The sequence below is a fragment of the Manihot esculenta genome, chromosome 5 (assembly GCF_001659605.2).
Source record: "Manihot esculenta cultivar AM560-2 chromosome 5, M.esculenta_v8, whole genome shotgun sequence".
Lineage (NCBI taxonomy): Eukaryota > Viridiplantae > Streptophyta > Magnoliopsida > Malpighiales > Euphorbiaceae > Manihot > Manihot esculenta.
Window position 1 is genome coordinate 22974960 of NC_035165.2, and position 70493 is coordinate 23045452.

Consider the following 70493-nt stretch of genomic DNA (forward strand, 5'->3'; position numbering starts at 1 on the left):
GCTTTTCCCGATAGCTCCAGAGAGCTGAAGATGATAGAGTTTGAACAGCTGAGGTAGTCTGAGGATATGAGTGTCGATGAGTACACTGATAAGTTCTTGGAGTTGTTGCAATATGCGGGTCAGGCTTATGATACAGATCAGAAGAAAGCAAAGAGGTATACCATGAGGCTTCATCCCAGGTATTCCTCCCTGATCCTAGCAGCAGAGAGGGAGAGCTTCCACGTCATAGTGGATGCAGCTAGAAAAATGGAGGCTAGTGCCATTATTCAGGGTACAGTGAAGCAGTCAGGGGCACAGTCTTCAGGTTCCAAGACCCCAGGTGGGGGAAAGCTAGATCCCTCTTCTCAGAGTGCAGTAGCAGCTTCAGGTAGTAAGAGATGGGGTAAGACCAAGGTCAAGAAGAACAAGTTCTGGAATAAGTTGAAGTCAGGTCTGGGTTTGGGGAGTGGCTCGAGTTCAGGTTCAGGAGGAGCTGAGTGTATGAAGTGCGGTAGGTCGCACAAGGGAGTGTGTCGATTTGGGACTACAGCCTGCTTCAGGTATGGGCAGGAGGGACACATGGCTCGGGAGTGTCCAATGGTGCCTTTTTCGGCACCGTCCCAGCAGACAGCTCCTGGCAGTATGACTCGGCCAGCAGCTCCAGCCATGACTCAGGGCAGTAGCAGAGGCAGAGGGAGAGGAGCAGCCTCTTCTTCAGCAGGTTTTCGAGGTGAAGGTCCATCAGCGCCAGCTCGGATCTTCACTCTGATACAGTAGGAGGCTAATGCATCAAACACTGTGGTGTTAGGTAATCTCATCATTGGGTATTTTGATGTGTATGCTTTATTGGACCCTGGTGCTTCTCATTCCTTTATTGCACCGAGAGCCGTAGAGAGAGTGGGTTTGATGGCTTCTAGGTTAGAGTGTCCCCTTTGGGTCAGTGGGCCCAAGTGTGATCCATCAGTGGCAGAGTCAGTCTGTCGATTTAGTCCTGTGTTCATTGAGGGACGATGCCTTCCAGCCGACCTTGTGGTTCTAGATTTGACGGATTTTGATGTCATTCTAGAGATGGATTGGCTATCCGCTCATGATGCTACCTTGGACTGTAGAGACAGGATGGATCAGTGTTTGTCTTCAGAGGAGACAGGAGGGGTATGCCTAGAGGTTTGATATCAGCCCTGCAGGCTCGTAGGTTGCTTAGGAGGGGTTGTCAAGGGTTTTTAGCTCATGTGAGAGAGCTTGACAGTCAGATTAGTGAGCCCGCCTCAGTGCCTGTAGTCAGGGAGTTTCCAAATATTTTCCCAGACGAGCTTCCAGGACTACCACCTGCTAGGGAGCTAGAGTTTGAAATAGAAGTCATGCCTGGTACCAGACCGATCTTTATCCCTCCCTACAGGATGGCACTAGCAGAGTTGCAAGAGTTAAAGGAACAGTTGCAAGAGTTGGTAGATAAGGGTTTCATCCGACCGAGTACCTCACCTTGGAGCACTCCAGTTCTGTTTGTAAGGAAGAAGGATGGATCCTTAAGACTTTGTACCGACTACAGGCAGTTGAACAAGGTCACTACCAAGAACATGTATCCTCTACCAAGAACAGGTATCCTCTACCCAAGATCGACGATCTATTTGACCAGCTAGCAGGAGAAGGTTGCTTCTCCAAAATAGATCTAAGATCTGGGTATCATCAGTTGAGAATCAGGGAAGAGGATGTGCCAAAGACAGCTTTCAGGACCAGATATGGGCATTATGAGTTCCTAGTGATGTCGTTTGGGTTAACTAATGCCCCTGCAGCATTCATGGACCTCATGAACAGAGTTTTCAGTCAGTATCTGGATCACTTTGTTATTGTCTTCATTAATGATATTTTAGTGTATTCCAGGAATGTAGAGGAGCATGCCCATCATTTGAGGCTAGTGTTGCAAACCTTGAGAGAGCATGGCTTGTATGCCAAGTTCTCCAAGTGTGAGTTCTGGTTAAGGAGTATTTCTTTCTTGGGGCATGTTGTATCAGACCAAGGCATTGAAGTAGACCCCAAGAAGATTGAAGCTGTAGCCAACTGGCCGAGACCCACGACAGTGTCAGAGGTTAAGAGTTTTCTAGGTTTGGCAGGCTATTACAGGAGGTTCATTCAGGACTTCTCTAAGATTGCTGCTTCTATGACCAGACTAACCAAGAAGAATCAGACTTTTGTGTGGTCTGACCAATGTGAAGAAAGTTTTGAAGAGCTCAAGAAGAGGTTGACTTCAGCACCGGTATTAGCTCTGCCTGTCAGCAATGCAGACTTCACAGTGTATTGTGATGCGTCCAGAGTGGGATTGGATTGTGTGTTGATGCAGAATGAGAAGATAATTGCTTATGCTTCTAGGCAGCTGAAGAAGCATGAGTTGAATTATCCTACACATGACCTAGAGATGGCAGCTGTGATCTTCGTACTTAAGATGTGGAGGCATTACCTTTATGAGGTTAAATGTGAGATCTTCACAGATCATAAAAGCTTGCAGTACATCTTGAGTCAGAGAGAGTTGAATTTGAGGCAGATGAGGTGGGTAGAACTGCTTAGTAACTATGATTGTACTATTTAGTACCATCCGGGTAAGGCAAATATTGTGGCAGATGCCCTAACCCGAAAATCATTTGACAGTTTGTCCCACATTGCAGTAGAGAGAAGACCGGTGGTGAGAGAATTCTATAAGCTCCTTGATGAGGGGTTGTAGTTAGAGTTGTCTGGTACAGGTGCCTTTGTAACGACCCGAAAATCGGACCGCTACCGGCGCTAGGATCCGGGTCGACTTAAGGCCGCCGGGACCCGTAGCAAGCCTGACATACATCCTGTGAACCTGTATAATCCCATACATGATCAACAACATACATAAAAATTAAAACTTTTCTTTTCATAACATTAACCAAACTCAACCTGTGCATAAACCTGAACATAACCTTGATCCCTCTGTGGGATCTCATCTGTGCCCTCAATGGGTGATATATCATCTGTTGAGTTGGTTTACATAAACATCATCAAAAACTCTAAGATCATGTGTAAAAGGGATACAACAATCTATGGTCAAGCACACACTAACATCCATAAATCTCATTACATAACTATACTGTACTTTTACATTACAATTTGATCATATCCATTGCTATCTATTACATAAGCATGACTTCTTTACTCTATCCGGACTCCCGCACTATACTGTACCTGCAAGCCTGGGGGTAAAGGGAGAGGGATGAGCTAGAAGTCCAGTGAGTAGAGCTAGTAAAACACATTAACACTATGCTCAAATGGAATGCATCATAACACAAACAATTCACGTAAGGGTTGGGTGAACTTGTCACCAATTAGTCCAAGCTAACATAGTGCCAGGCCGTAGCATGGGGTCCTGGTCTTCCTGTCATACATACATTTCTTACCATTATTCCAGGGCCTCCTCTGGGCTCCTGGTCTTCGAGTCCACAATCGTGCCAGGCCGTAGAATGGGGTCCTGGTCTTACATTTCCGTGCCAGGCCGTATCCATGCAAATGTTCGGCGGCCGAACTTGACTTTCGGCGGCCGAACCTGAACTTCCCTAACCCATGCTTTCGGGGGCCTAACGTGCCTCCAAAACGCATGCATGTTCGGCGGCCGAACTTGACTTTCGGCGGCCGAACCTGGGTTTTCCTCCAAAGCTATTTTCATGCAAAAACTCATTTAGTTTCATACTTAAAATTCATAAAACACATTAAAAACAAGAAAACATTTTACAAAAACATGAATCCACCCTTCTAGAGATCTTCGACATCCGAGATTCTACCGGACGGTAGGAATTCCGATACCGGAGTCTAGCCGGGTATTACATTCTCCCCCCCTTAAGAACATTCGTCCCCGAATGTTCCTCAACTAGCACATGCAAGGCATATAACATATCATACGCATAAGACACATAGAGACTAACCTTAAAAGAGATGAGGATATTGCCGGAGCATAGACTCCCGTGTCTCCCAGGTGCATTCTTCCATATTGTGGTGGTTCCACAGGACTTTCACCATCGGGATTTCCTTGTTTCTCAGCTTCCTGATCTGGGTGTCTAGGATCCGTACTGGCTGCTCAACATAGGTGAGATCCTCTTGGATCTCCACATCAGGTTCACTAAGAACCTTGCCCGGATCTGACACGAATTTTCTCAACATAGAAACATGGAAAACCGGATGGATTCTCTCCATTGAAGCAGGTAAGTCCAGCTTGTACGATACACTCCCAATCTTTTGCAAGACTTCAAAGGGTCCGATGTACCGCGGAGCCAGCTTACCTTTCTTCCCGAACCGAACCACTCCTTTCATTGGAGACACCTTAAGCAATACCAGATCCCCCTCCTGAAACTCTACTAGTCTTCTGCGGATGTCTGCATAACTCTTCTGTCTGCTTGCAGCTGTCTTGATTCTTTCTCTGATTAAGGGTACCACTCTGCTGGTGATCTCTACTAGTTCAGGCCCTGCCAAGGCCTTTTCTCCAACTTCTTCCCAGCAAACAGGTGACCTGCACTTCCTTCCATATAAAGCTTCATATGGAGCCATCCCAATGCTAGCATGATGGCTGTTATTGTAGGCAAACTCCACCAAAGGTAGATGTTGCCTCCAAGAACCGCCAAAGTCCAGCACACACATTCTAAGCATATCCTCGATAGTCTGGATGGTCCTCTCTGACTGTCCGTCTGTCTGTGGGTGGAAGGCAGTGCTAAAATTCAATCTAGTACCCATGGCATCCTGCAGACTCCGCCAAAACCTGGAGGTGAACTGGGGTCCTCTATCTGACACTATTGAAACAGGAACCCCATGCAGTCTGACTATCTCATCAACGTACACCTGCGCCAACTTGTCCACAGAATAGCCACTCCTGACAGGGATGAAGTGAGCAGATTTGGTGAGTCTGTCCACAATCACCCATATGGAGTCCAATCTGTTGGACGTCGCCGGTAACCCCACTACGAAGTCCATAGCTATATTTTCCCATTTCCACTCTGGAATAGGTAGCGGGTTAAGCATTCCAGCCGGCTTCTGATGTTCCAGCTTCACCCTCTGACACACTTCGCAGGCTGACACAAACTGTGCCACTTCTTTCTTCATAGCTGGCCACCAATAAACCTTTTTCAGATCTTGGTACATCTTGGTGGCTCCGGGGTGAATGTTGTATCTTGCATTATGAGCCTCTCTCATAATGTCTCCTTTTAGCCCTATGTCATCTGGTACACACAATCGACTCCCATAGCGGAGGATCCCCTTATTGTCGAATCTGAACTCACTGTCCTTGCCTGACTGAACAGTCCTGGCAATCTTCACTAACTCTGGGTCCTCATGCTGTTTCTGAGCCACTTGCTCCAGAAACACAGGTGTCACTTTCATCTGAGCAACTAAGGCGCCTATACCAGACAACTCCAACTGTAGACCTTCCTCAATGAGCTTGTAAAACTCCTTCACCACTGGTCTTCTCTCTGCCGTGATGTGGGATAGACTGCCTAGTGACTTCCGGCTTAGGGCGTCTGCCACGACATTCGCCTTACCCGGATGATACTGAATCTTGCAATCATAGTCACTCAGCAACTCTACCCATCTCCTCTGTCTCAAATTCAAATCCCTCTGACTCAAGATGTACTGCAGGCTCTTATGATCTGTAAAGATCTCACATTTTACCCCATAGAGGTAGTGCCTCCACATCTTGAGTGCAAAGATTACTGCTGCCATCTCAAGGTCATGTGTGGGGTAATTCAACTCATGCTTCTTTAGCTGCCTAGAAGCATAAGCAATCACCCTCTCATTCTGCATAAGCACACAACCCAGTCCCACTCGGGACGCATCACAAAAGACTGTAAAGTCCTCACCACTAGATGGCAGAGCTAAAACTGGTGCCGAAGTCAACCTCTTCTTAAGCTCTTCAAAACTCTCCTCGCACTGGTCGGTCCACAGAAACTTCTGATTCTTCCTGGTTAGTCTAGTTAGAGGAGCTGCTATCTTTGAGAAGTCCTGAACGAACCTCCTGTAGTAACCTGCCAAACCCAAGAAACTCCTGATCTCTGTCACTGAAGTGGGTCGAGGCCAGTTAGCCACAGTTTCTGTCTTCTTGGGGTCTACCTCTATACCATTCTCTGACACTACATGCCCCAAGAACGACATGCTCCTTAGCCAGAACTCACACTTGGAGAACTTGGCATACAAGCCATGTTCCCTCAAGGTCTGCAAAACCAACCGCAGATGATGGGCATGCTCCTCTGTATTCCTGGAATACACTAAGATATCATCTATGAAGACAATAACAAAGTGATCCAGGTACTGGCTAAACACTCTGTTCATGAGGTCCATGAATGCTGCAGGGGCGTTAGTTAACCCGAACGGCATTACAAGGAACTCAAAATGCCCATATCTGGTCCTGAAAGCTGTCTTTGGCACATCCTCTTCCCTGATTCTCAACTGATGATACCCGGACCTCAGATCTATTTTGGAGAAGCAACCCGCTCCTGCTAGCTGGTCGAATAGATCGTCGATCCTTGGCAATGGGTACTTGTTCTTGGTAGTGACTTTGTTCAACTGTCTGTAGTCGATACAAAGTCTAAGGGATCCATCCTTCTTTCTCACAAACAAAACCGGAGCACCCCAGGGTGAGGTACTCGGTCGGATGAAGCCCTTGTCTACCAGCTCCTGCAACTGCTCCTTCAACTCTTTCAATTCTGCTGGCGCCATCCTGTAGGGAGGGATAGAGATCGGTCGGGTTCCAGGCATCAGTTCTATCTCGAACTCTATCTCCCTAGCAGGTGGTAAACCTGGCAGCTCGTCTGGGAACACATCTAAAAACTCTCTAACCACTGGCACCGAGGCGGGCTCTCTAACCTGACTATTAAGCTCTCTCACATGAGCCAAAAACCCCTGACATCCTTTTCTAAGCAACCTACGAGCCTGAAGAGCTGAGATCATACCTCTAGGTGTACCCCTCCTGTCTCCTCTGAAGACGACCTCTGATCCATCCTGACCTCTGAACCTGACTACCTTGTCCCTGCAGTCCAAGGTAGCACCATGGGTAGATAACCAGTCCATCCCTAGAATGACATCAAAATCTGTCAAATCTAGAACCACAAGGTCGGCGGACATGCATCTCCCCTCAACAAAAACTGGACTACACTGACAGACTGACTCTGCCACTGATGGATCACACTTGGGTCCACTGACCCAGAGAGGACACTCTAACTCGGAGATCATCAATCCCAACCTCTCTACGGCCCTCGGAGCAATAAAAGAATGAGATGCACCAGGGTCCATCAATGCATATACATCCGAACAACCTATGACGAGATTACCTGCCACCACGGTGTTGGATGCGTCTGCCTCCTGCTGTGTCATTGTGAAGATCCGTGCTGGAGCTGATGGACCTTCACCTCTGAAACCCGCTGAAGAAGAGGCTGCTCCTCTCCCTCTGCCTCTGCCACTGGCCTGAGTCATGGCTGGAGCTGCTGGCTGCGCTACACTGCCTGAAGCTGTCTGCTGGGACTGAGCCATCGGGACTGCTCTTGGACAATCTCGAGCCATATGCCCCTCCTGACCACATCTGAAACAGGCGTTCGTCCCAAACCGACATACTCCCCTGTGTGGCTTACCACACCTCGCACAAACTGCATTATCCGCACCAGAGCTTGAGCCACTCCCAAATCCCAGACTAGACTTGACCTTGTTCCAGAACTTATTCTTCTTACCCTTGGGCTTACCCCATCTCTTACTGCCTGAAGCTGCTGCACTCAAGGTAGAGGGATCTAACCTTCCCCCACCCGGAGTTTTGGAACCAGAAGCTTGTGCCACTGTCTGCTTAATTGTCCCCTGAACGATGGCACTAGCCTCCATTCTTCTAGCCATGTCTACTACGGTATGAAAACTCTCTCTATCTGCTGACTGGACCAAGGAGGAATACCTGGGATGGAGCTTCATGATATACCTCCTCGACTTCTTCTGATCTGTGCTAAGGTCCTGCCCAGCAAATGGCAGCAACTCCATAAACCTGTCAGTATATTCGTCTACACTCATGTCATCAGTTTGCCTCAACTGCTCGAATTCTATCATCTTCAATTCCCTTGAACTATCAGGGAAAGCCCATCCTGCAAATTCATTAGCAAACTCCTCCCAAGTCATGCTGTCCACTCTCGGGTTCACATAATTTTTGAACCACTCCCGTGCTTTCTTGCACTTGAGTGTGAACCCGGCCATTTGAATGGCTCTACTGTCATCAGCCCCAATCTCATCTGTAATTGCCTTGACCCGCTCCAAGTACACGAACGGATCATTACCGGTCTCGAACTGGGGAGCACCCAGCTTCATATAGTCTGTCATCTTGACCTTGCTCCCACTGGCTGAGCTAGATCTAGGAGGTTGAGCAACTGGGGCTGCTGGTTCTGCAGGTGGTGGAGGTGATGCAATATTTTCTGAGGTAGGGTTTTCTGGATTTGGATAGTAGGGTGGAGGTGGATACATTGGGTACTGAGGGTACGGTGGGTAGTATGGTGGGTATGGCATCTGTGTGGGATAAGGGGTGAAACTAGGGTAATCCGATGTACCTCCCATCGAATACCCGGGATGTTGTGAGAAATGTGGGTAGTGAGGTGGCTGTACAAATCCCGAGGCCTGAGTGCCTCCTTGGGACTCTCCCATTCCTTCTTCTGCCATATTGACTCCCAAACTGCCATCCCTCCTCTGTTCTACGTCCATATCATCCCCCATATCCTCTGACGCTCCTCCCTGAACTGTTCCTCTGACAGATCTGCTCCTACCCAGATCCAGAGACCTTCTAGGGTCTCTTGCTACTCTTTCTCTGTTAGACCTACTAGACATTGCCCTAGGCAATGCTGGAGGACGGGCGCTCATGCCCTCATCCTCAGGTGGTACTCCAGTCAATCTTGCTGATCGACGAGTTCCCCTCATCCTGTTTTCTGAAAAACAGTACACAGCACATAATCATTAACATCATATGGTTCATGTGGGCACACATGAACCCGCATCACATACATCACATATCATAGCATATCATTAATGCACATGCATATAATCATGGCATTTCACATCATCACGCAAGACAGGACTCTACATCCTATCCTAGTGGACATGATCTTTTCCTATTGTGCTTGACCTTCTATAACCTCTATGAGCCCGACACTCTAGGTCCGACCATATGAACCTAGGGCTCTGATACCATTCTGTAACGACCCGAAAATCGGACCGCTACCGGCGCTAGGATCCGGGTCGACTTAAGGCCGCCGGGACCCGTAGCAAGCCTGACATACATCCTGTGAACCTGTATAATCCCATACATGATCAACAACATACATAAAAATTAAAACTTTTCTTTTCATAACATTAACCAAACTCAACCTGTGCATAAACCTGAACATAACCTTGATCCCTCTGTGGGATCTCATCTGTGCCCTCAATGGGTGATATATCATCTGTTGAGTTGGTTTACATAAACATCATCAAAAACTCTAAGATCATGTGTAAAAGGGATACAACAATCTATGGTCAAGCACACACTAACATCCATAAATCTCATTACATAACTATACTGTACTTTTACATTACAATTTGATCATATCCATTGCTATCTATTACATAAGCATGACTTCTTTACTCTATCCGGACTCCCGCACTATACTGTACCTGCAAGCCTGGGGGTAAAGGGAGAGGGATGAGCTAGAAGCCCAGTGAGTAGAGCTAGTAAAACACATTAACACTATGCTCAAATGGAATGCATCATAACACAAACAATTCACGTAAGGGTTGGGTGAACTTGTCACCAATTAGTCCAAGCTAACATAGTGCCAGGCCGTAGCATGGGGTCCTGGTCTTCCTGTCATACATACATTTCTTACCATTATTCCAGGGCCTCCTCTGGGCTCCTGGTCTTCGAGTCCACAATCGTGCCAGGCCGTAGAATGGGGTCCTGGTCTTACATTTCCGTGCCAGGCCGTATCCATGCAAATGTTCGGTGGCCGAACTTGACTTTCGGCGGTCGAACCTGAACTTCCCTAACCCATGCTTTCGGGGGCCTAACGTGCCTCCAAAACGCATGCATGTTCGGCGGCCGAACTTGACTTTCGGCGGCCGAACCTGGGTTTTCCTCCAAAGCTATTTTCATGCAAAAACTCATTTAGTTTCATACTTAAAATTCATAAAACACATTAAAAACAAGAAAACATTTTACAAAAACATGAATCCACCCTTCTAGAGATCTCCGACATCCGAGATTCTACCAGACGGTAGGAATTCCGATACCGGAGTCTAGCCGGGTATTACAGCCTTGATCGCTCAAATGAGAGTGAAGCCTGTGTTTCTGGAGCAGGTGGCTCAGAAACAGCACGAGGACCTAGAGTTAGTAAAGATTGCCAAGACTGTTCAGTCAGGCAGTAATGGTGAATTCAGATTTGACAACAAAGGGATCCCGCTATGGAACCAGGTTATGTGTACCAGATGATGTGAGCCTAAAAGGAGACATTATGAGGGAAGCTCATAGTGCCAGATACAGTGTTCACCTGAGAGCCACCAAGATGTACCAGGATTTGAAATGAGTTTATTGGTGGCCAGCCATGAAGAGAGAGGTGGCACAGTTTGTGTCAGCTTGCGAGGTATGTCAGAGGGTGAAGCCGGAACATCAGAAGCCGGCTGGAATGCTTAACCCACTGCCGATTCTAGAGTGAAAATGGGAGAATATAGCTATGGATTTTGTAGTGGGGTTACCGGCAGTATTGAACAGACTAGACTCCATATGGGTGATTGTGGACAGACTGACCAAATCTGCTCATTTCATCCCTGTCAGGAGTGGCTACTCTGTAGACAAGTTGGCCCAGGTGTTTGTTGATGAGGTGGTCAGGTTGCATGGGGCTCCTGTTTCAATTGTGTCTGATAGAGGACCCCAGTTCACCTTCAGATTTTGGCGGAGTCTGCAGAATGCGATGGGCACAAGGTTGGACTTTAGCACTGCTTTTCATCCACAGACTGACGAACAGTCAGAGAGAACCATCTAGACTATTGAAGATATGCTCAGAATGTGTGTGCTAGATTTTGGCGGTACTTGGAGGCAGCATCTACCTTTGGTGGAGTTTGCTTATAATAACAGCTATCATGCTAGCATAGGGATGGCTCCATATGAAGCTCTTTATGCGAGGAAGTGCAGGTCACCTGTTTGCTGGGAAGAAGTTAGAGAGAGGTCCTTAGCTGGGCCTGAATTGATTGAAATCACCAGCAGGGTAGTGCCTATGATCAGAGAAAGAATCAAAACTGCTGTGAGTCGGCAGAAAAGCTATGCAGATGTTCGTAGGAAGCAGCTAGAGTTTCAGAAGGGAGAGTTGGTGTTGCTCAAAGTGTCTCCAATGAAAGGAGTGGTTCGTTTTGGAAAGAAAGGTAAATTAGCTCCACGGTACATCGGACCCTTCGAGATCTTGCAGAAGATTGGGAATGTATCGTATAAGTTAGATTTACCTACTTCTATGGAAAGAATCCATCCGATTTTCTAAGTTTCTATGCTATGAAAGTTCGTGTCAGATCCGGGCAAGGTTCTTAGTGAGCCTGATGTAGAGATCCTTGGTGATCTCACCTATGTTGAGCAGCCAGTGCGGATTCTAGACACGCAGATCCGGAAGCTGAGAAACAAGGAGATCTCGATGGTGAAAGTCCTTTGGAACCACCATAATCTTGAAGAGTGTACCTGGGAGACACGGGAGTCTATGCTCCAGCAATATCCCTACCTCTTTTGAGGTTTGTTTATGTTCTCTTTTGTGTTTTTCTGCTATGGTCATGTTATGGTTACTGTATGCTTATGGTAGAGAGGAACATATGGTAGAGAGGAACATTTGAGGATGAATGGTCTTAAGGGGGGGAGAATGTAATACCCGGCTGGACCCCGGCATCAGAATTCCTACTTTCCGGCGGAATCTCCGTTGGAATCCGGGATTCATGGATGTCGGAGCCTTCCAGAGGGGAAAAACAGAGGGTTTTTCAAAATGTTTGTACATGTGTTTATGTTTTTGATTAGGCAAATTGAGTTTTGAAAAGGAAAAGACCAAAGAGGCAATTGCCAGGTTCGGCCGCCGAAAGTGAAGTTCGGCCGCCGAAAGTTGCATGCTTTTGCTGCCCCCGAATCCCCACTTCGGCTGCCGAAGGTGGTGGAGGTTTGCATGCAGCTTTGGCCGCCGAAGGGGAGTCGGTTGGCCACCTATAAAAGCCCCTTTGACTGGAAATGGAGTGTGCTTTCACTCTCTTTTCGTACAAAGGTAGGTTTTTGTCCTCTTTTGGTTATTTTCATCTTGTTCTTCCAAATCATACAAGCTTTAATGAGTTTGGAACTTGGTTTTTGAAGTTTTGAGCAAAAGAAGGCAAAGTTGAAAGACTTGGAGCTTTTGGATCGTTTTCCTCTCCATCTCTGAGTTAGGACCATCAATCCTCTCGATCTTCAAGAGGTAAGCATGGATCCTCACTTTCCCTTATGTTTTAAGCATGTTTTAAAGGGTTTAAGAGAGTTTTATGGCATGTTTAGAGTGGATCTAGAAGTTGGAGTATATGCTGGTCATATGCTATATGTGATGCTATGATGTTGTTTGAGGAGTTTGAACTAGTTTTTAAGCTCCTATATGCATGGATAAGGGTATATGCATGGTTATGAGAGGTTGGTTGCATGTTGAGAGTGTGTGGTAAGGTTTTGGAGGCTGAATATGCATGTGTGACCCAAGTTCTGCCTTCTTGGAGAACTCAGGTTCGGCCGCCGAATTCAGGTTCGGCCGCCGAACCCCTTATGGATGCTGTTTTGGCCGCCTAAACTCGCCCCCGAAGGTTTTCACTTTCGGCTCTGGAAGGAGTTTCGACCGCCGAACATGCCGCCGAAGGTAGGTGACTTTCGGCTCTGGAAGGTCTTGCAGCCCCCGAACCTTGCCCTCGAAAGTTTAGACTTTCGGATCTGGAAGGGACTTTCGGCCGCCGAAGGTGCCGCCGAAAGTGCATGAGTTTCGGATCTGGAGAGGGGTTCGGCCGCCGAAGGTGCCGCCGAAAGACCCCTGTCCAGCCTTCCTTTGCTTGCTTTTCCATGCATGATTGAGATGTTTTAGGGGGGTTTTTGGGGGAATGTTTAGAGTTATATTAGAGTATGTCGGTACCTCATTTGAGTCCACCTGTGTAGGTTTGGACCTGAGGAACCAAGGAGGCCCTCAGTGTTAGCTGGTTCAGAGGTATTCCAGCGTCTACTAGAGGTGAGTAGAACTGAACTATGTTTTCAATTAAATAAAAGGTTTTAGCATGACTCATGCATTATAAATGCCATGTAATGTATATTGGTGATAGAGTTGTGCTTGGCCCTAGAGCTGGTTTCTTCCTTTTGTACATGATTGTAGATTATTATGTTTTATAAGGATATATGTTGAGGACCAAGCTTAATGTATGAATGATAACCCAACTAAAGTATTTGATGAGGGCTCTAGTATGGGATTTTATGTTTACAGAGTAATTGTGCATGCACAGGTTAAGCTTGGTAGATGAAAAGTTTCAAAATTTTTATGGAAATTGTTGATCATGTATGGGATTTACCAGGTTTCCAGAGTGCATAGCAGGCTTGCTACGGGTCCCGGCGGCCTTAAGCCGATCTGGATCCTAACGCCAGTAACGGTCCGGTCTCCGGGTCGTTACACAGTTGATGTCTACGGCAGCCATTCTGACGCTCAAGTCAGTGAACTGAAGAAAAGGGCAAGTATAATGAATTGCTTAGAATTCAAGAGTAGTTGTATAAGAACGTATACCTTAATCTCTGTATTCATTAGTTTTTTGTACCGTAAGAAAATGGAGTTGGTTACCAAATCTCCCATAAATTACTAGTACCGGCTAGTGAATATGGAGTCTCGCGATTATAGATTTATAGGGACATGCTAGATTGTATTCTCTAACGCTAATTTTTTATGAAACCTTGTCCTGCTGATGAGAGAGCGAGTCTCAGTAAAGGACAAAAAATTATGGTATCCGGATTTTTCTTTCCATGAGTGGGACTACATATCATATAATTAAACTCTTATCACGTGATACTGTCTTGGGATGATAACTCATAAATTACTTTGGACGATTGTTGTATTATATCAATCTTATATTTTTTTAAAAAAAATTTGAAGTTACTATTAGGTGGATAAGACATTATTGATATTTTATTGATGTATTTAAAATATATAATATTTTAGATAATTTTTATTAATTTAAATAATAAAAAAATATTTTATGTGATCAACTTGCAATTGAATTTCTACTAATTCAGAGTATTTTATATTTGTGATCAATACATGGTTTAAGAAAAAGAGAGGATATAATAATTATTTTAAATATTTTTTTATTTTTTAAATAATATTAAAATTACAAACATTTAAAATTATAATAATTTTTAAAGTTACGATAATCACATATAATCGTTAAAGATAGGAAAAATATTATTTAATTTTTATATTATAAAAAAATTTATTAATTAATTTTTAATTTTAAAAAATACTTAAAATATTTTTAATATTTTAAAAAATTAATTAATTTAATTTTTCATCCATTTTAAAAGTTGCGTATTTTATTATTTAATTTTTAAAATTTAAAAAAAATTATTAATTAATTTTTTAATTTTATTAAAAATTTAATAATTAAACATACTATATTAATAATATTTTAAAATTTTTTATAATATTTAACTATTAAAATTAACAGAATAATTAATTAATAAATTTTTAAAAATATTAAAAATATTTTAATATATATACTTTTAATTAGAATATAAATTAATAAGTTTTTTTATAATATATATACTAAATAATAATTTTTTTAATAGTTATAATCATCACTAGAATAATTTCTTTTAAAAATTATTAATAATTATTTTATATATCTCATAATTTTCATCTTTTAAATTTAAACTTATTATCCAATTGTTTAATATCGTTATAATTATTTTAATATATAATTTTTAAATTCATGATTCTAATAATTTTATGGGAGATTTATAATTTAGTCATTGGATATTGTCATTATTAACAAGTCAGTCTCTGTACTTTTAGAAACCCATTAAAACATCCTTATATTTTTTTTCCGTCAATAAAATAGTCATTCCGTCATCTTTTCCGTTAAAATTAGATAAAAGAGGAGAGATAAAATTTTTAAAATTCAATTTTACCCTCAAATAAAATCATTTATTTAGTTCTTGGATATTGCTATTATTAACAAGTTAGTCCGTACATTTTCAAAAATCTATTAAAACGTTTTTATCTTTTTTCATATCTAGTAAAACGTGCTTATCGTTTTTTTTCAATCAATAAAATAGTTCTTATCTTTTCTCATATCTATTAAAACGTCCTCATCATATATTTCTGTCAACAAAATAGTCCTTCCTCATCGTTTCTTTCTGTCAATGAAATCGTCCCTCCCTATATTTTTAGAAATATATTAAAAAGTCTTTATTGTTTCTTTTTGTCAACGAAATAGTTTCTGTCTTTTTTTTCCTCCTCCTCCTCCTCAAAAGAAGAAAGAGAAGAAGAAGAAGAAGAAGAAGAAGAAGAAGAAGAAGAAGAAGAGAAAGAAGAAAAAAAGAAGAAGAAGAAGAAGGAGAAGAAGGAGAAGAAGAAAAAGAAGAAAAAAAAAGAAAAAGAAGAAAAAAAAGAAAAAAAGAAAAAGAAGAAGAAGAAGAAGGAGGAGAAGAAGGAGAAGAAGAAGAGAAAGAAGTAAAAGAAGAAGAAGAAGAAGAAAAAGAAGGAGAAGAAGAAGAAAGAGCATAAGAAGAAGCGGAAAAAGGAAGAATTGATGAAGAAGTAAAGGAAGGAGGAGAGGAGGAAAATAATGGGATAATTTAATCTTTTACTATATTTTTAACGATAAAAATAAACGAAAGGATTATTTCGTTGACGGAAAGAAAATATAAGGACGTTTTAATAGGTTTTTAAAAATATAAGGACTGACTTATTAATAATAATAATATCCAGAGACTAAATTATAAATCTCCCTAATTTTATCCTAAAGTTTTAATTTATTAAAATTTAAATATTATCAAAATTATTAATTTTTAATAATTATCCTGTATCTTTGTTATGAAATTCAATCCGGTGACCGGTGAGTATATAAACTTGAATGAGAAATCACGGAGCATCGGCAATGCCTTGATTTGTGTCGGAGTTCTTCATCAATGGAGCTCTTTCAAGAGTGGCGGCCTTAAAACGCTGCGTTTCGTGGAGGCAGACAGAGTAAAAAAGTCTTCTTCTTTACTCTCTCTTTTTGTTTCTTTCTCTGCTTTCCTACATTCGTCAAAGATGCTATTGTCCAAAACTCTGTTTGCTTTCCGAGAAAAATCAAGGGAAAAAGAAACGCCTGAAAATGGTTACCAGGATTCATCGCCAAAGCTACCAAGAAAAGGAGAAGGAAGCATAGGCTCATCAGATTCCAGAAATATAACAGAGCTGCCAGTGGAAATTCTTATCGACATACTGTGCAGACTCCCAATCGAAACTCTCTTGTCATGCAGATGCGTGTGTACTACGCTCCGCCGCACAATCACATCAAACCCTCAATTTGCTCATCACTACTTCTCAATATCACCTGTCCACGCTCTTCTTTGTATCGGCACTCGCGTCTCTAGATTTCTCTGTTTGCTTCGTCTGGAAGAAGAAACCGCTGCTGATCTACATGTTCAAGTACCCAAACTCAAATTTAGGCTCCCAATCCATAATCTCGTTATCTTGAATTCACATAATGGTTTTCTCTGCCTAGGGCATCCTCCACTGTATAACCCTGTTATCGTTTGTAATCCAATAACCGGCGAGTACGTACACCTTCCATCAAGAACAGATGGCTTGGAGGACAAGGAGAATCGTAATCAGGTTGTTTCTGGGTTTGGTTACTGTCCTAAAACCAACCAGTACAAGGTTGTAAGGTTGATTTGTCGAAAGAATATAATGACTGAAGTATATACACTTGGCGAGGAATCATGGAGGAGTGCTCGGCATGCTCCTAAAGGCTCGCGAAAATGGTTTTCATCTGGTTTCTACTTTAAGGGGGTGTTCTTGAATGGAAAGGTTCACTGGGTGTCTGATGAAATGCAAAGCTCAGATTTCATAATCACATTCGATTTAGAAACCGAAAGCTTTGGTGTTGTACGGCCGCCGTCGCATTTTGCTTCCGCTGAGTACGGGGTAAAGTGGAGAGTGATCATCGGAGAGCTGGGAGGTTGCTTGTTTTTGATCGATCATAGCAGTTCTTTTCACTTGTGGATAATGAAGGATTATGGTGTGCAAGAGTCTTGGACTGAAGTGTGCGATATTGGTGAATATCGACCCATCATGTATCTGAAGGATGAGAAAATATTGGTGAATTATAAGAACACCAAGTTGGCTTGTTACGATCCTCGAACGAACATTGCAAAGAATATCAGGATTTCTGGGATTCCTCCATACTTCACAACTGTTGCCCATGTTCCCAGTTTCTACTCACTCAAGGAGATTATGAAGAATGCTCAGTCTCATATTAAGGTAAATTTTCTAGCCAATCCTTTATTTGTTTTACTATCTAGTTGCCGATTACGATTTTGGGTGCTTATTAGATTTGTCTCAAGACTGTAAAGAGTTTGAGTTGCAAGCAAGCCAATCAGTCAAAAGTTAAAAAGTAAATTCTTGTATCTTTTCATGGGAAACCTGTATAAACATCAAATGTTTTAAAATTTCAGGTGTCCAGAGATTGGGAAGGGATCAACTCTTTTGCCATTTGAACAAGATAATTCAATTGGATTTCTATAAAATTTCAGCAACGAAACCGGGACACTGGGGAGCTGGCCTGCTTTGTGCCAAATTGCTATGGACCATCCTTTCTGGGTGAAAGCTTTTGAATCAGAATTAAGCAAGCAGAGTATTAGTGGAACTATTAAATTATTTATGATGTATCTCATGTTATATATATGGAATGAACTCTTGATGTATCTTTACAATGAATGTGGAAGAACCAATGGTTTTTTTTTTTTTCAAAAACTAATGAGTTGAATATAATTCCTTTGCAACAACAGCTGTTTGCACTAGATCCTTGAAGTGACTAGAGAAATTAGCAAATGTCAATAATAGTTTGGTAATGCTAAATAATAGATGATGGAGTTTAGAAGCACTCATGTTTCGTAGTAGACGAGTTGATTGCATCGTCTAAGAAACGTATATAATTTAGGAATGGTGTAATTTTATTTGATTTTATAGCGTAGGTTGCAAGAGAAGCAAAACAATATTTCAAAACAATCCAACTTGAGCCAATTTAATAATTAAAAATTTTTTTTTTCAGTTCTTTCTTTCTGAAAATCAGTTTAAACTAGACTGATACAGTTCCTGTTCAGTTCAGGAAGAGAAAATGATTCAGCTCCAATTCATATCCATGGAGCTCCAATCCGATTCAAACCAGAGTATAGCCCACTTATGAATGGAAGTGAAAAAAGAAAACAGAAAACAAACTCCATCCTCATCAGTTCACTTGGTATTCCAGAATTTTATCCAAACCAGTTTCACTTCTTTCTGACCTCCTAAAAAAACTGTTAAATCGGCACAAAAATTGCAACACAACCATACCAAATAACTTTACAACAGTCTCGGTCCAGTTCTCAACCCAATCTATACAGCACAGGAGAAAAAATGGCCACAATGAGCAAAACCAAAACAAAATGGGAGAAGCGATTAGCAGAGAGGAGAAAAAAAAAATAGACAATGGGATTGCCAACTAGAAAGCACCCCAACTTTCAGAACCTTTTTTGGGAGATTGATTGTCTGATGAAACCTTAAATGGCCCACTGGAGCCAAATGGGTCTGCATCGTCAAAAGAAGAGAAGGCATGACTATGGCTTAAGTCTTTTGTGCTGCTTATGGAATCAAACCTTGTCAGCTTCTCTCTCGGAGAAAATCCGCCTTCATGCACGCTGAAGGAATCAAATCTAGAGAAATTATCCAAGCTACCCCCTGCTTCACTGTATCTCGGAGAGTTGCCAAACCTGGATACTGGTGAGCCAGCAACAGAATCTTCAAAAAATGGACTCTTTGTATGAAAAATCTCTGAGGCTGGAGATCCTGTTCTTATTGGCTTTACACCAAAATCGCCAGTTCCGAAGAGATCTCTGTGCTTATCAGAATCTGAATCCTGCCAGGTATACAGTTTATATAAATAACCAACACAAGTCATTTACCAAATGCCATGTGCCTTCAAGTGGCTTGATAATTAAAAAAAAAAAAAATCAGCAGCAGCAGCCCTTGAAAATCTAAAAACAAGAGCTTTAACGAGAATGCCCAGCCAAAAATATGAATCAGTTCCAACGTCAGGCAACTATCTAACCTTTCAGCATAAGAAGTTTCCGCCAAAAGAAAATTTCTGAATCTCATTAAATTCTCTGAGTGCACAGAGGTATGCATGTGAATAGCACAATCACGTTAAAAAACTAGCAACATCCACGCACAGCTTGAGTGTCCACTTACCTAGAAAGCAACGAGGGCTAGGGTATTTAACCATGTACCCCTAACGAGGGCTAGGGTATTTAACCATGTACCCCTAACTTTTCTGCAAGGGGCCGCAAGAACATGCCAAAATTTGTCAAAGCTGTCCCAGTTGTCTTCCTTTTATGCCACTAATGGCATATTAACCATAAATTGACAAACTAATGTGATTTTTTTTTTTGATAGGTATTTGTGGGGGGGGGGGGGAAGAGAAATCGAACTCTATTACCGGAGATTCCAAACATGCCTTGCCAACTCATCTAGTGGATGGTAGGCAACTAAATAAAGCCACAAATTTAAGCTTCCAATGTGTACCCACATTTAAATTTCAGGAGGATAGATAAAGCTCACCTTAGTATTGGTGTTAAAACCCCAGACGGAGTCCATGTCATCTTGAGTGTCAAAAGCCCCCCAAGTTGATTCATCAAAACTTCTTTTGCCATAAACCAGAAATTAAAATTTAAAAAGTCACTACCATAATTTTGGGCAATAGATCCACAATAAAGTAAGAAACAAATAACACAAAAATGGATGGAAACCAGCATACCTATGTGTTTCTGCATCTGGATCAATACTCTTTGCAAAAACATCAGAAGATGGACTTTCTAGTGCATTTCTTCTGGCTGAACTGCCTTGAGGACTTCTTGCCAATTCATCTTCACTGTGGGAGTATGCAGACTCATCCTCAAGGGCATGTTCACCAGTACTCAAGAAGTTCCTTGACTTGCCATCACCATTTGATAAAGAATCAGGGGTTTGACTACCATCTTCCGACCATTTTTCTTTTTGCACAGTAGAAACATTTTTCACATCAATAGTGACGTCATTGGCAAATCCTGGAAGAGGCATTGAAATGTCACATAGATAAAAATCTTGCTAATACTTGACCAAATTCTCATTGAAGATTACATAATATGGGGTTAAAAAGGGCAAAAAGGAGACAGGTGAGGAGAAGGCTAAACGAGGAAACATGGTGTGGAAACAAGGTTCACTGCTAGCAATTCACCTTCATCTTCAAACTTATCCCAGTCTTCATCCCATGCAGCTGCACCTTCTTGAATTCCAGGTTGCCAACCTTAAGAATCACCAAATGTGAAATTGCTAAATAAATTTGATTAGGACAAGATAAACATGTTAAAAGAAATTATCCTTCAAGTACAAAACAGTTTTATCAATGCACAAGCACAACATAAGACTTCCCACAGAGCTGGCTCTGCACTACTAAAAAAGTTGATTTTCTGAAAATTATAAACATATTACTTAAATCTTAATCATGAAAACCACAAAAGCAAACTTAGCTCAACGCAAGATTGAACTACTATAGAAATTGCATGTAGCTGCAAACATTTTTCTTTTAAAGTGGGAACTGGAAAGGACAAGTTAAAATGTAAAGTAGGACAAGAGCACCATGTATAACAGGTTAAGAACTCAAAACAGTGAGGAAATATTCAGGGACAGATACCAGTTGCATATTGTGATCTATTATAATTGGGACCAAAAGCCCCAGGATGAATTTTGTCAAAATTTCAAAAAAAAAAAAGGGAAGGGAATGAAAGTAAAGTACCAATAGGAAGCTTAACCATAGCAGTTGACTCAACCTCTAATCCATGTTTCTTGCAGCGTTCAGTTAAAGCCTTCATTAGCTCATCAAGATCAGATTGTATACGATCAGCACGGACCTACGAGTCCATCAACCAATTAGCATTGAATGAAATCTCAATTGACTCAACTCAAGAAAGCTAAATAGTGAGAACATACCTGAAGAATACCATCAGCACTTCCACCTTGTTCCATATTAACAATTGCCTGATGCAACTCTAACTTCCTTTCCTAAATATCAATTAGGTGGAATCATTATCATAGACTATTTCGGTACAATAATATTATAAGTAGCTAAGTCTACAACAATTTTATAAGAAGCTAAGACCATCTCAGATCGAGAAATGTAGCAGTAAAATGGTATGTGGGGACTTGTCTGGAATTACGCTTCCTCAAACCAGTGAGGGGGTGACTATATAAAACATGCATAGATATATGAGTAAGCAGCGCAGGCATGCGTGTACACACACACACACACACACATGCACACAGAGAACCACTCAAGAAAATGTAAGTTGAATGCTATAAAAGGCTTAACCAGTTGGAAGAACCCAAGGGTACCATTGCAAGGAGAAAATCTACCTGAATCTCACGGAATGTGGCCTCTTCAATAGTTAATTTAGATGCCACTTCTGCCACTTGCTTGTACTTCTCTTCATATTTCTTACCCAGCATCTCTGCCTGTTCACGTAAATTATTGAGATGAAGCCAACAGAAGTTAAATCTTGACAAATGAGAGCAACTGAATCCTTATATTTCAAAGAATACCTCATGCTTATCTGCCCGGGCCCTTTCCGTGATTTCATTTAGCCTATTATCGCATCTACTTTTATAAAGAACCTGATATAAAATGAAGATGACAAAATTGTTAGAAAGTCTATACAAGAATAATGACATGTGACCTAAACATTTCAGAGGTTAGAACATCATAAACACAGTTCTTACTTCTTACTAAAAAACCAATACTTACAAGAAGAGAAAAATAAACTACTTTCATAAAATGGTATGAGGACCCCCAATTTTTTCTATGGTAGGGTAACATGTCTGTGATCAAACCACAAGTCTCTTTAGAAAAGGAGCTATTACATTGTGGATATGTGCTCAAGTACAGCATAGACCATCTTAAAAGCTTCCAGCTTGAAAAAGAAAGGAAAAAGCATTTCTATGTTGTTCAGCATGTTTCTGTGACTAATTTTAGACAAAGAACTCAATTTTATGCTAATTTCTAGAGAACAACATTCATGAAAAATAATACTGGTTTTTGATCTAGAGGCTTTTCTATTAACTATTTGTGTAATGATCATGATGGCAAGTAAATATGACAAGCACTGAAAACTCTTGCCACATAAAATGGTTGAAATTTGTGAATGAACTTCACCTAAACAGGTTTATCATCACCAGCTACCCAAATAGTAGAGGTCCTTGAATTTAGACAGCCTTGTAACAACACTGCTTCCAAACTTCAATTTGTACATAAAATCTATTAAATTTCAATTTGGTTAAAATCCATTTTTTTTGTCACACTTTTCCCAATTGAATATGATAGGATGGGCACTTATCAGGGGAAAAAAGACCCCTCCCCCGTCTGTGGTCTCTCTCTCTCTCTCTCTCTCTCTGTGTGTGTGTGTGTGTGTGTCTGTCTGTCTGTCCTCTCATCATGGAAAACCCAAACCCAACAAACAATTGTGCTTTCTACCCTCTATATAAAGTAAATTAAGGAAAATATGCAAAACAATATCCAAATCACACTAACCAAATATGAGTCAAGAAAATCATAAATTATAAATTTCAACCAAAATTTTCTCTCCTCTAGTTTCTCTAACAAAATTTTCTCATCATTTCTCTCTCCCGTGCCCCTATTCCCCCTCATAACAACTCTTCTTTTTGTTTCACTTGAATCTTCAAAAGTTTTTTATTAGATGAAGAGATGGATTAATCCCTCCTTATGCGAAGCAGATCCCTCCTCTCACTGCAATCTCACGAAGTTCCAGATTCCTACTAGAAATGAAGATCAAAGACACTTGGATATAATTTTCAATCCTAACCTTCTCATTTTCAGTTGCTTCCACTGACTATTCATAGTTGTGGTGGATGATTTCTAAATTCTTCATTTCCTTATTTGGTTTCCCTAATATCCTCTCAAAAATCCCATTTTCTCTCTCCTCAAATGTCTCTACTAACTTATCAGAGAATCCATTCTCATACAAATCAAAAGCAAATAAACAATCCCACGAATCTTTTTGGAACCTAAGGATCAATCACTTCCTAAACAAAAAATAACTAAGACCTAACCCATGAATAATGATCTTTCCTCTCTACCTTCATGGGAATGGAAGCTCCTCGAATCCCTCTATTTCATCTTTCTCAGCAACACTCTTTCACCCAGTTTTAGCTCTTAATAACCCAACAACTTTGCTACACAGATCCTCCAATTACCCTCATTGGCTTCCAACTTGAACTTGTGAGACTTCAATAATCCATCCAATTGCTCCTTGACAGCCTTTATCAATTGAATTGCAGCAGAGAAGGCCCATGATTTATGCAATGTATATGCCAAAGAAAAGTAGAGTCGAGTGTTCTTTTGAGCAAAGAATCTAATCAAACTTTTGGCCAAAGAATCAAATGGAAGCCAATGTAAACATCACAACTTCAACGTTTAATATTGGAAATTGGGTAGACATAACCTTTGAAGGAAATGAAAGGGATGGAGTTCATGTTTGCATTAACAATTTTCATTAAATGATTTGGGATGATTTGAGATTTATTATCATGGTTTTAAATGCAATCGCGGTCGTGGATTACAAAAACAAGTCTATAATGGCCTTAACGGGAATGACCTGCCGCTATGCAGTTTTTTCGAAAATTTTGCCAAGACTATGAAATGAATAGATATTAATAGATATAAGTCAAACTAACATATACAACTATATAATAAGCATAAATATATCAAATAAAGACTATTAATATATCATTCTTAAACATCATTAAGCTTTCTTTAATATATAGATAAAATAATTATGTAGATAGCAAAAAAGCTAAAAACAACAAATCATGAAAACAAAGGGTCTATGTTAACTCTAACAACAAAACTAACATCAACAAACATGGAAAAAAAAAGGAAGTTGAAAACAGTAAGTTTTGAAAAGAAAAGCGAAAAAAAGAAGAATAAACTAACCTTTTAGAAGAACTAGCTAGATATTGTTTGATGATTCTTAGCTTAAAGAGAGAAAATTGCAGAAAGAATAAGAAATTTGAGCGAAAAATAGAGAGATTGTGAAGGAAAAAAAAACTTTGATGCTGTTTGGACATTGCTGGAAAGGAGAAGGCAGATTATAGTGTTGCATGTGATTTTCTGAAGGCCATTATCATTAAGTAACAATTGGTAACAGCCATTACCATTATGTAATGGCCATTATACTGCAAGTTTAGGGGCCCCCAAAATGCCTTACACTTGTAACTAACGGTGAAATGGGTAACAACCCCTAAAATTCTGTTACATAACTGTCGTTATATTATGTAACGACCATTATTCGATTCATGATTAATAATAGGAGGTTTCATTTTCTTTATGTTGTTTTGTTGATTTGAGTTTGTTGCGTATACAGGAAGAGAATCAGTATGAGATATTGAGGTTTGCAAAGGACACAATGAGAAATTTTTGAAAAAGAACGGAAATAGTTGAGAGAAACAAAGGGAAACGGGAAGAAACAAGAAAGAGAACATGACAGAGAATGAAGAGAGGGATGCGAAATGAGATAAATAAGACTGGAAGAAAGAGAATGGAGAGAGAGCATTGACAAAATAATATTTTTCCCTAGTGCTTGACACATCATATGGTTACTTGTAGACCTTCTAATAAAATTAAGAAGCGTTTTATTGTTATTAAAATAAAGTCGGGGAGAATTTATATTACAATTTGAAGTTAAAAGAGCAATGTTGTCACTAGTTACACACAACATCCTAAGTTCAAGGACTATTGGACTATGGATGAAATTTACCTTAGAAACAAGGTATGATGCATTTCTAGTATAACACATGCCAAGTCATACTCCATAGCCTTTTTGATAATTCAAAATTTTTCATATCACGTCCTACATGTTCACATTGACAGGCTGAACAGTGATGAAAACAATAAAAGTGAAAGATTAGGTCATAGAAACTGCTTACGAGGTCCTGCATTTTAGTGCGATAAAACTCAATCTTCTCTTTCGAATCCAAGATCACCTTTTCTGGTTCATCAACCTACAATAAATTTAAGACACCCTTATTGTTCAAAAATACATTTATACTTATAAATTAAGACATTAGGTGGCAAAATACTTGACATGAGGGAACATTAAAAGAAACAATGAAAAATAATAATAGCAGAAAAAAGGGATAAAAAACACTTACAAATAACAATGGGATGGCAGCTATTAAACAAAAAAATGATGATTTTCAATCACGACAATAGCAACACCAGACATTCCAGAAATAACTAACTGATTAGGCAACTACAGAATAATGAATCTCTTAGTAGGCATGCAAACACCAACTTCAGCCCATGCATTGAACATGCAGGATTCAGGTATGAAAGTTTGGACTCAATTTTGATCATGATTCAATGACCATTAAAAGAAAGCCAAGCAAAGGTTCCAAACAAAAAAATCTGAGTGTCATTATTGTTCATGACCAGTTTATGAACAAATAATTCAGCCAAATGTTAGTTTGTACAAGAAGAAATCACCCAAAATCACGAATTCACACTCCTGCGCCCACTCTTTTCAAAGAAATTAGAAGCATTTGAAATTCTGTTTTTTGATAATTGAGTCAAAGTGGTGCATTTATGATATTGCCTGTGCCTTCAAACCCATTCTGATGATCAAAATGTCAAAAGGACTAAGATATACAATTTTTAATTAATCCAATATAGGAGCAAAAAAGAGAATGATGCCTTTTTGTCTGAGGCTACTCCATTCTGAGGCACTGAGTTCTGCTCCCCACCATCACTTTTGTTCAGAAAGGAATCCTCCAAAACCAGTTCTCTTGGCTTCTGCTGATTAGACGCCATTACTCCATCAGGTACGACACGAGGGCCAGTCACTGGAACAGGTGGCCTCAAACCAGTGGCAGGAGCTATCAACTGAGTACTGACTCCAGGCTGCTGTGCAGAACCTAATCATGAAGACAAAGGGAACAACTAAAATATCCCAGGGGCAACAGGGAAAACAAGAGAAATAAAAGACCAAGCAAAATCCATACCAGGACTTTGGCTCCATGATGCATTTCCATAAGCAACTTTTGGTTGACCTGTCATGGACAACAGTGTCTCATCAAACATAATGTTCCTTGGAAGTGACACTGGAAGAGGGCGTCCTTCCCGGAACCGCTCCATCAAATAGAGAGCAAAGCAGAATTCCCTCAAAGAAAGCATGCTATCACTGTCCTGATCAGACAAGTCCCAGACCTGCTTTAGAACCTCTGGAAAAAGCAAATAGACTCATTAAGCAGAATCAATCACAAAGGAAAACAAGGTAAACAAGGTCTCTGCAAAGCTAGAATGCAATGACACAGGTAACATATGAAGTATACCAACAAAAGACTTTATTAGTATAGAGCAAATTATAGGGCCTTGAACATCATCATTCTAGAATAATGTAAACTTGGTATATGATGTCTGTCTATCAGATGAAACACCAATAAGGTTAATTTGCCATGAATAATTACTTTCTTCAAGCCATACAAACAGAGACACAAAGCCACATGAAAAATATAATCCATACCTCGTGGTAGCCTCCAACTCAAAAATAGATTTCGTGCCTGCTCACCAGTGATTCTTCCATCTCTATCAGTATCTACTTCCATAAACACTTTTGCATATTTCTGAACATCGGTTGGTTTCATCTTTGGCCAAGGAATCTGTGAATTATCAGATGGATTTGCAACTCCAACTGAAATGCTAGGAGTTGTGAGTGAGGAAGAACTTGAAGCTGAAACCTGTTGGTCTAACGTTGGAAGTGATTTGGCTCGTTGAAGCTGACCACCAAGAGGTTGCATGGCAAAAGCACTCTGCAGTGAATCAAGTGAATTGGACTTAACAGTAAGGTGGCCCCCACTAGAAGCTGGAACTGCAGTTGCTAAAACAGGTGAACCACTAGAAGAATAAGCAGGCACAGGGGTTTCTTGTTTTCCAATAGAAGAGATTGCAGAAAACACATCACCTCCAAAAGATGAGCCAGTTGCAAACCCATTTCCAGTAACAGCTAGTGCTTTAGGATCATTCACAGTAGATTGGGACAACACAGAACCTTGAGTTTGTAGCTGCATTGTAGCGTTGGTTGTGCCAGTCAAAGCTTCACTAGTTTTTCCACCAATCCAATTGGTTGAGATGTTTGAATTTGGAACGCTTGGACTAGAAGTGGAACCAGGAATGGATTGACGGGGATGAGTAACTGTACTTGTAGGCATACTACCTCTAGAGAATCCTGGACTAATAATGCCCTGAGGGGGATGGGAGGCAGTTCCTGGAGGGGTAGCCTGAGGTGGTCTTATTGACTGACTTTGTTGAGAAGGAGAGTACTGCTGGTTCATATAATCATTTGGAACTCCTGGCCCTCTAAAGCCAAGACTCTGTGATGCTGCTGGAGCAACTGCTCCCATCTGGGGGACAGATACAGCCCCCATTGAATTTACCTGTTGCATAGGACTAGGCGTGGGAAAATTAATTTTTGGTGGTGGAATTTTAGCCGCAGCATGGCCATATAATGCTGCCTTCACAATGTCTGGTGTCAATTCTCTTTTACTCTGTGCAACTGTCACAAGTTTGAGAGCATTATAAAATTCAGCACGACTAAGGAAGCCAACATGACTCTGATCAGCATTCATCCAGATCTGCAGCCATATAGAGATATTACACTTGGTTCTTTCTTAGCAGAAAGTGAGAAACGTAAGTGGAACACAATTTGCCGTAAACACAGAATTAAAACTGTCCAATCATTCTGTATAAACTATTAGGCATTCAGGCTACCATAGCAATGCCATGAAACAGCTAAAGACCCAACTCTTAACAAATGCAGCGCAAGTTAGAACATTTTTAAATCAATCCAATTTACTTAAATTAGTAATGTGATCACCACGACAGCATCATCTACCTTTCTACACTTCATATATTGTATGAACACGGAAGCCATATTCAGAAACAAAGGTTATTGAAAGGCAACCAGACAAATCACTATCTAATGGGGAAAAACCATAACTAGACATCTGGAAGTAGGTTTCAGTTTCTAGACTTGAGATTAAACAATCAAAATGCTACAATTCAAAGAACTTAGCATTGAAAAGAAGCACGACCACTAAGCATCTCATGGAAATACACCTAATTTAGATCCAAATTCGCACGAAAGCGTGGAAGCACGTAGAATAATCACTTGAAAGGCAAAGAGAGCAAAGAAGTTGAAATAAGGAGGAACCTGGGCAAGGACTTGTTTGGGCAAATTGGCTCCTTGAAAGAAAGCAACAGCTTCAGCTCCACTGATCCTGCCATCTCCATCTAAATCAGCTTTCCTGAAGTACGCTTCGAATTGATCCGCATTGAATACCTGATTTTGCGCTGCCATCCCTAGACGAATCCGGTAACTGACTAATTGGGCGGATTAAATCTCCCCAGTACTAGCTCGTATAAACTCGAATTGGAATGAAATGAGCTGAAAATGGTGATAAAATAACAAAAGAGTTTAATATAATTAACTAAACAGGGATTAAGATAAGGATATGGTGAGAAGGTGGTTGGATCGAGGATAAATTATTGGGATTTTAAGCTTAATTGATCATAAAATCGAGATCCTTTTCTTGCTAAGTCGCACCAGCCGTGAAACAGCACAGGTTCCAGTTATGTTGCATTTACTGTTATTTAAAAAAAAAAAAAAATTGCTTTTTTTAAGCATGATTTATTTTAAGAATATAATTTTAAAAAAATTTACAAAATCATATAAAATTTTAATATTTTGAAAATAAATATCTAAATTAAAAAAATTAAATTTCAAATAAAAAATTGTTAAACAAATCAATTGAATAATTTTTAATCACAAACTGGGTAGAGTTTAGAAAATCAAGAGCAGAAAAACAAATTTCAATTTTTCTTTTCATTTCCTTTATTTAGACATTAAATAGGAGAGAAGAGAGAAATAGGAAAATATTGTATTTCTCAAAATCTTATAATTAACTCAATTTCTTTCCAAATTAAGTGAAATGAATGGTAGTATAAAGGAAAAATGTTGTTTATGTTAAAAAAATATTTAAAAAATACATTTACTTATAGTAAAAGAACTACAAAAAGCTTATAAACTTAAAATTAAAGCCTAAAAATAACAAATTATAAATTAAAAGTCTAAATTTAAGTACAATAACACTTCTCAAGATTTTAAGACTTAGAACAATATATTTAAAATAAATGAATGGACAAAAATTATATGAAATTGATGTTTTTAAATAATGCAATATTTTTTTAAAAGATTTCAAAACCTTCCATAACTTTTAAATTTGTTATATTTATTAGTTGAGAAAATTGTGATAATTTAGGTTACTTCACTTTTTTGCACAAAATTTCCTTTTTACTCTATCCAAACAAACGTTGACATTATAGAAAAGTGAACTTGAAAATTGCAAAAAAAAAATATTCTAATAAATATTATTTAATATTAACAATTTTATTATTTGTTAAATTTGAATTTAAAAAATTTTATATTGAGTTAATAACAAAAAATTTAATATTTTTTTATTTTTTAAATTATACCTTTTTTTTTATAATTCTTTTATCAGAAACTAATGAGATTGCCGTGTGATCCGTTGTCGCGTCAGTCAAATTCAGAATATAATTGATTATTAACTTAAAAAATCATATTTTAATTTATAAATTTATAAATTTTTAAAATTTAGAGTTTAATTATAATTTTTTTAAAAAGTCAGAATTTTTCTTGTTTCACTTAAAAATAAAATTAATAATATTAAAAAATAATTTATAATATTATTATTATTATTTTTAATTTTATCAATGATTTAATATATTAATTTTATTTTAATTTAATTTTGAATTAAATTATATTAATTATTATTATTATAACTTTAAAAAATACATAATTAACGATATTGTTAAAAGTAAAAAAAATATTTTAAAAATATATTAAAAATAATTATAATTATTTTATTATTTTATATTCTCAAAATAAATTATACAAAATATAATTTTAAATCAATTTTACATTGCTGCCACATACGAGTTGCCCAAATGAGCCGTTAGCTGTCACCACATACCGTTAGCTGTCACCACATAACATAATAGGTTCATAGAAAAAAATTTAATACGTGAGTAACGTAGTTTCACTCGAAAAAAAAAAATTAGATATTTTAAATATTTAGTTGATTACCAATACTTATCCTTTTCTATATATGATAAATCTCGACATTAAGTTATCATTATCAGTACAGTCCAATGAATTCTCATTATATCTGTGATGATCATGGGATCACTAACCCGTTAGTTAGCAATATCTCTTATCAAGTAGTCAGTAACATCTTTATTAGATGACCAAAAAATATTATATTTATTTCTATTTTTTTTAATATAAAAGAAAAATGATTACAGAAATAAAGATATATTATTTTTTTATATAAAAATTCTAAATAATTTATTATATTTACTTGATATATTAATATATTAACTTGATCGTTAAAATAACTATGGTGGACACTCACTACCACTTTATATTTTCTTTCTTGCATATTTAGACAATCAAAATACAGTTTTGTTTTTCGATCACATCACACATTATAAAATTTAATTAATTATATTATTGCTCATACACTTTTTTTAAACTACAATAATAATTAATATGGATTCAAAAAATTAAAATGTGGATTAATTTGGATTAAATTAAAATAAATTAATATATTAAATTATTGATAAAACTAAGAAATTTATAATAATAATACTAATGTAAATTTTTTTTAATATCGTAAATTTTAATTTTAGAATAAATAATAAAAAAAACTCTAATCTTTAAAAATATTTATAATGGTACCTTAAAATTTAAAAATCTACTGATTAAATTATGATCTTTTAAGTTGTAACCAATTGTTTTCTAAATTTTGATAATATGGTGAAGTGATATGGTAATTATATATTAAATAATGTGGTAATTCTATTAGTTTTTAACGTAAAATTTAACAACAGGATATAATTAAAATAATTTTTTTAAAAAATATAGAGTTTAATCCGTAAATAATAAAATGATGAGCTGAAATTACAAAAATAGAAAAAGTTGGTTTTTTTTTATCATTAACTTTAAGAATTTCTATTATAGTTTTTATTCATAATTAGAAACTGTAAACCAATAATCTTTTTTATTTATATTAATCTTACAATGTCTCATTTCTACTTAAAAATATTTAATCATGGTACTTATTGCTAAGCATCTAACATTATTCCAAGCAAAGGTGAGTGGTCTTGGGAAGTCGCCAAGTCTCTTATTGCTGCCAAATCCTGCTCTTGAAATCTTGCAAAAATGGGTTGCAGGTCTTATCATCCTAAGCATGAGCTGATCTCTTCCCTCTTGTAAAGCCGAAAAGAAATTAAGCCTCTTCAAGATTGTGTTAATATTCTCATTAACTTTCAATCGGATTAAATACGTTTCTTCAACATAGATCTTGTTTAAACGATAAAAACAATAATAATTAAATAAATAAATAAAATTTATTTTTTATAATAAAATACAAAATCAATTATCGCAAATTATAAACCATCCAAATTTTTGAACCACATCCACATATAATAATAATTGAAAAATCTTACAACAGTCATAAAAAATTAAGAAGGACATAAATTTTGAGATTTAACTGCCAGTAAATTTTGAAGGCCCCCAAAATAATTATTTGTCAAGAGTTACTTTAAACTGCCATTTTATACTAAGTCCTAGAGATTTAATATAATAATATTTATTTATTTAATTAATTAATTAAATAAATAAATTATAACTATAATCCAAAATTTTAATAAGTAAACCATATAAATTTTAGACGGTTTTAATTAAATCTCTATATAACTAATTAAATTAAAATCGTAATTCTTTCAAATTATAATTTTATTTTAATATCAATTTATATGCTATCAACTCTTACTTTATTTAACTTTTCGTTTTATTTTCTCTTACAATTATTTATGTATAACCCATTAGATTCCAAATATATTAATAATAAATATAATTAATTGATTAATTAATTTAAAAGTCAAGAATATTATCTAACAATATGTCAAAACTACCCAAATATTCAAAATGTTAAATGTGATTTGATTTAATATTTCAGTACATGATTTTATTAGTATAATTAATATCTCTTCATCATAGATATCTCAATTTTACAATGTTAAATCATATTAATTCTCATTTATTAGCCATTGAATGAAATTCCAAATCTGATTTGCTAATTTCATTTCATTTTGCTTAGAGATTTTATTATCAATGTTAGCAGAAAATAAATGAGACATTTTCTAATTTAATCTAAGGTGATAAATTTTATCTCAATCGTATAAATACTTTCATACAGTTCTTAATATATTCAATTTATATTATTTGTTACTCACAAACCAATCAACATGTAAAATAAATCAAAACATAAAAGAACCTATATAAGATTATTTATTAATTTCAAATTAAATAATCTCTTACACAACCATCACGTTATTTTTCATATGGATTTCTCAGGCGGATCAGTTCAATATACTTATTCATAAAATAAATATATATATATTAGTTTTAGATATCTCAAATATCTCAAACTATGAGATTAGTTACTTCATGTGAAAGAAAAGAATCTAATATGTACTAATTTCAATAATTTTAATCATTATCCAATTATAAGAATATTGATCACAAACATTTTGATACTATACTTAAATGCAACAAGAATCTCACAATATATTTTTACTCGAGATTCAATTAAATTAACAATAAAGATAAATAAATTAACAATAAAGATAAATATATGTCTTTCGTATTTAAATAGTTAAAATATATGAACAATGATATCTAACCACAATTAACTAATTGACTTAAGGGCATATTAGTAACAACTCTTACCTGAGAGCCCATTAATTACCAGGAAGTGGGAAGAATGCCTCTGCTCTCAGTTGCTCTGTTTTTCTTTAACTCTGCTTTGAAGACTTGTTATCTTATCCTTCATCTCACCTCTTCCACAATCACTTTATTGTTATCATTTCTCCTGATGACTAGCTTAGCACTCACACATGCCTAACTGGTTGAGCAAACAGGCCTCGTTTAACCTCAACTAAACATTTGAAAAAATTCTATAGACTCATTTGATTTGCCTTCATCATTGTATTAGTATTAATAGTTAAACTATATTTCTCTGCATAATTACAGGAACTGCCATGGATAGATTTTTCTCATCATTCCTGCATTTTGTCTTTGTGGATCGAGAAGAAAGGGGATCAACCAGAAGAGATTTGTATCACTGGATAAGCATTTTACTAAATGGTCGTGACTGTGACATGAATCTGAGGTGATCTCTGTACATACCATTGACATACACTAGCTAACAGCTAGCCCGATGCTACATCACAGGTACATTGCAAAAGCAAATACTTTCAGTCCCATGATAGGTTCTCATATTTTCCCCACATCACAAAACTGGAAGGCTGGAGGACTACAAAGCCAAAGGTCAAAAACTGGTATATGTCTTGGGAAAAAAAAAACATATAGACATTGAACAATATCAACTTTGAAAATATATTCAAGTAGTTGTTTTTCTCAAGAGCACACAATAGCAATGCTAAACAGGCTCTATGTCTTCATGTGAGCGATCAAAACAGAGAATCAATTGCACTATGTAGCAACAAGCACAACTAAGAATATAGTTGATCAAAAATAGAAAAAGAAATCAAAATATTAGATAATTAATGTCCAGAGGGAAACCATTCAAGCAAAGCATGAAGCAGTCATGAGTAAATATTTAATAAATTATAATGAACTGAAAGAAAATTTGTAAGCAAGAGATTTCAATTAGAATTAGGCTGTCAAGATTAAGGATCTTACATGCCAGAATCAATAGATCCAAGGCCTAAGAAGCCTACCAACATAATAAACATGTCTCTTCTATATAAGAAACTCTTCTAGTATATGTTAATCTTTGGTCATATAATTGTTTTCCCTACAATCTTCATCAACCATCATCCACTCAAATCATGTTGCTCCACCTGCAAGCAAGAACTGTAGCTCAATGGGTATTCAGTATGGCCAATCAACTGATCAATCCCTGCAAATACAAGCACAATGGCCACTTTAGGAACATTGGTGTATCATTCAGATATCTGATAAAGCCAAGAAAGCAAGTTGAGATTTTGAGCAAGCACTTGCCTCCTATGTCAGGACTCTGGAAGTACATATGATTGAGCATTATTGCTAAGTTTTCATCCACTTGGGTTTCATCAGGTTTGGTCTCCTTGTCTTTAGCTGAGTCATGATGATTAGGTATTGGGGGTAGAGCTGCTTGTTTTCTTTTGGAACGAGCTCTTCTGTTCTGGAACCAATTATAGACATTTGTTTCAGAAATTGGACCATGCTCAGCCAGTTGAATAGTAATTTCTCTGATTCTCTGCCTGTCTGGAGTTGTATTGCTTTGCTCAAACATACTCTCAAGGATTTCAAGCTGCGCTGGCTTGGGTGCCCATCTCTGCCTGGAAGGAACCTTGTGGAAGGCATATGATAAAAATGGGTCACTGTAAAGATTGGCCGATCGCATCCCTGAAATCCCATTAACACAAACAAAAGACCCATAATGAATCCAAACAAAAGCAGAGATTTTGATTCAATCAATTCACAGACAAGAGAAATCAAGAGAGACAGAGAGAGAGAGAGAGAGAGAGAAGAAGAAACCAGCAAAATCTTGTTGAGCGGAGATGGTCTTGTGAAGCTGAACAAGACTCTCGCAGATGGTAGCATAAACAGAGATCTGTTTCCTCAGCATCTCCATTTGCTCATCGGTCATCACTTTGACACCTAACCCACCACCCAACACTCCATTCTTATACTGTTCTTCCTCCTCCATCTCCACTTTTTTTTTCCTTGGGTTTCTTGAATTTTCTCTCCCTTTCTCTCCTCTTTGCCTAACAATTATTTCAGGACACTCAACAGAGACAAGACAAGCCTGCGTCTGTGACTTGAAAACGCAAAGTACTAGAAAGGAAGCAACACAGACAAACAGACAATGGAAGAAACAATATACAGAGTACATATATGAAGGAAAAGGCGCATTTTAGCTTCGTAGCTTTGGTGGGTGCGCATCTTAGCTTTGATTGAGCGGGTTTCGCGCGCAGTCTCCTTGTGAAGACATAGAGTTGAAGAAGATAGAAAGAATAGAGGGAAATTTCCTCATGATTCCCTTTTATATTTGGAAATAACATTCAAATTATTATTATTCATAAATGAAATTTCAAACTTTTTTTCAATTTATTCTCCATTTGTTTCAAAAATATATTTTTTTTAATTTTTGAGAATTTAGAAAATTTTAATCATCAAAAAATATTCTTTTAATAAAATGAAATTTTAAATTATTTTTAAAAAAGTAATTTTTTAAAAAAAGTGACATTTTTAATAATTTTCTTAAAAATTATATATATAAATTTGTTAAATATTTTACTTTTAAATTAAAATTAAACATAAAAAAATATTTTTTAAATAAAAATTATCTTTTAAAAAAAGAAAATTTTAAAATTAACACTATTTTTATTAGTGTTATTAAACTTGTATACAAGCTAAATCAATTAGGACGGAGGAGTTTTTTTTATTCAAATTGAAAAAATTAATTTAAAATTTTAATTCAATTATTTATTCACTTTGATTTTTAATTTTAAAAATTTTAATTATTTTAGTTCGATTCAATTTTAATAAAAAAATTTAAAAAAATTGAAGCGAATCGATTAGTAATTATAATATAAAAATATTAGATCATATTAAGATTAAAATATTCTAATTAAATTTTAAAACATTAAAAATAAAATAAAGCATAAAAAATAAAAAATTTATTAAAAATTTAAATTAATCAAATCAAATCGAATCAGATTGATTTAATTCGGTTTAATTATCGATTAAAATCAATTTGATTCAATTTTTATAATACTAAAATTTTAATTTTTAATTTATTTAATTCAAATCGATTTTAAATCGAACCGACTCAATTCTTAAGTTTTGAGAGAATAGATTTATAAGTTTGCCCTGAATTTTGGCTACACTACTACAACTAATACCCGTATATTATCCTAACAATAGTGTGGAGTAGAAACATGTTAAACTATGATTTAAGAAAAATAATAATAAAATTAAATAATAGATGGAGTGTCTTTATCAATGGCGGCCTGAAGATAAGGGCAGTCGTTTTCACTTAGCAGCACAGAATGTCGTATAGGTTTTCTGACCAATTAAGACTTCCAATTTGTTTATTTATTTTCTTTTTCCATTTTCTTTCCAATAAATAAAACAACATTAAATTAAATAACTTTTTTTTATTTGAATTCTGAAGACCCTATACACAGAATTAGATTGGAGATCAAATCCTCCAAATTAAACTAGAGTTAAAGACGGTGATTATGGTATAGTGATAAGAAATGATGAAAAGAAAAGAAAAAAAAGCTTGATTGTTGGGAAGGAGATAGTGAATTTGGTGCACCTAAAGGGATAATATAATACAAAATGTGGTTTGTTTGCAACACACGCCAAGCTTCAAGCTTCAACTTCAGCATGGGTGAGTTAGTTGACATTGTGAAAGGCAATGTGGGGCAAGACAAGATCTTAAAAGATAATTCATTAGCACTACAATATCTTCAAAGGCCCCCCCTTTCATGATTTGGTCTTTGCACTTTCTCTATTCTTTTCTACATTAAACATGTTGTCCACATAAATCATACTCATGTCATCTTATGTTTTTTTTTTTTCACTTTTTAGACAATTTAATTAAATATAGATTAAATTTCTAAAATTTAGAGATTATTAAAAGAAAAGGCTCAAATATTATATATAAACGAACACAACCCTGTAATAAGAGCAAATTTTGAATGAGTTAAAAGAAAGAGAGAAACCCAACGCTATCACTTACCTATCTTCTATAAATTACAATAGTGCCTAAAGATATAAAAATTTCTCGATCTCCAAACAATCGACCTCAATTAGGGACGTATTCATGTTGGTATCAAAAGGCTATAGGACTCCTAAAAAGTTTTAAATTATATAGGACTATTTATATAGTTTTACATATAGCAGAAAAAATTACTATTAAATTTTTATATATTTAAAAAATTTATTAGTTAGTTTTTATTTCAAAATTAATAAATTAAAATATTTTATAGTTTATAAAATTAATTTTTTTAATCTTTTTATCAAATAAATCCTTATCCGCCTTTAATATTATTTTGTTCATTTAATTTTAGTTGGTCATTTAATTTTGTTCCTCTCATTCTCATTTTTTCTAATCTAAAAAAACATATTTTTCATTTTTAAAATTTTAATTCCAATACGTAAATTTTTTAAAAAAATTATCTATTCGTTACATAATTTAATTTTATACACTATTTTTATTATTAAGAAATAATTATTTTACTTAATTAATTTTTAATATTAAATTATTTAAATATAGAGAAATAAATTTTAAATTTTTATAAATAAATGTGTTTATGAGTAATGTTTCATTAATGAATGAGTTTCTTGAATTATATAAATTTAAAAGGTAATTTAATTTTAAAAAATATAAATTTAATTGGTAAAATTTTAAAAATAATTTAATTTAAAAAATATAAATTTAATTGATAATAAATTAGATAATTTAAATTTAAACATACTTAAATATAAATAAGTATTATTTTTATAGATAATATTTTAAATTATTTAAATTGAAGAAAAATGAAATAAAAATATTATTCTATAGCTAATGGTTAGATAATTTAATTTTTTAAAAAATAAATTTTATAGTAAAAATTATATTAAATTATTATGTTACTATAATAGTATTAATTTTTTATAAATTTACATGTCTAAATTATAATAGAAAGAATTTTTTTATAATAAATATTGTTAAAAGTCGATTTCATAATAACATGAGGGATAAGTTATTATTAAAAAATAATTATAAATATAAAAAATATTTTTTTATTAATATATTTTAATTAATAAAAAATAAATAAATTATAATATTTAATTAATTTTTAAATATATATTTATTTTACATATTTTGTATTCATTTGATCGTTCATTAAAATCGAGCCTCTGAATAATTGTTTTTTTTTCCTTCTTGAAGAAAATGATAAAGTCATACATAGAAAATGCAGGAAAGTTAATGCTCTAATTGTTTAAACCTGATATGAAAGTAGGTTTTTTTTTTTTTTTTTTTTATGACATAAGGAGATTTCCCTAAACTCTTGTAAGACAATTATGAGATCCTACACCAAACCACTAAAATAATCCTATTTATTCAATGGATCCAATTTATGAAAGTTGAAAATTGAAAAACGTAGAGCACATAATGGAACCTGGAAATCCCTTGTTTGTTTCTTCTGATTGAGCCCAGAAAATAAGCAAAATCAGAGTTTCAGGATGGAAAGTGATCAGCTGTCAACGCTCCAGAAAACGATAAGACCCATCAATTTTTTTTTTTTCTCCTTCTTTGTGGCGTGCTTTTGACTAATACAATATACAAATTCTTAGTGGCGTGTAGAGTTGTGTTGTGGGCGACATCATCGCCATGGCTGCAGGAGATAACTCCAACGCCATAGAAATGGAGGATTCAAAAATTCCCCTCTTGACTCCTTACAAGATGGGAAGATTTAATCTCTCACATAGGTTACTGTTTTCTGATCTCTGCTTCTGATACTCTCTTTTAATCTGTGATTAATCGTTTCTTGGCAAGTTTTGATTCTGTTGCTGATTCTTACTCTGATTTAATCCTTTTCTGCAGGATAGTTTTGGCTCCCTTGACAAGGATGAGATCTTACAACTTCACAGCTCAACCACATGCCATTTTGTATTACTCTCAAAGAACAACAAAGGGTGGTTTTTTGATTGGAGAAGCATCTGCAATTTCAGAAACTGCTATTGGGTAAATAAGACTCACAACCTTCTTATCTTCTGCAAGGAAAATTTTCCTACAAATATTAGAATAGGCCTATAATTTTGTAGAACAGAGCAACTTTGAATTTTTCTGCCATGTTTTTGAACTTCTCTATCTTGGAAGTTTCAGAATAGTTTCCTATTATAGGATAACAATTGCATCATAATTTTAAGATGTTAATTCGAAAAATGGAAAACAATATAATACAATTTTTCAACAAAATATTAAAATAAAAAATTATAAAATAGTACTTCTTCATCCATCCAATAATATCATATTCATAGTCTGATAAACTGTACTTTGATTTTCCTTGTGTCCTTTATTTTTTATTAATTCACAATATTAGTAAACCTCATATTTTCAGAGTCTACACTTGGCCAAAAGCTTGTTGCAATGTATAAGAAGATTTTTTTTTAATTATAATAAATATTTTCTAACACATATAATCTTATGAGAATAAAAGTAATACACATGAAATGAAACTAATCTACCACATAATCAGAAGAGTTTTCAATAACACCAATGCCTAATCAAGTTTCATATGTCCTTTAGTAAGTTTTTCCCCCTGCTTTAAAGATAAATAGATATTCTAATCACATGCAGAATCATCTAATCTAGAGACTAATTGCCTTTTTCTTATGTAAGTGGCCCAAACATTCCTGGAATTTGGAAAAGAGAACATGTGGAAGCTTGGAAACCCATTGTAGATGGTGTTCATCAGAAAGGAGGCATATTCTTTTGTCAACTCTGGCATGCTGGGAGGGCTTCCAATTTTTGTAAGTAACATAGCTAGCTTTCCTCGCCAAATATGCTTCCGTTTTCCATTATTCATAGCATTAGAAAATGGTTGAATTTCATTTTAACAATGTTCCTGTGGTTTTGGCTTTATGATCTTAAATGTGTTTCATCAATAGCTGGAACAGAAATTTCCATTGAACTGCACGTTTCCAATTTCACAGGTTTTCAGCCAAATGGGCAGTCTCCTGTCTCCAGTACTGACAAGCCAATAACTTCTAAATTTCGCATTGATGGCACTACTGCATCAGCATTTCCTGCTCCTCGTCGGCTCACTACTGAGGAGATCCCTCAGATTGTCCAGGACCACAGAATTGCTGCAAGAAATGCTATAGAAGCAGGTAATGCTTAATTTTGCCAGAAGATTAATTATCTCACGTACATAAATCTAGGACACATATAACACAAAGTATAGAGGAAAAGAAAAAAGTTATGATCATTTTGAACTTCTTAACCTTAATCCCATGGATATTGAACATCTAATAGCCAATAGCCTCCTAGTTTGGTGGTTAAGGGCATCATGCTTGATTCTGCATGTCTCAAGTTTCGAGCCTGCCCTCCCCCAATGTAATATCATCTGCTTTTATTACAATGGGTTCTTAAATGCTATCAAGCATGGTCAAGGAAACTCAAATCTTACGGATAGTCCGATCTCATACAACCGCAGAACTCAAAAAATGTTTCTTCAGGTTGGACGCGATTGTCCAACAAAAACCTATTTAAAAATACAGGCCAAATACAAGAAAGACATTTTAAACGTTATTATAGGAGTTCTGTTTGTTATTTGATCATTACAAAAGTCAAGACCGTAGGATGGATATGTCTTTGTTCAACCCATTAATGGGTATGTGATTTCTCTAAAATTTATGAACAAACCGTCATGTACTAGAGAAATTAAAATTCTCCTTTAGAAATGGGAAGTTAGAAACTGTCTCATCTAGAGATATTAGCTTACAGCAATAGGATCTCTAACAAATGAGTTTCAAGTTACAGGTTTCGATGGGGTGGAGATTCACGGAGCCAATGGGTACCTCATTGATCAATTCTTGAAAGATAAGGTAAATGATCGGACAGACATATATGGAGGGAGCTTAGAAAACCGTTGTCGCTTTGCATTAGAAGTAGTTAAAGCAGTAGCTGAAGAGATTGGAGCTGACAGAGTTGGCATTAGACTCTCGCCATTTGCTGATTACAACGACTGTGGAGATTCCAACGCTGAAGCTCTTGGCCTGTACATGGCTGAGTCTCTAAACAAACTTGGAATTCTCTACTGTCATATGATAGAACCTCGGATGATCACACAATTTGAGGAGCAGCAAACACGACATAGTCTGTTGCCTATGAGAAAGGCTTTCAAGGGAACATTTATTGTTGCTGGAGGATACACTAGAGACAATGGTAATGAAGTGATTACTCGTGGAGGTGCTGATTTAGTTGCATTTGGACGCTTGTTTCTGGCCAACCCTGATCTACCCAGGAGATTTGAACTCAACGCTCCACTTAACAAGTATGATAGAAGCACTTTTTATACATTTGATCCTGTTATTGGTTATACAGACTACCCATTTCTTGATGGTATTGTTTAAGCTGGATTTCCACATTAAATACTATGTGTGGAAAAGAAAACGAGATATTTATGGCTGTTTCCATTAGTTAATGATGAGACGATTACATTTCCACCACCATAACCTACCTCATCATGGCATCAAAATGCCATTAGTCAACAGCAAAATTCTCGGAACTGAAAGCGAACTATATAAACAATTTATGCGAAAGAAGCGTGGCCTGGGATTGCAGCTGGTGCAATGACAAGTTGACAACCTTCCTCCCAACAACGACAACAAATTAGAATAATCGAAAAAGGAAAGATGATCTCATCGGTTTCCACAGGGAATTTGTTGTTATGTCCCGTCAAATGACACAGAATTTCCTAATACACTGACATGGTACAACTGATTATTGATAATTTTAACGATCAGCCTATTTGATTTTAAAATGCAATTAGAAGATTAATGGAATATTTGCCAAGAGAAACAAATGAAGGTGGTACATTATTTTAAAAGCTATGAAAGCAATGACAAACAAAAATAAATGGGTCTTAAATTTTTTTCCCCCTTCCATCTAAACAAGAGAATATTTCTTATCTTTTAATTCGTTCAACATTAAATTCAAGCTGATTTTCTTCACACATGGATACAAGTTTGGTAACAAATTGAAGCAGCAGAACTCCTCAGCTATGATGACAATAATGTTGGCCTCATTTAACGGGAAACCGATCATCAAATACAAGTATGAGAATCCACAATCATGTGATCGGCATTCCATTCATCAACCAAGAGTTTATCCGTTTATTAAACTAGTACTCATTCTATAAAACCAGAATTCAAGCAGACAGTCGTCACATAATCAAAGAAGCTACATTCTCTACAAAAGATAACCACTTAGCTTAATCATTAATTGTTGGTGCAAAGTACGCAGTAGCAATCTCCCTTCTACAACTATTTAATTTTTTTCCCCAGACAGGAGAAGGATAAAATAAGAGGGAGCAGAGATATCCTTCTCCTTGAAGACAAAAGCAGCAAAAAATTAAGAAGCAAATATCCCCATTAACATGAGTTGTTCAAACAGTCACAAACTACATGACTATGCTATTCTCCTTTGCCCCTTCCTACTCATCATCTTCTTCCTGCAAGAATTGAGCAATTGCAAAGTCAGAATAAATGCAGGTGCATATACAACACCATGGATTCAGTCAACAATTACAATTCATCTGCCAACTAACCTCTCCACTGCCATCCTCATCTTCTTCGTCCTCATCATTCACTTCAGACACCGACTTCTCAGATTCCTCTTCTTCCTTGGGTCCTTCAGCCTGATATTTATACAAACAAAAAAAAATATGAACAAAATGACTCGCAATTAAAAATGTCACAAGAAAAAAAAACAATGTTTTAACTCGATTACCTGTCCTTTGTTATAGGCTTTCAATTTTTTCTCATACTCGATCTTCCTCTTCTCAGCCTTGGAAACATATGGTGCTTTTTCCTGTATAATTCGAAGCATGATCAAATCATTATTTTTAAAAATAAAGATTCCAATTAAAAGGCACAATAAAGTAGAATACTTACAGACTCCGACATTGACTTCCATTTGTCTCCACCAGCTTTGCCAACCTAAAATTTGACCAATTAAAATAAACATCAAAACAAACAACTGATCAACACAAAGCCTCGAATTGCTAAATCTGACAAGAAATATATGAAGACCAACTCATACTCACAGCAGCAACGGATTTGTTTTTAGGATGCTCTTTTTTGTACTGCTCTCTGAACTCCTCCCTGCAGGGATCAATTGACAAAGCTTCATGTGCATATAACTTCAAGTGTATTCATAGTCAAAATTCATTGATTTGAGGAGATATATTCTTCTTACGCCATATAAAGAAACGTAAAGGGGAATAAAACACAACTTACATGAAAACGAAAAAGGCACTGGCCGGCCTCTTTGGCTTGTTTGGATCCTTGGCAGCTTTGCCAGATTTCTTACCTGCTGCCTTGGCAGGTTTCTTGTTCACGGAAAGCCTATCGCCGTACAAATAACCACGTCAAAATAGAGACACAGATGTATCTATACACACAAACAATCTAAATAGTAACGACCTCAAAATCATGTTTTTCTGCAGATCTAACACCTACGAAGCCTCGATTTGCAGGAAAATAAAGAGTATCAAGGAAAAATTAAGTTTTATAAGAAAAACTTACTTGGTGTTTTTGGCATCTGACTTCGATTTACCTCCTTTCATAGCGATTCCTGCGATTTAAACACCAGATCAGTGAAGAAAACGGCAAAAATGGATCAAAAAGGCGAAAAATCATTGAAAAAAAGGGGGAAAACATACCGTTTGGATGGATTAGGGTTAGGGTTTGAGAGAGAGAGAAAGAGGAGAAAAAAATAAGACAGAGAGAGAAAGGTGGAAATGTGAGGAAGGGTTGAGATGGGGGAAGGGCGGAGATATTAAGTCCTGAGGGAAATTGAAATTCAATTGCGCAGAAATGAAAATTGGGGGTTTAGGCGGGATTTGGAAATTACATGCCACGTCATCGATCTGTGTGATGAGAAGGGATTGGTTACATGAGTGTTAAGATTAATAAGTAGAAGTTGATTTGTGTTTTCTATGTGCTTCTTCGCTCTCACAAAGGCACTGCTTCTCTTGTGATTTTAATAATCCTGGCTCCGTGGATCCCCGTCAGCTCTCAGCCCAATCTGGGCCTCTTTTATGGGCCTCCGATCCCTCTATTTTCACTTTTTTTTTTAGTTATTAATTTTATTTTTTAAAATTAATTGCCAAAATAATTATTTTTAGATAATTTTTAGATATTAATTATTTAAATTCCCTTTTAACACTGACTATTAATATCCATGAGTAATTATCTATTAATTTTTTATGATATTTAGGACCAACCTGTCCAAATAACACCTACATGCAATTTTTTTTAAAAAAATTATGTATTTTAATAGTTAGACCATTTTATTATTATTAGCTTTTATATTTTATTATATAAAGTAAATTAAAACATTTTAGATGTTCACTTTGTTAAATATTTTAATATTTTATTTATTTTCTAATTATATTGAATATTTTACTTATTAAATTAGTCAAATTAAAAATACAACACAAAGTAGAACAAAATCAAACACGGCCCAATGTACAAGGACTATCTAGGCCCAAACAACCTAAGACATGGACCTTTTCTGGAACTCAAGGAGCCCAGCCTCTGTTTGGATTGTGAACAAACAGGGACATTGTGGCGACTTTCCTTTCCTTTCCCTCCCTTCCTTTTCCTTTCTTTCTAAAACTACGATTCCTTCCTCTTTGCGGCCAGTTCCACTTTCACATTCATCTTTTCTCTCCTTCCCAGGTATTTTCCTTTCTTTCTCCCTTCATATTATTTGTTTATTTGCTAAAGATGATTCTACGAGCATCGATATTGCGAACCCTCGGCTCCAATTAGGTTTTTTTTTTCCCTTTTGGTAGAACACTAGCATGACACAGCGAGATTTTTTACCATTGGTTATATTAGACTGTTTAAATTATGCGTTATCTTTGAATGTATAAGTACCAGTTGGTTTTGATTTCTCTATTTTGGTCATTGAGCTGTTTGTTCTTGATGAATTAAAGGGATTCTCAAAGTTTCTCTCAGGGATTAATGTATTTCTTTGAATTGCAGCTGTTTGGTAAAGAAACAGATAGACTGATTAGTTGATTCAGTTGATTTTTAATTCCATTGAATTTGAGTGGGGGTGGAGAGTTCAATCTGCTCTCATTGGGGAACTTGGACTGTTTGGCACAATTTTGTCGATTGCTTCCCTCATTTGATTTTATTTTCACCGTGTATTCTGTATTCTTGTCTTCTTGTTGAAACAAAACAAATGCGCTTAGTGCAATAACAATTTCGTTGGTTTCTCTGTTATTTTCCTTTCATATGAAGTTAGCATGGCTTTTTTTATAGCCTGAGATATGGGCATTGCTATATGAATATAAAGTTGGTTTTTTTTATGTATTTTGTCGCAAAGTCAGTGCATATGATGGGTTACACTTGATCTCTGAACTTCAGGTAAGTTCACTTGTTGACATTTCATGTACTGATGCACATGGCTTTGCACTTGTTTCGTTATTTTTCATTACCTTTTGATTTATCATTTCGATGGGTAAGAAGAGAATGTTCGAAAAGAGATAAAGGGGTTATTAAAACTCCTCAGAAGAGGAGATAATGAATATTCCTCCTGTATTCTATGTTTTAATCCCCATTCTCTGGTTTCTAGACAAGTTTCTGAATCTATGTCCTTTGCCCTTGGCTTTTATGTACCATCTTTTGTTTTTCACAGTTAGAAGTTATACTTGTCTCGGTCTGATGTGGTGATATTTTGACACTGAGTAAATGGCTCTGTGCATAAAGGAGTTATTCTTGTTTGGATCCATGTTTGTGTTTACTGTTCATGGATTTTTGGGGCTTTGAGAGGATGACGAAGAGCATATTGTAGTTGTATCAATGTTGGTGAAGCAGCTTACAGGTGGCAAGATCTTGCCCTAACTTGAAATGTGAGGTGGGGAGTGTAGTGGGGCAAAGGCAGGGACCAGAGGAGGGAACTTTATGCTGCTAATGATGACTGCTTTGATGCAGAGTGCTTTCATAACTAAATTTTAATTTGTTGTTTTGATGCAACATCACTTCTTTCTTGCTAAGTATTTGTAGCCCTTTTATATCATTACACGATTTCTTAAACCACATTATCAAATTAAACTTCAACTGGCCTTTAGAAGTTCTGCATCACGTTATATTTTATTACCTGAATGTGGAAATCAGTAACTTAACTGCTTTGGTTGTTTATCTTGTATGTCAATTCACAGGTAAGGGAAATGGCTAATAAATCGAAGAAGACTAATGTGGCTAAGAGGGATGTGTTCAAATGGACCGAACGTATGGATGATGCCTTCATTGATGCACTTGTTTATCAACAAAAGTTGGGAAACAGGGTTGATAATGTTTTCACAACAGCAGCATATGATAATATGTTAAAGGAATTGCGTGAAAAGATTGGCATGCCATTTCAGAAAGATCACCTTAAGAATCGCTTGAAAAGCCTTAAAAACAATTTTAAGGAATGCTTTGACCTTTTTAGTGGTGTGAGTGGTTTTGCATGGAGTCCAGAAACAAAAATGTTTAGTGGAAAGCCCGAAGCTTGGAAAGCATTTGTAAAGGTTTGTTTATTATGATCACAACCTCATAAATTTAAAATATAGCCCGTATGCTTAATGATTGAATTTCTTTCATTCTTAGGCAAAACCTGAGGCAAAAAAGTGGATGACCACACAAATTGCCCATTATGATAAATTGGTATTACTTTTTGCTAAAGAGAGGACAAAATCCAATGGTGATAATAATGCAAAGCAGAAAGCAGGTCAATTGGCTACGTCTGGAAGTGGCCGCTATTTTGATGGCAATGATAAGCAGAATGAAGTTACACTTCATCTTGATCTGGAGGATTTAAATGAGATTAATGATGGTACAAGTCAACTTGCAACTCCTGTCGAAGCAAATTCTCAGTCAGATTCTCAAGCTCATTCAGAGTCTGCAACTTCACTGAAAGGCAAAAAAAGAATGGCCCCAAGAGTTGATATGTTTGAGAGAGAGTTTAAAAACATAAGGGAAGCAATTAAAGATGTTGCGGATGCAATTAGGGAGGGTAACATAATCGTAGAGAGAGGACGCCCTCATGTTTACACAGAGCAGGAAGTGTTTGCAGAATTGGTGAAGATAGGAGTTGAAAGGCATCTGCGTTATAAGGCATACACTTTCCTCATTGCAAATGCTGGGAGGGTAAGGGCATTCTTTGGTTGTCCAGCTGGGGAACGAAAGGAGTTTTTGCTACAGATGATGTATAGTCCTGAAGAATCTTGACAAGTTTACCTTGTGGGTCCACTAGACAAGTTAAGAACTCCATGCTTGTGGTGTTGCTTCAAGAGTTTTTAGCGCAAGTAGTTACATTCAGTAGATTTTTTGGGGGGTTGTGTTTTAGTTATGGTTGGAGATAGGAGAAGTATCCTTAACTTGGGCTTGTATATAATCAGTGGTAATTGATAATTGCATCACCAATTCTTTGGATGCTTAGTGCCCGAAGTTCATTAGTTGTATTATAATTTTTGTGTATCAGCTGTGGCTTTTTTTCTCTCCCTCTCCAACTTGCCACATATATAGGGCTTGATTGCAGTTCATATGGTTTCTGGGAGGCAGGCAAAGGGTTAAGAGATCTGGAACGAAGTAGGATTCTAGTTGGATGAGCTTGCCACATAAATGCAGCTATGCACATTGTTGAACTCTGATTTTTGTTTGGGCTTTATTTGCAGAATCTAAAATAAATAAATAAAAATAATGTGGAAGAACAGTGAGAGAGAAAAGTAAGGCCTTGTTTGGTTCAAGCTCTAAGAAATTGGTATGTTTATTTCTGAGGAGGTAACTTACTAAAGAAGTACCTTCACTGAATTTTTAGAAAGTTAGGATAAAATACCAAATGCCAATCAAATGTGATGATCGCGGGGGTGCTTCAGCCCGGTTTTTTTTCATCCAGGCTGAGATTCGACTCTATAGAAAGAAAGAGATTCAAAATTCAGTTCTTAAGCAAGTCGATTCATTAGCGTGTTATTTAGCTCGTGACTAGAGAAGGCCGGACTAACTCAAGGCTTGGAACCCTAAAGCAAGTCGACTCGTTAGCGTGTCATCCAGCTTGTGACTAAAGAAGACCAAAGAAGGCCAGATTGGCCCAATGCTTGAATCCACCAGAGAGTCTAACTCGTACGACCCTATCAGTATACATGCTGAAAGAGAATTAAATAGCCGCTTGATAGAAATGGGCAAACAGTTACGTCTATACGTACAGATCTGCATGAAAAGTGGCGATTTACTTCTTATAAACCCTATTTTTTCTGGATTTTAGAATATTAAAATGAATTGAATATATTAATTTTATGAAAATGTATTATGTTTGAATTTTATTGAGATTTGAATTAAAAGAAAAGGATTCTAGTAGTAAGATATTTAATGAAATTATAACTGAAATATATATCCCATTCCAAAGAAAATATATCAAATATTTGAAAAATATAAAATTTCTGAATTTACTTATCCTAACTAAATAAGTTCTTAGTATCAACTTTCATTGCATTGTTTCTGCTTTCTGCAACATACTTTATATAAACCAACAACCTCCCTTTTTGCCACCATAACATTAGCAATAATTAATTAGTATTACCTGCTAATGCAGGCTAGCAAACACTAAATCATAAACACCAACAAGAAATTGACACTTGTAAAGAGAGAAGGGGAAACTGAAGCTTTATCTCTCTGGTTTGTAAACAAAATGGTGGCTATAGGGTTATATAAGAAAGTATATTTAGCTGTAAAGTGAAGATAAATAATGATTAAGAAGCTGATTTATCAACTTATATTAATAAACTACTAACGTTTTGGTTATGCGAATTAAATAATCATACATATTCTTAATCAGCACTGTGCATTATTTTTAAAAATTTTGAATCAAATAAAAAAATTATATTAAACGAAAAAAATATCGATATTATAAAAATTAAATTATATTAAATTAAATTTATTTAACTATTTGATTTTAGTTCTAATTTTTTATTAATAACCAAACTAAAACCGTATAGAAAAATGATTTTTCATATATTTTTTTAATAATTTTAATATATTATGTTCTTTTTATATAATTTCAATATAATTTAGATATTATATTTTAAAAATTTTAATTTTATAAATTATTAAATAATATATAATAGAATGCTCATAAATATATAAGAATATAAACAAAATAGTTATTTATAAGTTATTTGAAATTTAACTTAAGAAAAAATTAATTTATTATATGCATATATATCTATTATTTTTATATTTAATATATTCTAATTACTTTATGAATTAAATTATTCATAATTCATATATAACTCTCTCATTTAATTATTAAATAATTATTAATAATAATATGATTTAAAAAATCTAATTAATTATTTATTATTTATTCTACCGAATAGGTTATATGTATATATTTTTTTAAAAAAATGAGAAATTTAGCTAGAAAATTTTGAGTTTTGGTCTAAAATTAGCAATTTTTAAACTACTTTGAACACAAGTTTAAAATTAATTAACGTACTTGAAATTTTTGGTAAATAAAGAGAAAAGCATTTGGGCCTGTATTTGTTAACTCTGGAAACCCAAATTTCTCTTTTATTAGAAGTCCAACTAAAAAAAATTAGATGTTTCTGTTGATAACAACTTTATTAATTATCAAGTTTATTATCAAAATTGAAAATGAAATTAAACAGTATTTTCGCTATCTATAATTAGTTCCCAAGGCATGAATTCCACATTTTTATTTTCATCATTATTCTTAAATAGAAGATTTATAATTTAGTCCCTATATATTGCTATTATTAACAAATCAGTTCTCATATTTTTAGAAACCTATTAAAACGTATTTTATGTTTTCTTTCCGTTAACGAAACAGTCATTCCATCCTCTTTTTATTAAAATTAGTTAAAATTAGATAAAGGAAAAGAGATAAAATTTTTAAAATCTAAATTTACCCTTAAATAAAATCTCTTATTTAATCCTTGAATATTGCTATTATTAACAAGTCATTCCCTACATTTTTAAAAATCTATTAAAACGTTTTTATCTTTTTTTATATTTATTAAAACATCATTATCGTTTCTTGTCGTCAATGAAATAGTCTCTATCTTTTCTCATATCTATTAAAACGTTCTTATCTTTTCTCATATCTATTAAAACGTTCTTATCGTTTCTTTCCGTTAACGAAATAGTCCCTCCTCATCATTTCTTTCCGTCAACGAAATCGTCTCTCTTCATTGTTTTTTTTCGTCAACGAAATCGTCCCTCCCTATATTTTCATAAATCTATTAAAACGTCCTTATATTTTTTTATATCTATTAAAACGTCCTTATCGTTTCTTTTTGTCAACGAAATAATTCATACCTTTTCCCACATCTATTAAAATATCTTTATTGTTTTTTTTCTCCTTCTCCTCCTCCTCTCCTCAAAAAATGAAGAAGATAATGATGACGATGAAGGAGAAAAAGAAGAAGAAAAAGAAGAAGATGAAGGAGAAGAAGAAGAAGAAAAACGAAGGAGGAGAAGGAGAAGAAGAAGAAGAAGGAGAAGAAGAAGGAGAAGAAGAAGCAGAAGAAGAAGAAGAAGCAGAAGCAGAAAAAGAAGCAGAAGAAGCAGAAAAAGAAGCAGAAGAAGCAGAAAAAGAAGCAGAAGAAGCAGAAGCAGAAGCAGGAGAAGAAGCAGAAGAAAGAGGAAGAATTGATGAAGAAGAAAAGAAAGGAGAAAGATGAGAGGAGGAGGAAAAGAATAGGGTAATTTGATCTTTTATTATATTTTTAACGGCAAAAATAGACGGAATGACTATTTTATTGACGGAAAGAAAATATAAATATGTTTTAATAAATTTCTAAAAATATAGGAACTGACTTATTAATAATGATGATATCCAGAAATTAAATTATAAATCTCACTTCTTAAATTTATATGTGTTATTAAAAAAATACTTTTACACATTCTAACAAAACTTTTTTTTTTCAATAATAAGAGTGTATTATTATTTAACTCTTTTAATTATTATAGAAATTAATTTTTAGATATATTAATTAACATATATTAAAATAATTTAAATTGGATATTAGATACTTTAATTTTATCATCATAAAACAATAAAAATTGAGAAGTTTTTATATCAAACAAAATTAAAGACCATTTTACCACCCACTTTTTTCATTATTTCAATTTGGATTAATTTATTAAAATATTATTTTAATTTTTTAATTTTTTAAATTTAATTTGACTGTAATTTTAAGATGTTTTTTTTAAATAAATTAGCGATCAAATAATTTATATCACTAATTAATAAATTATTATATATATTAAAAATTCATCACAAGCATTGGTGATATACTCTTCATCGTTATTTTGCAGTTAGCTCTATTTTTTATTTTAGAATAATTTATACTTTAATTTTTAAATTTTAATATAATTAATAAATTGATATCTCTATTTTTAAAATCAAATACTTAAATTTTTATATTTTACTTCCGTCTTATTATTTATTAGTTCAATACTTAAAATTTAATTAAAAGAGAGCACCTTCTTTTCTATTCTAAATTGATTTCTTCTTTCTTTATTTTTTAGACTTTTCTTAGAAAAATAAATCCCAGCCTTTATACCCTTTCTTCTCAATCCCAAGTTCTCAAAAATCTTTTTCTCATCTTTTTGACTATTGTCGTTAGTGAAAGCATTCAAGACTTTGAATCTCGACCTCTATATGCTTAATTTCTTGAAACTAAAAATCGCAAATGCTGCTATTTCTTTGGTGCAGCATAATGTAAACAGAGATTTTACTATTTTTTTGGCACTTAGTGGCAAAGTGTTTAGTTACTTTTTCATTTTTTACCTATGCCAATTCCAATACTCCATTATCAAACTGTTGCTCTCCTTTCCCATCTTGGTAAATACCTCCTCCTCCATTTCCCTCAACATGATCATCTCTTCCATTTCCCTCACCATAATCATCTCCTCCACTGCCAAACAAGGAGTTGCCTCTTGAGCCAGACAAAGAGTAGTCATGTGAAGGTAGAGATCCAAATAATTTTCTGAATAAAGGAGGTTATAGAGGAAGATTCAGATGAAAAGGTGGGTCATAGAGAATGGAGGGTATCTGTCATTGGAAGGTCTCCAACAAACTCTAGTGGAGCTGTATACGTAAGGTTTGTAAAAGAGATGAAAGAATTTGAGAGCAAATAGGAAGGTGAGCATCTGGACAAATAAAAAAGATTGAGAAGATTTGTTGTTGGAGTATAAGATGCATATGCTAAAGAATATTAGTGAAACCCAAAACTTGATTTGAGGAATTTTGCATCAAATGGGTTTTCGTAAAAGGTATTTTTGAAATTTAAAATATTTTTCTCTCTTTTTTAATAAATTTTAGGATGAAAATACATTCAGTTTAGACAGAATAAAAATACAGAAATTTAAATATTTAATTTTAAAAATAAAAAATTAATCCATAATTATATTAAATTCAGAGGTTGGAAATATAATGTACCCATAATTTTATTTTAATTTGTGATGATAGTATTATTCTTCACAAATAATATATTTTTTTATAATAAAAAATTAAATATTCTTCTGCTTTATAATTTTTATTAATATTTTTATTTCTAAATTATTATACACTCTTATGTTTTATTAATAATATATAAATTAACTATTATAATTTTATTATATTTTAAAAATAATTTTCGTTGATTTTTAAATGAATATTTAAAATATATTTTAGTATTTAATAAAATTTAATATTTTTAAAATAAATATAATTAAAAAGTTAATAAAAAATTATATTTCTGCACTCCGAGACTTAGCCTGGTGGAAAGTGCATCCTGATAGACCTGAGAGATCTGAGGTTCGACTCCCCCAACCCTCTATTTAAAAAAAAAAATTATATTTCTTAATATATATATATATATATAAAGTGGATAAAAATTATGTTATGAAGTACTAAAATTAATAATTAAATCTAATTCATTGCTTTTTCAAGAAAATAGAAAATAATTAATTCTGAAATAATTATTATTTATGACTATTATTGTTGTTATAAATATTTTAACATGTTATATTCGTAACTATTGTAAATTTATTATAATAAGAAAAAAAAATTGTCTTTATAAAACATAAAGGAAATGATAAAAAAAAAAAAAAGTATACTACTGAAAATGACATTGTGGAAAAAATTTAAAAAGTTGATAGAAAATATGAGAAGATGAAAGAAAATAATATAAAATAAAATGAGAAAAAATTGTAAAAAATAGAAGAAAATAAGAGAAGAATGAAAAGAAAATAAGAGAGAATTAAACACTATAAATAAAAATGAAAAGATATGTGAAAACAAGATAAGAAAATAAGAGAAAAAAAAATGAAAAAAAAATATAATGAGAAAAACATATGAAAATAATTAAAGTTGATGAAGAAATTAGAGGGGAAGAAAACACAAAAAATTACTGATGATGGAAAAAAAATTGAAAAATAAAGATGGAAATTAATAAAATTAAATAAAATAAATTAGTGAATGGATGGTAATAATGAATGGAATGGAAGAAAAACAATAAATAACACATCTAACAAATATTGCTAATTAAAAAATAAATAAATCCAATTAAGTACATTGAGGATGATTTGAAATCTAGAAAATAGGATGGGTTTGTGAACTTAGAAAAAATTTAGCCCTAGAGGAGGGTATTTCCTCCCTTTTATACTCTTTCCTTTCCTCATACAAGATGACAATCTCACTATAGGATCACCTACCCCTCGTTACAGGTTCGTACATATAGATGACCTCAGGACTATTCCTGTGTCAGACTAGCATTTAATTCCCTTCGGCGCGTGAGTGGACAGGGCTGCGAAATGACTGGATCCATAATCATTTATTCTCGTGCTCGGGTTTGAGGAAAAAGGACCGAAACTCAGGAAGGTCTGACTTTAAGACTGAACTGGGCTGAACCGGTCTGATCAAATTACTTAAATAGAGGTCTAGTCTGGAGGATGAACGGGTTGGACACGGCTTATTCGAGGGCTAAAAAGCCTCCGAGTTGTGGACTGCTACTATCGGCCCGACCTCATGATGGGATGGAAAAACCCAGCAGTCATCATACATATATTTATTTTTAATCAAATAAATTTAATTTATTTTTTTATTTTATTGAGTAAATTCAGGTTAGATAAATCATAATTTAATATAATATTATTGAACGGGCCTTGGAGCTTTGAATAAAAATATAAATTATTAATTTCTCAAAATTATTAAAATTAAAAATTCATGTTTTTTTTTCTTATATAAAAAGTAGGCTTTAAAGAAAAGTTGATATTTCATGTGTAAATCCTTTTATTGCTTTACTATATAAATATTTATCCAAATAATACAATTTCAACAAACTTTAAAATATATTAATAAAATTACGTAAAAAATTATAGATTATTGCTAAATCACGCACCGATTTATTTTATCGTTAATAGAAAATCGAATGATAAATTTGAAATTTCATTATAAAAAAAAAAAACTATTAAATTACAAAAAGGCATTTTGGTTACTTATTATTATTATATAAAATAGAGTAAGGGATAATATAAAATTACAAAAAGAATATATGTGCCACACGAAAAGAATAAATTCCAATATTCAGACTTTGAACATGTTTTAAAACAATTAAATTAAATTAAATTAATTGTTATATGTTTTAGTAATTTATAATTATTATTAATTTATGAAAATTAATTTTTCATATTTTGCAACATAAATATTTTATTAATTTTGAATTATTGAAAAATACTTAATAAGCAATATAATACACAAAAGTCAACATACCAAACAGCTTGACTAGAAAATCTAAAATATTAAGTCAAAAATATATTAAAGTATAAAACAACATATAATAGTCAAAGATTAGCCTATAACAAAGTGTTCTAACTTAAAACAAACATGTATCTCACATCAAAAAGATTTTTGTAAAAACAAATGTAATTTATAATCCTTTAATTTAACAAAATTTATAATGTAATTTTATTATTTTAATAATAAATAATTTAATTTTTAAAATTTTAATTAGGTTAATAAAATAGCCATTACGTTAAAATTTATTATTAAATTATAATAATTATTTTTAATTTTAATAATTTAATAGTTTTATTAATAAAATAAAAATTTAAAGTCTAAAGTATTTTATTAAATTTTAAAGATTATATTATAAATTATCTAAAAAATTACAATAAAAAATTTATTATTAATGCTTTGATATCCAGAAAAAAACAAGGTTTACAATAGTTGAGTAATTGGTCTCAGAGGAGGGTGCTGCTTCCCTTTTATTCTTTTTCTTTTGTTTGCTAGTGATGTATAACGACCTTGTAGCCACTGGGCCACCTGTCTCTGTTGTACGGATCCGTATGTACGAAAGCGTCAGATGTCTGCTCCATGCTAAACGGCCATTTAATTTTCCCCTGGTACGCGTGCAAATAGGACTGCTAGGTGGTTGGATCGGTTGTCTCCTATCTTGCTAGTCTCATGGCCGAGCTGGGGAATGAAGAAACTGAGACCCAAGGGAGGCTCGATCCGTTTAGTAAGACTGAGTCAAGGCCGAATGGTCTGGGCCGGCCCACCTGAGAGGCTTCGTGAACCTTAGACTAGAGCTGTTATTATGGGCTCGGCCTCATATTGGGGTGGTGAAACCCAGCGGTCATCAATTGCCTCTTTACCTCCTCGTCAGTTATTACATGAGTGATGAGGGGGTAAATATCGAGAACCCATTATGACCGCGTGGCCCGAGGACTGTTCCATTAAAACGTCTCTTCTTCACTTTACTGTTTCAAAATTCGAATTTTCTTAGCCTTCACAGAATTCTCATTCTCCTCTGCTCTCTGCACGTTCCGCCTGCTCTGTCTTTCTGCCCCATCGTTTTCAAGGTACGCTTTTCACTTCATTATGGATAGCCCAAAGCTTCCTGATGTTATTAATCAAGAGTCTAGTGTTACCCCCTCCACCTTGAAAAATTTCTTTTCTCGGAAGTATCTGGATACCCCTCTCTTCCATATCTGTGCTCCCTATCGTAATGAGAGGATCGTTCTTCTCGATCCTCCTCCTTCTGGTCTAATCGACCCTCAGAAAGACCGCGGTTTGGTCTTCTTTGTTAAACAATGTGAATACAGTTTAACTTTTCCCTTCTCCCCTTTTTTTTATTGAGGTTTTCCAGTATTTTGGGATAACTCCTCGGATGTTGGCTCCCAATTCCATTATGTTCATGTACTCTTTCGAGTCTATCAGCCTGAGCTGGGGGTTCACGCCCACAGCGCGTCTATTTGTTACCTTCTTTCAATTGGTTAGGGCGAGTCAGGGCTTTTACTATTTTGCCTCCCGCGGAGGATTGTCCATCTTTTCGAGTCATAAGGACTCAATCAAAGGCTGGATAGAGGGGTTCGCAGTGGTAGAGCTAAAAAAGGACTCCGGGTTGTCTTGGGAGGTGGACCTCTCTTGGGAAGATATCCCTCTAGGCTGCAACGATCTGCCCCAGCTAAGTCTTTCTGAACAGGTCGGCTACCTTCGACTGACTTCTGTTGAACGGAAGTATGATGTCGAAAAATGCATGTTTGTGTCCAGTCTTCAGGACTGCAGGGATGCAGGTATTTTACTTTGTTTAATTGCTTTGTTTTTCTTTTCTTGATTTTCCTCGAATGCCTTCCTAACTCGTTTTGGTTTTGGGTCTCTGTATCTTCTCAAATTCCCATGGACAAGATCAAGCCTCCTAAGAATTTTACACTGTCTTGGGAGAGCATGAAAGCTGCCTTAAACGCTTTCCGAGCTGGGCGATCAGTGGTCGACGCTACCCAGGAGGTGGCTTATGTCATCTTCTCCAGGTCTGTGGACAGAATTGTTCCTCTTGCCTCAGCTTCCTCTCGCGTCCCTAGGCCAAGCACTAAAGACCCATACTCGAGGGTTTCCAAGCCTTCCGGTCATAGCAAGCCCAGGACTGCCACTCGACCTCTTGCAGCTTCTAAATCTAGGCAGTCCTCAGCTCCGACCTCTCCAAAGCTCACCGTTATTGAGGAACAATCTGAGGTCGTGCCGCCTGCAAGGACTGAGGCTATTCCTGCTTTCACGGATGTTCTAAGAGAGAGCGCCAAGATCATTCCAACTGGAGGTGAGGTGTTTGAGAGTAGAGGTGAAGTTGCCTTGGCGAGCGAGGTTGCCCCCGCCGTTGAGACTGAGGCAGCGCCCACTGGTGGGGACACTTTTAAGGGTCGGCCTAAGTCCAGACCAGCTCCTGCCGCTTCTCGTCCCAAGAAAGCCGCTGCCAACGATGCTGTTGCCCTAAAGGGGGTTGCTGGCAAGCGAGCTCCTACTTCGAAAGCAATATCTGCAGCTCCGACCTCAAAGAAGGCCCGCGGATCCCAACAGCCTACCCCGTACTCCCACCTCTGGAGAAGGAGAAAGCGCCAGTGGGGCTTCTATCCTCTGCTCCAGATAATGAGATATTAAATGCTGAGGAGATCACCCCCTAGTCCCTCGCGAGAGCTGTCGTCGAGTTGCTGCGAGAGAGGATGTTTGATGGAGTTACTGAGGCTTCGGACCCGCGCCTGCTCGCTCTCACCGGCCTTCTAGCCTGCTCTACTTGGGAGCAGGTAGCTTTTCATTCTCGAGCTCGGGAGCAGTTGGGAGATACGGCCAGGGAGATGCTCCTCATGGTGAGTTGTGTGTTTTTCCTTCTCTTGTTTTATGTCATTACTCTTACTATTTCTTCTTACTTCATGGGTTTTTCTTTTTGCCAGGTGGTGGGTATTTTCATGGAAATTGATGCCCGGAACCGTTCACTCCGAAATTTTGTTGACCGCCAGATCGAGGAGGCTCGTCGTGAGGAAAATCTATTGGCCACGAGTGATGCCCGGGGTCATCTTGCTGCAGCCCAAGAGCATCTAAAAACTCTCCAAGGGGAACTGTCTTATACCCGAGATGCTCTTAAGAGGGCTGATGAGAGGGCAGCTACAGCAGAGGTTTGCCGTGACGAAGTCTTGGAGCAGCTGTCCTCCCTGGAGGAAACCCAGCGGGAGAGGGACGAAGCAGTGCGCCAAAGAAATGAGGTCTGGCATCAATATGAGGCACTCAAGGTGGATTATGATGGGGCTCAGGTCCGCTATGATACTGTGATGGCTCAAAGGGATGAAGCCCTGGCTCGAATAGTCGTTCTCGCGAAGGAACTGAGCAAGCGTGCTGATAATCTCAAAGACCTGACTTTGGCAGCAGAGGAGTCAAAGCTTCAAAATCAACAACTTTGCCAAGAAGTTAAGGCTTTGGAAAGGAGATGTTAAGCCCTGCTTGAGGATGCCAAGCTTGCTGAAGATAGGGTCCAGTTGGAGTGTGAGGAGCGCCTGCAGGAATACAAGGGGTCTGCTGAGCTGAGAGCAGAGATTGATCATGCCTGCCAGAGGTGTTTACAAGAATATAAGGACTCCTCGGAGCTTAAAACTGAGATCGAGCAGGCCTATGAGGTGCGGCTTGCGGACTTTAAAGCTTCTGATGAGTTGAAACACGAGATATGGAACAAGGGTTTCCGCATGTTCGCCTCCAGGTTTAATTGGGGTCTGAAAGAAGCCAGGGATGCCCCCTCCACCCCACTAGCTCAACTCTGAACTCCTGAAGTGGACTCTGATGGCTAAGAGGTGTATTATGGGGAGGATGACAACTCTCTACCTAAAGGGGCTTCTCGCACAGCAACTGGACCTCTTGAAAGGGATGTTGAGCTTGAGGGAGGAGATGAGAGAGAGAGCGGCGAGCCTAAGGAGAGCGATGCTAGGCCTCAAGGAGAGGATGCCGAGTCCCAAGAAGAAGACACTGGACCCCAGGGAGGGGAGATAGTGCCTTTCGTGGGTACTAGGGAGTCAGAGCAGCCAAAGGACAATAGTATAGGTGATAATGTAAATAATGATGTAATCACTGATGTAAGTCCTCTTCAGACAATCTTTCCCCCTATAGTTTTAGATGATTGAATAAAATTGTAATTTACTTTTCTTTTATTTAATGTAATCTGGCTTTTGTCTGTATTTGTACTTGAGTTATTTTTGCTCTTGTTTGCTTTTCTGGTTTTACCGAGCTGCTTAATCTATTAAAGGTCTAATCTGTTTCTCCTATCCGTAAGCCTTTTCTGGTTTGATTTAACTTAAGCATAAAAGCTTTTAAGCTATATGTTCACTTGGTAAGTTCCAAAAAGTTTGACTATACTGGGCTGATCAGCCGCGTTGTCGGTCTTTCCTCCCTTGAGTTAATCCGGGCTGGGCTTTTAATGGTTGACTAGACTTCTAACTTGTGAGTTTTTCTAATCTTGTGAAGGCGCTTTTGTTTTTTTATTTCGTTGATTTGTCAGTATTGCAAGCTCGGGCGTGTGCAAGGGTGTCTCGCTAGTTCATAGCGCCTTATTTTTCACAAGTATAATTTTCATACAATCAAGGTGGGTTAGATCACGCACCTTCTTAAAATGATGAGTTTGTCTTCTTGGTTTTGTCTTCTGTCTTGTGTTGAGTGGAGTTGAGGTTGTGGCCTTGCTCATCTGCTCATACTTTCAATCTCTTCTTGCTCTTTGGGTTAGAGAAAGTTTTGTTGTTTCTACTTTGCCATTTGACCTTCTCGAGTTTGGCTCTTCTCTCATTTGGTTCTTCCAAGCTCAAATTTGTGTATTTCAGCTCGGGACTCAGCTTTTTCAGACCTGCTTTGTTCCTTCCCTATTTTTAGACTTTCTTGAAGTTTGAGCCTTTTTAGCCTTGCTGCCGCTTTGAGGCTCTTTGTCCTTGCTCGGATTCAGGCTCTTTTGGCCTTACTATCGCTTCATCATCTCAGCCGGTTTTGTGGTGCCGGGGTCACTTTGGGAGCCCGGTCACCTACCTCACTGAGGTCTTGAACAGGATTCAAGCTCTTTTGGCCTTACTGTCGCTTCATCATCTCAACTGATTTTGTGGCGTCAGGGTCACTTTGGAAGCCCGGTCACCTACCTCACTGAGGTCTTAAACAGGATTCAGGCTCTTTTGGCCTTACTGTCGCTTCATAATCTCAGCTGGTTTTGTGGCGCCGGGGTCACTTTGGGAGCCCGGTCACCTACCTCACTGAGGTCTTGAACAGGAATCAGGCTCTTTTGGAGCTTCATCATCTCAGCCGGTTTTGTGGCGCCGGAGTCACTTTGGGAGCCCGATCACCTGCCTCACTGAGGTCTTAAACAGGATTGTTGTGGTTGTTTTTCTCTCTTTTTAAGGGAACTTTGCCTTATAATAATAATAATAAAGACAACACATTTTGGCACAAGTATCAAACGTAAATATTTTTATTTATTCCATCCATATTTCTCAGAATACAAGTACTTGTCTACATTTGTATATATTCAAGGGAAATACCTCTTTAAATGCTGAATATTCCAGGCGTGAGGTTCCAAATTTTCTTGTAAGTCTTCGATTCGATATACGCCAGGCTGACAACTCTAACTATCCTGAATGGGCCTTCCCAAGTTGGTGCTAGCTTTCCTATTGCAGCTCTCTTCCCCGTGGCTTCTAGCTTTCTTAATGCCAGGTCTCCTACTTTCAAGTTTCTCTCCCTAACACTTTGGTTGTAGTAGCGAGCTGCCCTTTGCTGATAAGTGGCAGTATGGAGTTGGGCTTCGTCTCTGATTTCTTCCAGGATGTCCAGGTTACTTCTCAACTTGTCATCATTGGTGCCCTCACTGTTATACTATACTTTGTGAGTAGGGATTTACAACTCGACGGGTACCACAACTTCGGTTCCAAACGCCAGCGCGAAGGGTGTTTCCTTTATTGGTGATAGAACGTATTTTAGTCCATTTTATCTTGATATTATTGATGATTATTTACATGATTTCTGCTTAATTTAATGCTCTTGATATTATTCTGCAGAAAATGGTGAAAAAGGACATTTTGGAGAAAATACCCTTAAAACTGCCTTAAATGGAGCAAAGAAGAGCAAGCCTGCCAAGTTGAATTCAAGTGAAGCTAAATAAGGAAAGTTCTAAATAAGGAAAGTGGCAAAGAAGGAAAGAACTTTCAGCCAAAGCAATTTGAAATTCAAATTTCAAATCTCCAAGTAGCCTTTTCCTTATTCAAGAAGCCCAGTCTCAAGTTGCCATATATGAAGAGCCAAATAAGGAAAGTATTTTGAATTTCAAATCTTCAAGATTCATATTCAAATTTTGAATTTCAAAATCCAGCTTATCAAGAAAGCCAAATCCAAAAATCACATGCTTGTCATCTCATGCCTTGCATATTCAAAATTCAAATTGCAAAGGAGGCTCCACCTTCCTTATTAGTGCATGGGCGGCAAGGAGAGTGTGAAGGCAAGTCTTGGGCACCTTGGGCAGAATCTTGAAGACACTTGGGCAGCAAGCAAGATGGCACATCTTGGACCAAGGGCATTTTGGACAGCCTCTTAAAGACTCATGGACAGCCAAGAAACCCTAAGCAAGCATCTTAAAACATATTTAAAGGCTCCAAAGAGGCCAGCCGACCAGCACTCATCATCACACCATTCGGCCAAGGCAAGGGAGGCGCACCAAGCTCCATCTCCTCCATTCGGTTCCCCTTTTCATCTTCTCTTCTTGTTTTTTATTTTTGTTTCAACCATGAGTGGCTGAAACCTTTTATTCTAGTTAAAGATTGGTTGAAACTAAGGTTGTTTTATGGGTTGTGAGATCTGAACATAAACTATTTGTCTTTAATTTGTTCAATATTCATACAATTTGATGCTTGAATCTATGATTACTTTATTGTTTTGATCAAATTGGCCACTTGATTCTTGATTTCAAGGAAATTGATTGTTAGTTTGGATAATTTTTAGTCCGTAATTGCTGAAATTATTCAAACATAAGAACACTTAGTGTAACAACTAAGGAATTGTATAATCTAGCAACATCTCCATGCGTTTGGGTAGCTAGGATTGGATCTCTCTATTTCTTCATGCAATTGACAATTGTTTTGATGCCTAAGGTCCAAGGACGTTCCTTGGCAATTTGTTAATTAGTAATTGATTAGAGGACGTTCCCTAATTGATTTAATCATAAGGAGAGACATGGTGGTGAGAAGCGTTTTCCATCCCCATAACTAATCTATTGAATCAATCAAGAGAACATAAGTTTCAATGATCAACCCAAACAACCAAAGTGGATCCATCTCTTCAACTAGACCTTTCTCATATTGAATTTCTTTTTTATTTAATTACTTGCTCATTTAATTGCTTTCAGTAGTTTGCTAATCAAATCAATCTCAAAACCCTCATTTTTACTTTTATTGCACTTTACTTTTGTTCCGCTTTTAGTTACTTGCTTTCAGTTTCTCATTCAGTTTAATCTCTTGGTCTTGTTGGGAAAAATAGATAAGTTTTCAATACTCTGTGGATTCGATCCTTTACCACTATCTGTAGTTGTAAAATTGTTGATAACCGGAAAGGTTATTTTTGACCGGCTTCGACAACTGCGAGTCAGTTGGTGTCCGAAGTGTGGTTTGAAACGCCCACAGGATGCTGTTGAGCTCGTCTGCCCAATTTCTCTTTGCCCCATCTAGTCGCTTCTTTAGTCCCTGGTGGATAGCTCGGTTCGTGACCTCTGTCTGACAATTGGTTTGAGAGTGGGCTACTGAGGAGAATTTGTGCCATATGCCCATGTTTGTTGTGATTCTTTGAAGGTCTTGCAGTTGAACTGCTTGCCATTATCTGATATGAGCACTCTTGGTATGTCGAACCTGCAGATGATGTTGCCCTAGACAAAATCTATAATTTTTCTTACTGTGATAGTGGGGATTGCCTCTGCCTTTGGCCATTTTGAAAAGTACTCCACAGCTGCTATTACGAACTTCTTCTGTCCCGTGGTCTTGGGAAAAGGTCCCAAGATGTCTATGCCCCATTGTGAGAACGGCCACGGGCTGAATATGCTGGATTGAGGTATGGCTGGAATATTGATGGCGTTGGCAAACCTTTGGCATATGTCATATCTTCGGACAAACTCCTCGGCATCCCTTTTGATGGTGGGCCAGTAGTATCCCTGCCTGAAGATTTTATTTGCCAACGTCCCTGCTCCCTCATGGGCTCCACAGATTCTTTGATGTATTTCTCTCATCACCCTTATTGCTTCTTCTGGGCTTACACATCGGAGCCAGGGGCTAGACTTCCCTCTTCGGTATAGGGTTCCTCTCACTGCTTGATAGTTGGCAGCTCGGGCTGCAATTTTCCTTGCCTCGGCTTTATCCTCAAGGAGTTTTTCCTTCTCCAAATATTTCAGGTATGAGGTCATCCAGTTCTGTCCTTCTTCGATCTCCATCATGGTGTTTGCTTTGCCGAAGGCAGGAGTGTTGACGTGTTGTATGTATACCTCATCTGGGAGCTGCTCCAGCTCTTCCCTAGACAATCGACTGAGCAGATCTGCCTCTTCATTTTTTTTCTTGAGGCATTCTCTAGTATCTTACCATGATCCCTTGGCCTCTGAGCTCGGCCTCTATGGCCTCCGAGCTCGGCCTCTATGGCCTTTACCTTCGCCAAGTAGTTTTGCATGGTCGGATCTCTTGCTTGATATGCCCCCGTTATCTAGCTGATCACTAATTGGGAGTCGCTATTTATTTCAAGGTCGGTTGCTCCTACTTCCATTGCGATCAACATCCCGTTTATTAGGGCTTCATATTCTGTTATATTGTTAGAAGCATTGAACTCCAAGCATAGGGCGTAACAAACTTTGAACCCTTCAGGTCCTTTCAGCATTATTCCCGCGCCCAGCGCTGGATGCTCCGTCCATATACAATTTCCAGCTGAATTCTCGTGAAGATTGCCTTTCCCTCTCTCCTTCTACTGCTCCTGAGGGTGCCTCACTAGGTTCTACTTGCTCTTCGTTGAAGGAGCACTCCGCTATGAAGTCGGCGAGGGCTTGAGCTTTTATGGTTGTGCGGGGTCGGTACTCCAAGTAGTAGGGGCTGATCTCAATGGAACAAGCGAGCATTCGACCTGAAGTTTCTGGTCTGTGGAGGATTTTTTTTAACGGCTGGTTCGTCATCACTACTCCTTGATGGCTCTCTAGGTATACCCTGAATTTTCTGACTGCCAATAACAGAGCATATACTATTTTTTCAATGTTCAAATATCTTACCTCAGCATCTTTGAGTACTTTGCTGACGTAAAATACTGACTTCTGTTCTCCTCCTTCCACTCTCACCAGTACAGTGCTGACGGCTTGTTTCGAGGATGATAAGTAGATCAAGAGCTCTTCCCCTTCCAACGGGCTACTGAGTACATGTGACGAACTGAGGTAGCGCTTGAGCTCTTTGAAAGCTTCTTGACAATCCTCAGTCCATTCAAAATTTAAAACTTTTCTTAACTTCTTGAAGAATGGTAGGCATCTTTTTGCCGACCTTGACATGAAACGATTAAGCGCTACTACCCTTCCAGTGAGTCTTTGGACATCCCTTACACAGGTCGGCTTAGGGATTTTCAATATGGTTTCCACCTTCTTAGGATTGGGCTCAATACCCTTTCCACTGACCATGTAACCTAGGAATTTTCCACCCCTGATGAAGAAAGTGCATTTTGCTGGATTCAACCTCATTCTGTACTGCTCCAGTACCCCGAATATTTCCTTCAGGTCTATCAAGTGTTGTTGAAAGGTTGGACTCTTCACCACCATATCATCCACATATACCTCAACATTCCTATCAATCTGGCCTTTGAAAATTTTATTCATCAGTCTCTGGTATGTCGCCCCAGCGTTCTTCAGCCTAAAAGGCATGGCCTTGTAACAGTAAGTCTCATCTTCTGTTATGAACGAGGTCTTTTCCTCATCCGACCTGTCCATTGGAATTTGGTGGTAACCAGACATTGCATCCAGAGATGACATGTAATCAAAACTGGTCGTAGAGTCGACCATTTTATTAATATCATGGAGGGGGTAACAATCTTTGGGGCATGCCTGGTTCAGGTCAGTAAAATCTATACATATCCTATACTTGCCATTGGCTTTTTTTACTAGTACAAGATTTGCTAGCCATTGTGGGTACATTACTTCCCTAATAAACCCTGCTTCTTCTAGCTTTTGTACCTCCTCCCTGGTGGCTTGCTGCTTCTCTCTTCCCACTACTCTCTTCTTCTGCTTTATTGGCTTAGCTTCGGGAAGGACGTTCAGTTTGTTAGTCATCACCTCAGAGTCTATCCCTGGCATGTCAGATGGCTTCCAAGCAAAGCTTGAGGCGTGACCTCAGATCAGGGCCATCACTTCGGTTTTCTGCTCCTCAGTCGGGCCAGCATTGAGGCTGAAAACCTTGTCTGTTTCTATTTCTGATAAGGGGAAGGTTTCCAGTTCTCCGACTGGTTTCGTTTTGGCTTCTTTTTTTTTCATCTCGGACTTCCAAGACTTCCGAGTCAAATTTTTCTCCCACTGGGCTCGGTTCTGACACTGTGGCTAGATACACTGCTCTCACTTCTTCTTGACGCCCCCGGACTACTCCCACTCCTGCTTTAGTTAGGAACTTCATAGTCAAGTATCTTATGCTGGTTACCACTTCAAAGTCGTACAACATAGGCCTTCCCAATATCGCGTTGTAGCTCAAAGGGAGCTTTACAACTAGGAACACCGCGTCGTGAGTTCGAGACAGGGGCGGCTCACCTAAAGTCAAGGCCATTTTTATTTTTCCTTCCACTGCTACTGGAGTTCCCCCTATTCCTTTCACTGGAGCCTGATCCCTCATTAGCTGTTCCTCCGGTATTCCCATCTGCTAGACGACCCTATACGGCAGTAGATTCACCTTGCTTCCGTCGTCGACAAGGATCTTCCGAACTCGAAAGTTGTGGATGATAGCTTCAATGACCAAGGCGTTATCATGAGGCATCTAGATGCCATGGGCATCCTGCGGAGAGAAGGAGATGGTGGTTGAGGAGTGTTCTATCACCTGCAAAACTTCTTTGCTACTTTCCTCCCCTCCTCGACTTCTTTTCTTTCCTCTCCTGCTCATCCAACTTGCAGTCCCCCCGACAATCATATTGATGGTCCCACTGGAACCATCGTTCACTGGTCCCGCTCTTGACCTCCTAGGTTTTTCTGTTGTAGGATTCTGCTGGGGTCTTTCTCCTTCTGGTTTTTTCACAAAGTTTCGAAGGTGCCCCCTTTTAATCAGCCTTTCAATCTCGCTGATTAGCTGGTAACAGTTGTTGGTGTCATGGCCATGCGTGCGATGGTACTGACAGTATTTGTCAGGATTTCTCTAACTTGCTTCGGCCTCATGGGCTTGGGCCATTGGAAAAACTCCTTGTTTTGGACTGCCATGAGCACTTCAGCTCGGGAGGCATTGAGAGGGGTCAGGGTCTCAAGAATTCGGGGTGGAAATGGTCTTTGGTCCCTCCAGTCCTAGGGTTGTCTGTATGTCTCAGGCTTTTTATTTTGCCTTTTTTCGTGTCTTTCCGGCCTCCTTTCTTCCGGGGCTTTTCCTCTGCCTGCTGCCTCCTTGGCGAATCTGCTCGTCATCAAGGCATCATCTTGCCTTATGTATTTTTCTGCCCTCTTCATCAGTTCTACCAACGAGGTAGAGGGCTTTCTGCTCAACGAGCTGAAGAACTCGGGGGAGGTGGTCCCTTTCTGCATGGCTTCCACCGCCCTACCTTCATCTAGTTTAGAGATCTGCAGGGCCTCCGTATTGAAACGGGCTATGTATTCCTTCAAGGACTCATCTCTCCTCTGCCTGACCGTCTCCAGGTAACTAGTTTTTCTGTCAGCCGGCACTCTAGCTATGAACCGGCTGATGAAAACATTGGCAAGGTCTCCAAAACTTCTGATACTTCCAACTTCCAAGCTATTGAACCACGCTCGTGCTGGCTCCGTGAGCATCGTTGGGAATACCTTGCACATTAAGGCATCCGATAAGGTCTGCAACTCCATGAAAGTTTCATAGTTAAGGACGTGCTCTCTCGGGTTTCCTGCTCCGTCGTATGCTGCCATAGGCGGCATCATGAATCTTTTGGCGATGGTCTCCTACTGTACCCATCTCGAGAAAGGCGAGGATGTGGGTAAGAGGGTCTGACTGTGATCCTTCACTCTGAGCTCGGCCAGGAGTTGTTCTCTCATCTTCCGCAGTTTTTGATCTACATCTTCTTCTTCTTGTCTGGGCCTCTTCTCCATACGATACTCCTCCTTCCATTCGTCGTTCTTTGTTCTTCTGGTTGTTCTAGCAGAGTAATTTTCTGCCTCGTCATTTTCTATTAGCTCTTTTACTCTTCTTCTATGGACTCTAGCCTCCGGCTCTTCCTCTTCACCGGCCCTTCTGCCTCTTTCTCCGATTTCTCTACTGTTTTGTTGGGGGGTTGGGTGATTGAAGGTAGGCTGGGGCTCGTTGGTTTGGATTCCTTCTATCGTAGGCAACACATTCGATGGGGTGTTGAGGCCTCTCTGTTGCATCATTTGCCCCAACCAGTGGGCGGTATTTTGCAACTGGAGGGCCATGGCCTGAAGGTTTTGGTTAGATAAGGTGGTTCCGGGTACATTCCCTACCGAGCTCGGCGAGGGAATAAAAGGCGTTGGTGGTTGATTATTGGGAGTTGTAGGGCTGGAGAAAGAGAACTGTTGCCCCTCTTAGGCAGACCTCAAATCATTGAGGGTATTGGTAGTGTTGTTTTCATTATGGTTGGCCATTGTGGATCTTAGTGGGTTTTGTAAGAGTGGAACTCCGGTGACGGAAAGATCTCCTTCGTTCCCACAGACGGCGCCAATTGATTATCTGAGATCAAAAGAAAATAGGGTTTACAGTAGTTGAGTAAGCTTGGTCTCAGAGGAGGGTGATGCTCCCCTTTTATTCTTTTTTTTTTGTCTGCTAGTGATGTATAATGGCCTTGCAGCCACTGGGCCACCTGTCTCTGTTGTACGGATCCGTACGTACAAAATCGTTAGACGTCTGCTCCATACTAAATGACTATTTAATTCCCCCCTAACATGCGTGCAAATAGAACTGCTAGGTGGTTGGGCCGGTTGTCCCCTCTCTTGCTAGTCTCATGGCCGAGCTGGGGAATAAAGAGATTGAGGCCCAAAGGAGGTCCGATCTAAGTCAAGGCGGAATGATCTGGATCGGTCCACCTGACAGGTTTCGTGAACTTTAAACTAACGCTATTATTGTGGGCTCGACCTCATATTGGGGTAATAAAATTCAACGTTCATTAATTATCATATAATTATTGTAATTAATAAAAATTACAAATTGCACGTATAAATATGATAGTCAACATTTATTGAGAAATCATGTGGCTTAAATAACTGTAGAAACCGAAAAAAAAAATCACTAAAATATATAAGTGGATAAATATCCATTTTTTTAAAAACTATTTAACATAAAGATAAAATTTATTGCACTTTAATTTTTTTTTTATAAATTCTTTATTTTTGTATAAAAAAATATAAAATTTATAACTATTATTATTATTATTATTAACATAACAACACTCATATATATATATATATATATATATATATATATATATATATTATCATATTTATTATTTTTTCATTTCATAATTTTTATTTATTTTTATCTTAAAATTATTTTTATTTTTTAAACTATAACAATATACAAATTAATTATTATAAATTTATTTAATTTAATTTAATTTTTAAATTTTTTAATATGTAATAAATTTTAATATATTTAAAATAAATATAATTAAAAAATTAATAAAAAATTATATTTTTAAAATTATACAACAGAAAGTACTATTTTTATTTATATTATTAATACTATTCTTCTAGAATCAATACTTTAGCATTTATATATCTATTTAAAAAAAATTAAAAAAAAAAAAAACTAAGGGGACTGAGGATCCACTTATATTGACTAATTAAAAAGTAAAGTACTCTAATTTTGTTTTTCTTTTTCTTTTTAAATAAAAAGAAGAAAACACTATAAATATAGGGTGAGTAATTTAAAAAATTATACATTATATGATTATTATTTTTAAGTTATTATTAATAAATTTAGAAAATGTGAATACATATTAGCATATTTAAGTGTGTTATAATTTTTTTTTAAAAAATTAAAATCCAAAGGTGCGGAGATAATTGGCCAATAAAAATTTAAGGAAGACAATATATAATGTCCAAAATAATAAAAAAAGGAAAAATAAAATATTAAAATTGTTAATTCAATTCAGAATTAAATCACGTGATACTCTGCTCGGTCCGTACGAGTCACACGTACCAAACCCATACTCCTAACTTAATATTAATGAAAATTAAAAAATAAAATAAAAAATAATAATTAACGCTTGTTTGGGAAGAGAGAGAAAAGGCAAAGGGCAGAGGAGAGGACATAACAGGAAGAAGAAGAAAGAAAGAAGAGAAGAGAAGAAGAAAAAAAATGGGTGAGATATCTGCCACAATGACGAAGAAGAAGAAGAAGAAGGGACGTCCCTCTCTTTTAGACCTTCAAAAACGCTCCCTCAAGCAGCAGCAGCAACAACAAAACCCTAATTTCGAAAACCCTAATTCCCTCATTGCCTCTCACCGCCGATCCACCCGCCGGAATCCTACTCTAAATGAGCCCGATTGGATTAACGGAGATGACGACGACGACGACGACGACGAGCGCAAACAGAAGAAACATAAGCTTTTGCTTGGATTAAATTCCCAACAAAACACCAACAGTAATCATCATTACCCGTTTTCCTCGGCAAATTCCTTGGGTCCTAACCCCTCATTCGGCTCTGATGGTGCTAATCCGGAGACGGCTCAAAAGAGGCGCAAGATCAGTGACGCCTGTCTCGGATCTGATGATATGGTGATTATAGATAGCTGTGATTGCTTTCAATTTATTTTCTTTGGCTTTTTGAAATCAAGTGCATTTCTCAAAAGCAGATTGTTTTTTTGGTTTTATTTGCTCCAGTTTTTGGAATTAATTGTTTTTGCTTTGGTGGGGGATAGAATTTGTTTAAATGGGGATTGAATACTTTTTGGGTTTCGCGCGTTATTTGAAGTTTGGTTGTGGACTGGACTCGGTGTTGGATCGAAGTTAAGTGGGTGTATTTGACTGAGTCAAGTTTTTCTTGGGGATGTTAATTATAACAATTTATTGTTTTCGGGAAATCTAGGAATTGGTGGGTTTGAGATTTCAGCTTTTTCTTTATTTGATAGTTATATTTTTCCATAAATAAATATTTTATTATTGGTTCTTTGTGTTTGATCTGGCCTTGAGGCGCCCAAAATAATAGACGCACAGATCTTCTTGTCTGAAAAAGCTTAAATTTGTCTTTTCTTTAGTAGTTCTCAGTTATTTTTTGCCTGTGCCTGTTGCC

General features: G+C 36.7%; 8 protein-coding genes and 1 non-coding gene across 10 annotated transcripts in view; 5 read left to right on the forward strand and 4 right to left on the reverse strand.

Annotated features, from left to right (window-relative positions):
- The first annotated feature begins 16114 nt into the window (after positions 1-16114).
- On the forward strand, positions 16115-17982 carry LOC110614363 (F-box protein CPR1). Its single transcript, XM_021755884.2, has 2 exons — positions 16115-17498; positions 17693-17982. The coding sequence occupies exons 1-2, from the start codon at positions 16284-16286 to the stop codon at positions 17732-17734; spliced, it is 1257 nt and encodes a 418-aa protein (XP_021611576.1). The 5' UTR covers positions 16115-16283; the 3' UTR covers positions 17735-17982.
- A 463-nt stretch (positions 17983-18445) lies between these two features.
- Positions 18446-28944, reverse strand: LOC110615553 (epidermal growth factor receptor substrate 15-like 1). 2 transcript variants are annotated; one of them, XM_021757470.2, is made up of 13 exons: positions 28529-28944; positions 26843-27950; positions 26322-26540; positions 26014-26234; positions 25248-25322; positions 21849-21920; positions 21663-21761; positions 21240-21311; positions 21046-21160; positions 20488-20556; positions 20029-20317; positions 19833-19911; positions 18446-19131 (listed from the first exon to the last, which is right to left on the reverse strand). In XM_021757470.2, exons 1-13 carry the CDS (start codon positions 28673-28675, stop codon positions 18718-18720), a joined length of 2979 nt encoding a protein of 992 aa, XP_021613162.1. In that variant the 5' UTR covers positions 28676-28944; the 3' UTR covers positions 18446-18717. The 2 variants fall into 2 exon arrangements, with proteins under 2 accessions (XP_021613162.1, XP_021613161.1); XM_021757469.2 differs by having other exon boundaries at positions 19833-19914.
- A 5157-nt stretch (positions 28945-34101) lies between these two features.
- LOC110614870 (WUSCHEL-related homeobox 14) lies at positions 34102-35477 on the reverse strand. The gene is made up of 3 exons (XM_021756554.2): positions 35006-35477; positions 34487-34873; positions 34102-34385 (listed from the first exon to the last, which is right to left on the reverse strand). The coding sequence occupies exons 1-3, from the start codon at positions 35361-35363 to the stop codon at positions 34300-34302; spliced, it is 831 nt and encodes a 276-aa protein (XP_021612246.1). The 5' UTR covers positions 35364-35477; the 3' UTR covers positions 34102-34299.
- A 3019-nt stretch (positions 35478-38496) lies between these two features.
- On the forward strand, positions 38497-42648 carry LOC110615283 (putative 12-oxophytodienoate reductase 11). The gene is made up of 5 exons (XM_021757088.2): positions 38497-38956; positions 39072-39212; positions 39870-40000; positions 40184-40360; positions 41013-42648. The coding sequence occupies exons 1-5, from the start codon at positions 38859-38861 to the stop codon at positions 41603-41605; spliced, it is 1140 nt and encodes a 379-aa protein (XP_021612780.1). The 5' UTR covers positions 38497-38858; the 3' UTR covers positions 41606-42648.
- On the reverse strand, positions 42440-44065 carry LOC110615285 (high mobility group B protein 2). Its single transcript, XM_021757089.2, has 8 exons — positions 43918-44065; positions 43781-43829; positions 43493-43600; positions 43300-43357; positions 43148-43192; positions 42984-43064; positions 42802-42891; positions 42440-42705 (listed from the first exon to the last, which is right to left on the reverse strand). Exons 2-8 carry the CDS (start codon positions 43819-43821, stop codon positions 42688-42690), a joined length of 441 nt encoding a protein of 146 aa, XP_021612781.1. The 5' UTR covers positions 43822-43829; positions 43918-44065; the 3' UTR covers positions 42440-42687.
- Positions 44066-44788: 723 nt separating this feature from the next.
- LOC110614399 (uncharacterized protein At2g29880) lies at positions 44789-47728 on the forward strand. Its single transcript, XM_021755920.2, has 3 exons — positions 44789-44938; positions 46429-46779; positions 46859-47728. The coding sequence occupies exons 2-3, from the start codon at positions 46438-46440 to the stop codon at positions 47477-47479; spliced, it is 963 nt and encodes a 320-aa protein (XP_021611612.1). The 5' UTR covers positions 44789-44938; positions 46429-46437; the 3' UTR covers positions 47480-47728.
- On the forward strand, positions 45608-45670 carry LOC122723765. The gene has a single exon (XR_006350905.1). It is a non-coding gene; the product is annotated as a small nucleolar RNA snoR101 (small nucleolar RNA).
- An 18842-nt stretch (positions 47729-66570) lies between the features above and the next one.
- On the reverse strand, positions 66571-67158 carry LOC122723700. The gene has a single exon (XM_043956801.1). The coding sequence runs from the start codon at positions 67156-67158 to the stop codon at positions 66571-66573; it is 588 nt and encodes a 195-aa protein (XP_043812736.1).
- A 2307-nt stretch (positions 67159-69465) lies between these two features.
- LOC110615718 overlaps positions 69466-70493 on the forward strand; it is a 5142-nt gene continuing 4114 nt past the window's right edge. The window contains exon 1 of the mRNA XM_021757765.2: positions 69466-69979. Coding sequence (XP_021613457.1) covers positions 69560-69979 — 420 coding nt within the window. The 5' untranslated portion in view covers positions 69466-69559. The remainder of the gene's footprint in view (positions 69980-70493) is intronic.

Bases quoted from the DNA above. Each gene is read 5' to 3' on its own strand.
- LOC110614363 (XM_021755884.2), top strand. From the start codon at position 16,284: ATGCTATTGTCCAAAACTCTGTTTGCTTTCCGAGAAAAATCAAGGGAA. The intron at 17,499-17,692 runs GTAAATTTTCTA...TTAAAATTTCAG, and splicing joins ATGCTCAGTCTCATATTAAG to GTGTCCAGAGATTGGGAAGG.
- LOC110615553 (XM_021757469.2), bottom strand. From the start codon at position 28,675: ATGGCAGCGCAAAATCAGGTATTCAATGCGGATCAATTCGAAGCGTAC. The intron at 20,318-20,487 runs GTGAATTGCTAG...TGCCTCTTCCAG, and splicing joins GGATAAGTTTGAAGATGAAG to GATTTGCCAATGACGTCACT. The intron at 19,915-20,028 runs GTATGCTGGTTT...TTATGGCAAAAG, and splicing joins CCAGATGCAGAAACACATAG to AAGTTTTGATGAATCAACTT.
- LOC110614870 (XM_021756554.2), bottom strand. From the start codon at position 35,363: ATGTACTCTGTATATTGTTTCTTCCATTGTCTGTTTGTCTGTGTTGCT. The intron at 34,874-35,005 runs GTTTCTTCTTCT...ATGGGATTTCAG, and splicing joins CGCTCAACAAGATTTTGCTG to GGATGCGATCGGCCAATCTT. The intron at 34,386-34,486 runs GCAAGTGCTTGC...TTGTATTTGCAG, and splicing joins CCAGAGTCCTGACATAGGAG to GGATTGATCAGTTGATTGGC.
- LOC110615283 (XM_021757088.2), top strand. From the start codon at position 38,859: ATGGCTGCAGGAGATAACTCCAACGCCATAGAAATGGAGGATTCAAAA. The intron at 39,213-39,869 runs GTAAATAAGACT...TTCTTATGTAAG, and splicing joins ATTTCAGAAACTGCTATTGG to TGGCCCAAACATTCCTGGAA. The intron at 40,001-40,183 runs GTAAGTAACATA...CCAATTTCACAG, and splicing joins TGGGAGGGCTTCCAATTTTT to GTTTTCAGCCAAATGGGCAG.
- LOC110615285 (XM_021757089.2), bottom strand. From the start codon at position 43,821: ATGAAAGGAGGTAAATCGAAGTCAGATGCCAAAAACACCAA. The intron at 43,601-43,780 runs GTAAGTTTTTCT...GTACGGCGATAG, and splicing joins TCAGATGCCAAAAACACCAA to GCTTTCCGTGAACAAGAAAC. The intron at 43,358-43,492 runs GTAAGTTGTGTT...TGATCCCTGCAG, and splicing joins AGTGCCTTTTTCGTTTTCAT to GGAGGAGTTCAGAGAGCAGT.
- LOC110614399 (XM_021755920.2), top strand. From the start codon at position 46,438: ATGGCTAATAAATCGAAGAAGACTAATGTGGCTAAGAGGGATGTGTTC. The intron at 46,780-46,858 runs GTTTGTTTATTA...TTTCATTCTTAG, and splicing joins CTTGGAAAGCATTTGTAAAG to GCAAAACCTGAGGCAAAAAA.
- LOC122723700 (XM_043956801.1), bottom strand. From the start codon at position 67,158: ATGGCAGCATACGACGGAGCAGGAAACCCGAGAGAGCACGTCCTTAAC.